The sequence below is a fragment of the Bidens hawaiensis genome, unplaced genomic scaffold (genome assembly GCF_021521415.1).
Source record: "Bidens hawaiensis isolate Kalapana, Puna unplaced genomic scaffold, B.hawaiensis_p1.1 tig00004525_1, whole genome shotgun sequence".
Taxonomy (NCBI): Eukaryota; Viridiplantae; Streptophyta; class Magnoliopsida; order Asterales; family Asteraceae; genus Bidens; species Bidens hawaiensis.
The window spans coordinates 570447-642535 of NW_027491273.1; the positions used below are offsets into that span (position 1 = coordinate 570447).

At 35.6% G+C, this 72089-nt stretch overlaps 5 protein-coding genes and 1 pseudogene across 6 annotated transcripts; all 6 read left to right on the top strand.

Moving 5' to 3' along the window:
• The first annotated feature begins 9369 nt into the window (after positions 1–9369).
• LOC143626791 (serine/threonine-protein kinase-like protein CCR1) lies at positions 9370–11806 on the top strand. The gene has a single exon (XM_077096760.1). It carries the CDS (start codon positions 9370–9372, stop codon positions 11716–11718), a length of 2349 nt encoding a protein of 782 aa, XP_076952875.1. The 3' UTR covers positions 11719–11806.
• Positions 11807–28880: 17074 nt separating this feature from the next.
• LOC143626793 (uncharacterized) lies at positions 28881–29904 on the top strand. The gene is made up of 3 exons (XM_077096761.1): positions 28881–29002; positions 29198–29274; positions 29677–29904. Exons 1-3 carry the CDS (start codon positions 28902–28904, stop codon positions 29802–29804), a joined length of 306 nt encoding a protein of 101 aa, XP_076952876.1. The 5' UTR covers positions 28881–28901; the 3' UTR covers positions 29805–29904.
• A 2506-nt stretch (positions 29905–32410) lies between these two features.
• LOC143626794 (putative E3 ubiquitin-protein ligase LOG2) lies at positions 32411–34806 on the top strand. Its single transcript, XM_077096762.1, has 3 exons — positions 32411–32989; positions 33963–34458; positions 34548–34806. The coding sequence occupies exons 1-3, from the start codon at positions 32544–32546 to the stop codon at positions 34662–34664; spliced, it is 1059 nt and encodes a 352-aa protein (XP_076952877.1). The 5' UTR covers positions 32411–32543; the 3' UTR covers positions 34665–34806.
• A 15849-nt stretch (positions 34807–50655) lies between these two features.
• Positions 50656–53470, top strand: LOC143626795 (uncharacterized). 2 transcript variants are annotated; one of them, XM_077096764.1, is made up of 6 exons: positions 50656–50868; positions 50963–51592; positions 51669–52015; positions 52766–52864; positions 52961–53098; positions 53189–53470. In XM_077096764.1, the coding sequence occupies exons 1-6, from the start codon at positions 50775–50777 to the stop codon at positions 53324–53326; spliced, it is 1446 nt and encodes a 481-aa protein (XP_076952879.1). In that variant the 5' UTR covers positions 50656–50774; the 3' UTR covers positions 53327–53470. The 2 variants fall into 2 exon arrangements, with proteins under 2 accessions (XP_076952879.1, XP_076952878.1); XM_077096763.1 differs by having other exon boundaries at positions 50660–50878; positions 50967–51592.
• A 4806-nt stretch (positions 53471–58276) lies between these two features.
• Positions 58277–59740, top strand: LOC143626796 (peroxidase 21-like). The gene is made up of 5 exons (XM_077096765.1): positions 58277–58365; positions 58479–58627; positions 58749–58937; positions 59071–59236; positions 59312–59740. The coding sequence occupies exons 1-5, from the start codon at positions 58299–58301 to the stop codon at positions 59716–59718; spliced, it is 978 nt and encodes a 325-aa protein (XP_076952880.1). The 5' UTR covers positions 58277–58298; the 3' UTR covers positions 59719–59740.
• Positions 59741–69241: 9501 nt separating this feature from the next.
• LOC143626779 (L-type lectin-domain containing receptor kinase VIII.1 pseudogene) lies at positions 69242–71368 on the top strand (annotated as a pseudogene).
• The last annotated feature ends 721 nt before the right edge of the window (positions 71369–72089 follow it).

Here is a 72089-nt window from a genome sequence, read left to right on the forward strand (position 1 = left end):
CACGTGTCAGCATATTCAAAATATCACAAAATAACTTGAAATATGACAACTGTTAAGGAGTAAGTAAAAATAATTTCCTTACAACCTTGTTCAAATTTCAATGTGTAAGCATACCTTATAGCACACGCGCGCGCCATCACGCATGCGCCACCGCGGTTCGATACACCGCCACCACGCATGCGCCACCGCGGTTCGATACACCGCCATCACGCATACGCCACCGCGATTCAATACTTCGCCACCACGCATGCGCCACCGCGGTTCAGTACATCGCTATGAAGCAGCAGCGCGTCGCCGCGGATCACGATGCACCGTCACGGGTCAATACTCCGCCACCATACATGCGCACAGTCGCGGATTAACATTCCGTCAACATTCACACGTGCCACGACAAGTGAACCTCGCCACCGCGTAATGTCATTGCGCCACCACGCGTACACGCCACCGCGGGTAACCATCTGGCCGCCATGATGCATGCCACCATGCATGAGTTTCACCGCTATGAAGCAGCAGCACGCCATCCCGTATGCGCGCTGGCGCCTAGCACACGAAAGGTCTGAAAGTCTCTGATACATGTCAACACCAACCAACCACATGCATTGACGATTTCATTTTAACCAAAGGGATGGAATTTCGCGCAACGCGCGTACAAGAAGAGAAAAAGAAAAAAACAAGCCCTATTAAAAAGCAAACTATTAAGTCTGATATCTATCTTACCTCGCTCGCGCGAGACAAGACACACATTAGACTGGGGGGCTTGAAGGGGTATGCACCCGCCTTAACATCGAACGGGGCGGGTCAACCTACAAGATATAGATAAGAGGCTTGAAATCAGGATGTCATGAAGACACAAAGCCAAAACCTATGCGCGTGGTGCATATCACATGCTCACGCATCGCATCTGTGCGTGGCACATCACATGTTCACGCGTCATATATGCTCAGGCATCACATGCTCACGCGTATCACATCTGCGCGTGGGGCATATCACATGCTCACGCATCACATATGCTCACGCATATCACATCTGCGCGTGGCGCATATCACATATGCTCACGCATATCACATATGCTCACGCATCACATGCTTGAAATCAGGATGTCAAGACAAAGCCAAAACCTATGCGCGTGGTACATATCACATATGCTCGCGCATAACACATCTGTGCGTGGCGCATATCATATATGCTCACGCATCACATATGCTCACGCATATCATATATGCTCACGCATCACATATGCTCACGCATCACATATGCTCACGCATATCACATCTGCGCGTGAGAATAAAGAGGACCTCGCGCATCCCCAGGATAAGCGCATATCACATATGCACAACCAACCACGTCCCTATCCAAATCAGGATAAGGACAACCATGATTGTGCTCATCAGACAACCTTCCAGAAGGTATCTTTTAAGGAATAAAGAATATGCCGATGTTGACAGCTGCCAATGAAGGGTGGACAACTCAGCAAAGCCCATGTGCCACCACGTGATGGCACATGGGTCAGGTAAAATACCTTGGTCAGAGAATAATCAATGAAAAAGCACCAGGTGTCCCAAGTACACGTGGCGCGAAGCGATAGGAGGAGGCCAAAAAGGCCCTAATTGGGTCTGAGCCCAATCATTGGAAACCCTAATACTATAAATACCACACCACCTCCACAAGTGGAGCCAGGCAAGAAAATATATTCTAAGTCATTTACTCATTTACACAGCACACCGCCATCATACTTGCGGATCACCACTACGCAATCACGTCACAAAAGAACACTGCGCCACATGCGTGGGCGTCGTCGCGGAACAACACCGCGTCATAATGGATGGGCGCCTCCAAAAGTTTGGTTTCTTACATCCGCATCACGGTTCAAGTGGGAGGATGACTCCATACCTTGGTTCTATGCAAAGACTCCACTGCCATGCACGCGCGCCCGCGAGTCATCACTCTGCCGCCATGCATGCACCCACGGATCACTCCGACGCCATGCAAGTGCGCTGCGGACGAACTCTCCCGGCCATGCATGTGCCGCATCGGAGGAACACCCCGACGCCATGCATGCGCAGTGCTGAGGGTCAAGACTAACGCCATGCATGCGCGCTCAACTCGCCGCCATGCATGCGCGCTCAACTCGCCGCCATGCATGCGCGCCCGCGGATCACCACTCCGCCGCCATGCATACGCGACCTTGGATCACCACTCCGCCCCCATGTATGCGCGCACCGCAGATTAACACTTCGTTAGACCAAGACCGATCACTAAAGAACGCATACATCTTCGCAACGCAACTTTTTAAAATCGGAAAACTGGGGCGGAGGTCTTATTCTGCTCCGACACGTATAACAAGAAAACCTTCCTCGATCTGAAAGAATTCTCGAGTCAGAGGCACGGAACACTCATGTCGGAAGCGTGGAATTCTCATGGCAAAGCAAAAACAATCCTCGCGGCCAAATCCCAGAACGCTAACAATAGCACATGCTTGGTTACAAATTCCTCAAGTAAGTGAATTACTTCACAAGTTTTTTACAAAACCTAAAACTTTTTGCCTATATTGATTTTGGTTTAACAATCAAAATAAAACAAAACGAAAAGTATGAGTATATAAGATTTGCATGAAATGGCACAAAAAATTGTGCTTATATTAATGCAGAACACACAGCTATGCACCAAACACTAGGTTGGGCACACCTCATAATTTGCCTAAGGATGGAAGACATCCTAATCATAGGTTGGGAATCCTCATAAACCCATACGGCTACACGCCATACTTAAAGGTTGGGAATCCTCATAAACCCAAACGGCCACGCGCCAATTTTATATGTTTTTGCAGGTTCGGCTACGAGCCGCACAAGCACCTATGACATTATTATTATCTGGCCGTTTGTGCCTCCATTATTATTTTGAAAACAAGCCGGGATAGTCATCCCGCGTAGAAGAGGCCCCTGTGGGCCAGTCATTATCATCATATTATAGCTAAAAAGCCGCAAGCTTCATTATTTTTATAGCTCGTAAGCTGCCTCGCGTGCAAGTCGCATTACATTATTATCGAGATGCGCACTCTATCTTTTATCAGGCCCGGCGTCACTATTGTTATGATGCGTGCCATATCTTATTCATGCCAGTACACCATCATTACTTTATAGAGAAATCATTCGCTTCATGTCAATGATTTCATCCCTGCTGTACATGCATGTGCCTCAGGCAGTGTAGAGAAATCATTAGCTTCTAGTCTTTGCTTCACATCAGTGTATAACGACTTCATTATTTTATAGCTCGTAAGTCGCCTCACGCGCAAGCTTCATTATTTTATAGCTCGTAAGTCGCCTCGCGCGCAAGCTTCATTATTTTTATAGCTCGTAAGCTGCCTCGCGCGCAAGCTTCATTATTTTTATAGCTCGTAAGCTGCCTCGCGCGCAAGTCGCATTACATCATTATCGAGATGCGCACTCTATCTTTTATCAGGCCCCTCGCCACTATTGTTATGATGCGTGCTATATCTTATTCATGCCAGTGCACCATCATTATCATAAGAATCACAACATGTCACCATCATGGAGAAAACCTCTCAAAACTCAAAGACAATAAAAACAAGGCCAAAGAAAGGGGAAAAAACCGCCTCATATCCTAACACACCTTATGAAGTCCAACGCTCCACCTAAACGCTTGCACGCCTAGGAGCAACACTGGACTTGGGGGGCTTGTAGGGTTATGGTACTAAACCCGGCTTACGACCTTAATTTATTATGTTTGGCTTATTTTATTATATGGACTAATACAATATTATTGGGCTGAGGGGGTTTTGTGGAGGTAACCCTAACTGGGCTAGGCCCATTAGGGTACCATGATGGTGGCCATGAGGCTCTCTATATAAGGAGGTCTCCACCTTCTTATTAAGGGGTCATGCTCAGTAAGAGCTGCCATCATATCATTTTTGTGTCTGTAAACAAGAGATCCTTGAGATTTCTTAGCAGTCACCTCCACACCCCCAAAAAGCCATTGCAGATCTCAAGCTAGCCGGAGAAGAAGATCAAGGCGCAGCTCGTTCATCCCGAAGACCCGGGAACATCGTTATGGATCAGGTCAGATTCATCTCATGTTTCTACAGCGATATTTAACAGATAAGTAAACAATAGAAATACATCGATTAACTTATATAGAGAATTATAGTCATATATTTCATCATGAGTATTTTCGATTATTTTAGTAGATTGTCTATGTATTGTTGGGATATGAAAACAATCCAGTATTACAAACACCTTTAGGTTAACAACCATTTTACAGCAGCCACTAATAACAATTTAAATTGAACATTGGTGACGGTCAAACATCAACACTTAATGTTATGTTAAGACTTAAGAATGTCTGCAAGTTGTTCTAGCTTTAATAATTTGGCTACATATTTTTAACAATAATACAACCTTAGAAACACAAACATGATTTAATGTATTGTATATTTACCCGAAAAAAAAAAGGTTTTGGTAGGGAGATACCCGAACTAAGCACTTTAATAGGTGTTTATACCAATCTGTGAGGTGATTATTTCCGGTCCTTCACTATCGTGTATATCTATTGTGAAACGTATTACAATCAAGCATATCATTACCAATATTGTATTATTGTAAACATCGATGGCTAGAAAACAAATCCTAAATTCTCAACATAGTAAAAGACGAGAATGCGTGAAGGTCGTTGTTTTTTCAAATGTCAAATTAAAAAGCAGTAATTCATCTTATTTATTCTCTCATGTAGTATTGGTGAGTAAAAAACGGATAGTTTTGTTCATATTTAACATTTAAATGGACTTTAATAGTTTAACTATTAAAGTGTAAAAATTTGTTAAGAAACTTCTATAATAAAAAGAAAAAGAAAAAAAGTATGTTGACTTTTTAAGTGCAAAACATTGTTAAATAAATAAGAAAATACATAAAGTATATTAATTTTTTAATAGTATTTGCTCTAAATTTAAATGCGTGTGTATCTATATTTTGATGTATACTTTATTATAAACATACGTGAATTTTATTAAACATGTCAACTTTTTTGAAAATTACACCAAAATACGAATAAAATAAACGCTTATAGGAATTTATATACAACATAATGTATTAAAAAGTTATATAAATGAAATCAATTATATTTTTAGATAGAGTTTAAAAGAAAAAAATAATAAAAAACTTAAATGTCATATTACAATTTACAAAGTTGTAAATGGTATCCTTGAAGTAATGTGAAGGCAAGACAAGAAGCATGTGGGCACCAAAATACAAGGTAAAACACATGTAATTAAGTTCTTTTATTACGACGCAACCGACCGTCGCTAATAAGAAAGATATCGCTTATTAAAGATTCAGGATGATATGCCAATTGGCATCATTGCTTTGAATAATTGCTAGTTGGTACTTCAATGAATCAAGATGTACCTTCCATACATCCAAATGCTACATTATTTAATCATCCATTATCTCTCAAATCATTACATATTCATTAAATATATATGTATTTTTATTTGAAATAACAAGGGTAAGGAGACTAGCGGTATTACGGTGACTTCGTATATTCGAGTTTTATTCATGATAAAATCTCGTATACAAGGTAGAGGTCTTATCATAATAGGTATTCAGGCGTTGAATTTTTCAAGAATTGGTGGTGGGAAGGATCACCGGCATTGTCTGCGATCGCGAGTGATGTGACCTTTTACCAATGGATGTCGGTTGGTTGTTCAACAAAAAGTTAATTAACCAAATGTCAAACCATGTAAAGAATATATAACTTACGATGTCGCATATATAAATTATGGAATTTAAAATCAGGACATGTTCTAATTCTTCAAATTGAAATGTGGTAATACGATTAGCTAAGCCTTATTTGGCTACTCCGAAGCAACTGTTCATGGGCATTATAGGGAAATCCTTTACGAAGGAGATACATTAGTTAAATTTATATATGACAAATCAGTATCTGGTGACATAACGCAAGGTCTTCCAAAAGTGGAACAGGTGTTTGAAGTACGTTCGATTGATTCAATATCGATGAATCTCGAAAAGAGGATTGGGGGCTGAAATAAATGTATAACAAGAATTTTTGGAATTCCTTGGTCATTCTGTATTGGTGTTGAGCTAACTATAGTGCAAAGTCGTATCTCTTTGGTTAATACGGCCAAAAAGGTTTATCGATGTTGGGGGTTCACATACATAATAGGCATATAGAAATTATTGTACGTTAAATAACATCAAAAGTGTAGGTTTCAAAAGATGAAATGTCCAATGTTTTTAACATGGAGAACAAATTGGATTGTTGCGAGCAAAAATGAGTGGGGCACGCTTTGAAATAAGTGATCTGTTAGCAAGCCGTCTTATTGAGAATAACAAAATCATCTATGAATACTCAAAGATTTATATTCAAGGAGAGTTTTCAAGAAACAACATGAGTTTTATCAAAAGTGGTTTTGCTGGGGCGTATTGATTTGTTGAAAAGACTAAAAGAACATATTTTTCTATTTTTTTGGGTTGGGGGGGGGGGGGGGTTAATACATGCGGGTAGTGGCTTCAAAACACCTTCAGGTGAACCTAACAACATTGCCTTTGAACTCTAAAAAAAAGAATTTAATTAGAGAGGAGAAAAGATAAATTTTTTGTTCTCCCACTAAAAATTTGTTTGATTCTTGTCTTTCTTCGAACTTCTTTAACTTCTTATATGGCTATGTTTGAACAGACAATTGTACTAAGCTTGTTAGGAATGTGAATTAACTAAAAATTAATGTATCAATAAGTATACGCATAAATAAAGAGAAAATTCCCAAAATATGTATTTATGAAAAGAAAATTCTAGCTTTAGGTATGATTTTCAAACAATTCTCAAAGTAGGTATTATAAATTAGTCGTGGCAAGTAGATTGTTTTAGTACACGAGTAGTTTCTGGATCCAATCAAAACATGACGTGTGGCAATAAACTAACCGCGACGAGTAACTTCGCTAACCATCTACTCGTCACGATTAAAGTAGTTGCATGCATCGTAAAAAACAACAACCACGAGTACTGCATACATGTTTAAGTCGTGATGAGTAGATTAAAACTTTTCGAGACACGGGTAATTTACTAAACTAACCACAACGAGTTGTTTTGTTACCAAATTCATCGAACCGGTTAGTTTTATAAAAAACTAACTGGACCGGTTACTTTGAAATCTCAAATACTATGTATGAGTAGTTCTTCCTTAAACGTTCCCAATACGAGTAGTTCTTTCGTAAACATATACGATACAAATACTTTGTTCTAGAATATACTCGCAACTTTACAATACGAATACTTTGTTTCTAGTCTAAACAATATTGTAACGACTAGTTTAGACTAGAAAGCTATGAGCCAGTTAGTATTTGAGATTTCAAAGTAACCGGTCCAGTTAGTTTTTTGTAAACTAACCGGTTCGATGAATTTGATAACAAAACAACTCGTTATGGTTAGTTTGGTAAATTACTCGTGTTCGTGTCTCGAAAAGTTTTAATCTACTCGTCACGACTTAAACATGTATGCAGTATTCGTGGTTGTTGTTTACGATGCATGCAACTACTTTAGTCGTGACGAGTAGATGGTTAGCGAAGTTACTTGCCGCAGTTAGTTTATTGCCACGCGTCATGTTTTGATTGATCCAGAAACTACTCGTGTACTAAAACAATATATTCGTCACGACTAGTTTATAATACCTATTTTGAAAAGTTTTTGAAAATCATACCTAAAATTAGAATTTTCTTTTCATAAATACCTATTTTAGGAATTTTCCCATAAATAAAACTTACCGCTTTGCATATAGAAAGCAATAATATTTAAAAGTTGATGTGATATAATATGACATAAATTAAAAGATCTTATAACTTGAACAGGCTAGCAATTTTCAAGTTTTGTAAGATCATTGGGTATTAACACCGACGATCATTAATATTTAACTGCGAATTCTCTCGCATGCCTAACATGTAAGGGTATTTTAGTCACTTTCAAATTAAATGTCCCTGTACAATATTTGACCCGTCTTCCTCATTCCCCCGCATGTTATTTGGTAGTTTTTCCATCTAATTCATTTACATGCATCTCCTCCATCTAATTCATTTCCATGCATCCCATCGGGTCAGTATGGGTATAGGGTTTTTAAAGACGTGACATATTTTTGAACGGCTTTAAAACAACATATAAAAACATCAACCTATCTCCACATAGTTGTCTCATTACCTTCATTTGTCTACAACTGCGGCTAAACGCCAAACTATGCCTTAACTTTTCTCTCCTAAATTCCAATTTATCCAGGTGTAAATTATATTGCTTCTTAATTTAAAAACGATGGCCCATGTTGTCTACAATTCGCTTAAAAAAACATGAAGGAGATAGAGAGGCCATCGTTAAATGAGAGAAAGGGATTTCCTGTGGGTCACAAAAAGGATGATGTTTTTGACCCGGTTACGAATCGTTTTAAATATTTGAGTTAATTACATAAATGATCCCTTAAAAATATATCATAGTCATTTTGCCTAAACTTGACATCCAACTAAAACTTTAAAAGGTTTTCCCCTAAGAATCAAAAACCTTACAAAATAAAAATGATGAAACTCAATAAATACAAATTTTTAATTTAAAAAACCATCTTATGCAATTACCGGAAGCAGCCTCTTTATCCCTATGGGATAGAGGTAAGGCTGTCTACATCTTACCCTCCTCAGACCCTACCATAGCATTGCTATTGGTGGGATATACTGAGTACGATCTTATGCAATTACCTTGGAGCATTAAAGGTACCCTCATTTTCTTAAAAAAAAATTTATAACATTACTTTATATCCATATCTATATTTCGAATTTCGATATTGTGCGTGCTTCAACCTTTTATGTTTATGGTTTTACTGTCCCATCGTAATGCTCGGGTCTTGGAGCATTAAAGAGTTAAAGATACCCTCATTTTCTTAAGAAAAAAAATTAGTTTATAACGTTACTTTATCTATGTTTCGATGTTTCGATATTGTGCGTAGTGCGTACTTCAACCTTTTTTACGTTTGGGTCCCACTTGGTGGATTTACATTAAAACCTAAGCCTTAAAACAAAAAAAAAAAGTAAATAAATAAATAAGAAGCTTTGCACATGACAACAGCAGACTAGTAGCCACTACTCAACTAGCAAGTAGCCATGAGTTCATTGCATCTCATCTCACCATCTCAAAGCAGTAACAACCTTCTACTTGTGCAACTCTTAAACCTTTTACCTTGTATATTTATAACTCACACAACATGCCAACACCCATGTTCCATCCTGCATCACCATCACCATCACAATCATCATCTTCTTCTTCTTCTTCCCATAACCTCCATGAACCATTCTCTCATCCCAAAACCCCATGAATACCCATAACACACTCTCTCTTCTTTTGTTCATATCATCATTCACCTTCACACATGGGTTCGGATCCATGGGCCCAATATCCGCCGTATTCGGCCGCAATGACTTCTTCTGTGCCATTGACGCAAGTGGCAAGCAAGAAGTCATTTGCTGGGGCAAAAACCCGAGTAACTCGAACTACTCGAACTGCTCCGGTAGTTCGAGTTCCTCGGTTTTTGCCATTGATGTGCCTCCAATGGCTGCACTCAATGGAGGCTATGAGTTCATGTGTGGGATACTAGTCAACACCTCTTATGTGTCTTGTTGGAACTCATATGGTGATAGTGATACTTCAAATCTTGTCCCACAAGTGTTTCAAACCACTTCTTATTCGTATATTGCTTCGGGTAAAGACCATGTTTGTGCTGTTAGAGGGTCTTATTATTCGGATGCCGATTCGGGTTTGGTTGATTGCTGGGATATTCTGTCGTCACCAAGCGGGTTAATTTCGAAACAAAGCGGGTTGTATTATAATCAAGAAACTAGCTCGGTTATGTTTAAAAAAGTTGTGTCTGGTGATGGGTTTAGTTGTGGGACCTTTGAAGGTGCTGGTGGTATTAAATGTTGGGGCCCGAATGCTTCGGGCTTATCCGGTCTTGTTTCGAATTCATCGGATCGGTTTCTTGCTCTTGCATCGGGTAAAAACTCGGTTTGCGGGGTTTTGGAGTCTTCGGGTGAGTTTAAGTGTTGGGGGGGTTCGGATACTGGTACTGATACTGGTTTGGGTTTTTCGGGTTCGGGTTATTTAAGTCCTCGTGATGGGACATCATTTGTGGCTTTGGCTACAGGTGACCAACATTTTTGTGGGATTAGAAGAGATGATCATGGGATCGAGTGTTGGGGGCGGGTTAATTCGTCTTCAATCCCGAAAGATTCGGGGTTTTTAGCGATTGCGTCATCGGATTCGATCATGTGTGGGATAAGAGAAGATGATTTGGTTCTGGATTGTTGGGTGGCTAATGATTCATCATTGAATGATATAGATCCACCATTGCAGCTATGCAGCCCGGGTTTATGCACCCCGGGATCTTGTGGCCCGGGGGAGTTTGCGTTTAATGCGAGTCTGCTGCACGAGCCCGATTTGACTAGTTTGTGTGTTAGGAAAGATCTGAGCATTTGTTCCCCTTGCGGGTTTAATTGCTCGGCCGGGTTCTTCCCATCGAGCTCGTGTACTGAGAATGCGGATCGAGTATGCACCGCGTGCTCGCTTTGTCAAAATAGTTCTTGTTGGGACATCTGCAATATGAAATCTTCTCACAGTCATCAGGATCACAGGTTGAGTCAGTTGCATAGACTGATAATCATAATCGGATCATCGGTTCTCGGGTTCTTGTTGATCTTAATATTATTATGCCTTTCGCTTCGTTTCTTCCCGTCGAAAGGTAAACAAAAGAAGCAGTTTTCGTCTTGTATCGGTAAGCCCGGGGAGAAAGAAACCGACGCACCGGATGTTATACCGTCTGCGGTATCGGTTGCTCCATGTCCCGGGCTAGCGCAAGTGTTCCGTCTCTCGGAACTTAAGGACGCGACAAACGGGTTCAAAGAGTTTAACGAGCTGGGTCGAGGGAGTTACGGGTTTGTTTACAAAGCCGTGTTGGCGGACGGGCGCCACATGGCGGTCAAACGTGCGAACGCGGCGACGATTATTCACACGAATAGTAGAGAGTTTGAAATGGAGCTTGAGATTCTGTGCAGTGTTAGGCACACTAATGTGGTGAATTTATTGGGATATTGTGCGGAAATGGGCGAAAGATTGTTGGTTTATGAGTTAATGCCTCATGGGACACTTCATGATCATTTACACGGCGGGTTATCGCCGTTAAACTGGCATTTGCGATTAAGAATCGCGATGCAGGCTGCAAAGGGGCTAGAGTTTCTCCACACTGAAAACAACCCACCGATCGCGCACCGTGACGTAAAGAGTTCAAATATATTACTAGATGCTGACTGGTGTGCTAGAATATCAGATTTTGGGCTTTTGAGAAATGATGGTGATGTGATATTAGACATGAGAGATGATGTTTACAATTTTGGTGTTGTGTTACTAGAACTACTTAGTGGGAGGAAAGCGATTGACCGGGACTGCTCGCCCAAAAACATCGTTGAATGGGCTGTGCCATTGATTAAACAAGGGAGGGCGGCTGCGATTATTGACCGGGGTGTGGTGCTGCCACGGGTAGTGGTCCCGTTGCTCAAGCTGGCTGACATGGCGGAGGTGACGGTTAGGGAGAATCCGTGTGAGAGACCGTCGATGAGCGAAGTCGCGTTGTTCTTGGAACAACTTGTGAAAGAAGGTTTGATTTTGTGATTGGAAAGTTTTTTTTTTTAAATTTTTGTGAGTTACTTGCTGCTCTTCTGCAACTGTATATTTGTTCTGAGCTTTTGTTAATTATTAACACTCACCTTCTTTTCAGATTGTAATAAAGATTGATTTTTCTTATTCTAATGAATAAATCCAGTTGCAATTTGTATACCCTTTTTGGACAAGAAATCATGATTTGGGCTAGTTGAATAACAACATAAACCTAAATTAACATATGAATGTAACAAAATGAAAGCCCGACTCGATAATGTCCAAGTGAGACTGGTGAGGGGCGGAGCCCGATTGTCTAAGAGGGGTGGTTGCCTGTTAAGGGTTTGGTCACATAGAGTTACTGTAATTTAGTTTTGAGTTACTTTCCTAATTATAATAAAACGAATTTTCTTGAGATGTGTGAATTCCTTTATTTGTTTTGTGTTCTTGATATCAACTCAAAACATTTGACAAAATACATAACAATTGGCAAAACACACGCCATCTCCGTGCCATTTTAATCCTACCATGCCAATCACATAGAACAAATGGTTGAAGATGGTGGTGCTGTTGTAGTCAAGAAACAGTTGTTGAATCAACTTATTAAGAAGATCAAGTGGACATGTGGTTCCATATTTTTTTTATCATAGAGAACTAGTAGTGTTGTATCTTTTTATTGATTCCTGTTTGTCAATTTATAGACTCAACTAGTTGGTAGGACCCCCGCGCTGCTAAGCGACATGACGACATGAAACATAATTTATTTACCACCAAATCCCATAATGTCTTACACGATAATGTTATTTTGCATAGGCAGGCCTACTCTAGTTTCTCAAGTTCTTGTGCTTCATAACTTGCGAACAATTGTCAATTTTAGCTCCATTTGTGGATGACGAATAGTAAGTACCTTCTCAGCGAGTTCAGCAATTTTCTCATTGTTGCCATCATTGCATACAATTATCTCGTCCACCATTTTCTGTATACGTTCAAGAAGTTAAGTTGTGTTTGATATGAATCTGCTCTGGTAACCGAGTACAAAAGTAAGCCTTTAGCAAACCGTAACATACCCATCACTAACGAAAGGAAACATGTTTCTTAATACAAACCTACATGTTGAAACAAAGAGCAACAATACAGAAGAAAGCATTCCAAACACTTACCGACACAGAAACGAAAGAAGACAATCGATCAATCCAACGCACTCTGCTAGACAAAAAAAACATTATTAATATAAGAAAGCAGAACTGGTTCTTGTTTAATCATTAGGTTCTAAATGTTTTGTTGTGTTCTTCCTTAAGACCCTAGTTGTGTTCCTGCTGGCACGTACAACTGGTTTCTCTCTATTTTGTTCAAGTCTCCTGGTTTGCCTCTAACGGCTCTATCCTTCTAAATATAAACGATCCTGCTCATGCTATACTTTTCATCGGAGGAAGTTGTTGGAGTCTTAGAATAACACAAAAAAGTAACAATGTAGTCTTTAATCTTCTTGTTGTTCTAGGGTTCATCCCTATACTTTTCATCTTCATGTTTTTTTTAATGTTCTTGTATTAATCATTAGGTTCTAAATGTTTTGTTCAATAAGAATAATTTGGTTCACTTTCTGACATATAGGCATCACTTGACTAACAAATGTAAGGAGGGAACATGATGATGCAGTCTATACGGGTCGTATAGCCCCTATACGACTCGTATAAACAGATTTTTTATTTTTTTACTTGCTTAAAAAAATACAAAATATAATAAATAACAACCGAGATGTTATTTGCGACATACGAATTAAACAACCTACAAGCAACCGGAGTGTTTCGGAGTACCAGCGTAGAGATGTACGAAATAAAGCCGGTACCCCGAAGCGCTCATATTGTTCGTAGGTTGTTTAATTTGGATGAAGCAAAACATGTACTTTTAAATTACATGTTTTTATTTTATAACTAACTCGGCTGCTATTTCCAATATTTTGTATTTTTAGTAATTAAAAAAACAGGCTATACGAGTCAAATAGGTACTATACTAGTCAAATAGCTCTATACGGCTCGCATAGAGGCTATACGATACAAGGAAACATCACCTGACATCATCCGACACAAAATGACAAATTTTTGCATCTCGTATAGGGGCACATGGTGTCCAAATAACATATATGGTGTGGGAATAACCTGTGCCTTACATTTTGGTTCCAGCATTCATAGTTGCCGGGATACACACTAGTCGGTAAACAAGAAAAGAGAATCGCTACTTTCACTCTTTTTTTAGCGACGAAGTTACAATACTCGTAATACTTCCAAAACTCCTACATACAGACTTGTCTGAGTTAGAACTCCTAACCTCTCACAATAAGAGGCAATAACCTTTATCAAGTGAGCTAGCCCCACATTGACCGTTATGTCTACTTAAGCAAGGGATATCGGTTCCATATAAATATTATAAAAAATTAAATGACATCAATTCGTCGGAAACGCTAACCCAAATTAAAATAATAGAACTTTTTATGAGGCGCACACAAGGCCATGAAATATTTGCAATGAGCCTAATGTTTGGACTTTGGATAAACTGTATCATATGTGAATTATGAAGCCCAAAATCCATCATGGCTGAAAGTTGAGGTGCACAAATTGGGATTTTTACCTGGAACCAGGCAGGAAATGGTTCCAGGTATGGTCAATAAAAGTCAAAAACGGGTCAAGTAGAAACCGGTTCCGGGTATTTGAGCGGGTTTTTCGGGTTTCAGGTAGGGTCGGGTTTTGACCGGGTATTTCTGGCTTCGGTTCCGCCAGTTCCGGGTCGGTTCCGGGATACGGCTCCAAGGAGAAATCTAATAGCAGGTCCTACCAGCGGGTCGGATACGGGTAGGAACCGTACCGGGTCGGGTCTGGAACCGGATATTTTGTGCGCTGCTAGCTGAAAGATCAACCTTTCTTTTTCTCTTTTGGGTTAAATTTTGTTCTCGTTTAGGGTATTCCGGGCACCCTTGGCTACCTCATTCGGTATGCTTAGTACCGATCTCCAAGCAACCCTATCAAATCGAGTTGGCCATTCTACAAAACCATTTCAGTTTCAAGAACTCGAAGGAAAGAGAGAAAGTGAGGGACCATGTGTGTTGCGATTGGTTGGAATTTATGTTTTACGTTAAATAAATAAATTAGTTATCTACACTCTCCAATCTCCATCATCTCCGTAGATCTTCATAAACACCTTAACAATGACGTAACAATCTTACATTGTCCGCTTTATTCTCCATCAATCTCCATACATCCCTAACATCCTTATAAGGCAAATCACATGAAAGCAACAGTTTTAGATTTTACGTCAATAATAACTACATTTATGATCGCTCTTTTATTTCGAAATGTGCCAAAAAGAAAACCATGCTATGTGGAAAATATGTATTGTGTCAATACGGAACATATAAAAAGGGATTTATCATGAAAGACTCACCTCATATCACAAGTAAGTATATTCGTTGCTCTGGACTTGGTTGTTGCTTCCTAGGTAACGAGGAAACCCTATTAACGAGATTAATATTTAAATTAATCTTAAAATTTCCCAATAATTCAATGCGACCTGGTGTACACAAATGGCAATAGTAGACGAGTTACACCATGGTATAGAAAGTATGCATAATAAAATTATCATATGAAGCATGTAACTGATACATTTGTAATTTTGTTTTCCTTTGAGACGATCAAAATTTCATGAGGGTTTAGTGTCGATCGAGATTTTAACGTATATGTAGTATTAAAAATAAAAATTATTTTGTGAGGGCGGGTGGCCCCAAAGGACCGTAGGTCCCCCCCCCCCCCCCCGACAATGTGAGTGCTCTAAGCAATGGATGTTAAATAAGTTTAAATTAACGGATTAGGGGCAATATGGTTTCACGATTCGGTTTATGATTTGAAAAAAAAACCGGTTAAACCAAACAAACCGATATGTGTATTAATTTAAAAAATAAAACAACTATTCTCTATGAATATTAATCTATATTTTAAATTATAACACATAATAGATTATCAATTTAACCGATTTCGTGCTCTTAAATTTTTATTTTTCACTTTTTTCTCTGAAAATTCTTAAATGCTTAGAAAAGTATAACCCGTCATTTTATTAAAATTTGAAAATCTAACAGTATGATTCCGTATGAAGAAACAAGCCAAAGCCGAATAGTTTTGGACGGCTTGGTCGCCAATCAATTTAGTTGGTTATGTTTAGTTTCTCCAAAACTATAGTTGTCGGATCAACCCATATATCTTTTCAAAACCGGTTAGGTCAAACCGCGAATATCCTTAGTTAATCTATATAAAAGAGAAAGAAAGAGGAAAAAAAGGATAGAATAATTTGACCCAAATGAATATTAATAACAATCGGAATATCTTGAATCTTCTTCTTTTACGTTGAGCTTGAAAGCAGACATAAGATTAAGCTTAGAAGTAGGCGTACTACCAAATACTTTAAGAATACGACCATCATTAAGAGGTATACGAAGAAACTTATCAAAACAAACGACCTCGACATGATTAAGAGTTAACCAATCCATCCCAACTATGACATCGAAGCTACCCATTTGCATCGGAATAAGATCTATGCGGAACTTGACCTTATTAAGAACTATGACACAATCACGTATAACCGAATCAATAGTAATCGAGTTCCCATCTGCTACTTCTACGGTAAAAGGCTTAGACAACCTATCCCGAGGTATATCAATGATATAGGCAAAGTCTAAAGAGATAAAACTCTTATCAGCACCAATATCGAATAACATAGAAGCAGAATGGTTATTAATAGAGAACGTACCATTCACCACATGACTAGAACTTTGGGCTTGATTCACATTTATCATGAAGGTACGACCATTCGAATCTTGAGGAGTTGGTGCAGCTTGATTAGTCGGAGGGGCTTGGATAGCAGGGACTTGAGCAGTAACAGTTGGCAGAGCCATAAGTTGTGGAACTCGAGGAGAATAAGTGTGAGGTGCAAAGCCTTGAGGGATCGGGGGTTGGTAAGTTTGCACTTGGTAAGCTGGGCTAGTGTTGTAGTATGGTGCAAGAACAACTTGGGCTTGATGAGCATAATGCGGTGGAGGCATCACCTGGGTTGCCAGTTAGTAGTTTAGTTAAGTTTAAGAGTCTAGAATTTATTACTTAGTGTATAGATTAGCGTGTTTTTATATAACTACTTTTAGCACATTAAGTTTTTGGCGCCATTGCCGGGGACTCTTGTCAATTGCGTTATTAGTTTTGATTGGACTTACTTGCTACATACGTGCTTTTTGTATTTTGTTTTGTTTTTGAGTCGTATGAGTCTAAGTAGTTTGTTTTGTATTTAGTATTTATTTTTGAGTCGTAGGAGTCTAATTGTCCGTGCCTTTTGTTTCTTTTGAGTTTCGTAAATATGTGTGAGATTTGTGGTGGGCCCCATTTTACGCTTATATGTCCTTAATATGTGGGGTGCTTGGCACATTATTATGCTAACCCTCCTGTGCAGCCGCAACAAAATTTTTTGCAGGAGCCTCCTTCATATTATTACGATGATCTGTATCAGAAGTCTCAGCATAATCAAGGTCAATTCGATGATCAATATTCTAATCACAACCCTGTTGAGAGTGGTATGAAGAATTTAGAGAACATGTTAGCTCAATGTTTGGCCTCAGATTCCCAACAGAAGTTAGTTGAGCATGATATCATCTTGAAAAATCAACATAGTGTTCTTACAGATCTCCAACGTACAATAGAAAGCATTACTAGAAGATTGGACGAAGAAGAGGAAGAAGAAAAGAGATTGAAGTCATTGGAATATGTGGACGAGTCAGACGAAGAGATCATGCAAGAAACGGCGACAAAAATGGTCGATGAAGTCCCACCTCCAGTTCCACAAGTTACTATTCCTAATTACTGGAGTGACTCTGATGATGAAATAAATGAAAAAGAGTGGGCTGCTTATCAAAAGTCACTAGTGAAGAAAAAAGAGATAGAGGAGGAAGTGGATTTGGGAGATTCACTTGAGTTGATGTTTGGTGTTGAAGAAGATATGGAGGAGGAAGTGGATTTGGAAGATTCACTTGAGTTGATGTTCGGTGTTGAGGAAGAGATTAAGAATAAGTTGTGTGAGGAGGATGAGTTTTGGATTTGGAGTTAGAAGGGTTGCCTGAGTATGATGAAATAGGTGAGTTTGATTCGGAATATGACTTAGAATTTTTTGAAGCTCTACTAGAAGATATAGAAGTGCTGGTAGTGGAAGAGTGTGACATTTGAGCCAAAACAAGGTACACCTCAGTACGTATTTACCGATTAAGCAAATAAACGCCTTTTGCGTAACAAACGAACGATTAATCGAACAGGTCGGGTTATGACCCAGATATCTCGGGAGGGCATCTATAAGTGATATACGCTTAATACAAGCTAAAATATTAGTAATATGGCCTTAGTTTGATAGCAAACAAGTTAAACGAAAACATGCTCGTTTAACTACCCGCTATAGATTTAAACGCAAAAGATAGTTACAAACCAAGCATTGTATCATCCGTTAAGCCGAAAAAGACTTACCAAACACTTATGTGAAATGTTTTAAGCGATCCGTGAAAATATTTTTGATTTTTACAAACATATAGTATGTTTTTATAATTACACAAAACTAGCCGAAAAACACTCGTTTTCGCACTGTTTAACGCACCCGATAAGTTTTTCGTGCCAAAAACCGAACCCGAACTAAAATTGGACTGGGCTTTTCGTATTTGGGCATGAGAAATAAGAAACTTGGGCCAAAATGGGCCCATGGACTTTCGGCCGCAGCCGCCACCCCACCCCCTTTTTTATCCTTTCACATATAAACTAGATTTGAGATATTTTTACACATATTTTCAAACACAACTTCTGGAACTCTTCTTCTACAGCCAAAACCAGCAAGAAAACTAGGTAAAAACCTTATGATTAATCGATTTTTGATTCGTTTAAACTCGTTTAACAACATATAAACATGTTTTGATTGTTAAAAATCATAGTTAACCATGTAAAACTCTCAAAAATCATTCAAAAACATACTTTGATGTTAAACCTAGTTTCAAATCAGAATCATGATCTTTTTTGGCCATAAACACGGATTAAAGGGTTGAAACGGCGTTTTTACGGTTCAAAAGTTCGTTTTTGTGCACTAGCCGAAACCCTAAGTTAAAGGGCTGTTATATTGATGAAACCTGCTTGGTTTGTGATATTGGACTTGTATCTATCTTGCATAGAAGCACAGGAACCTGAAAACTTGGTTAGAAAGTCGGAAACGAGCCAAACCCGTAAAGGTAATGCCGAAACACTTGCTTACGGGCTATTTAGGTTAAGGTTGTGATGTGCATATTATCAGGACTTTAAATTTTTCAGGGACATCAGGGACCATGTCAATGAGTCCCTGTTCAAATTTGGTAATTTTTCGACCATCCGAAAATATTTGGCGAATTTATTACCGAATTGGGACGTTTATTTGGGAAAAATAGCTAAAATACTTCAAAAATTATGAAATTTTTCTGGAAACTCATATTTTATGTATTTTGATCACATATAAATTTTGAGATCATTTGGAGAAGTTTAAATGTATTTTGTTTATATGCGTTCGTGTGAATTTTTATAGCCGAATTTGGGCCAAAAAGAATATCGCACGAGCTTTTTACATTCTGGAATTGATACCGGTCGATTTGGGACATGATTTGAGTATTCAGGAATTTTTTTGGAATTTTTGGAAATTTTTTGGGGTAAACGGACGATTTTCAGGCAAAATATAGCTGATAAAATGAATTTTTATAAATTAATAAATCAGTAAATAATTCCAGAAATATTTTTATAAAAATCTGCATATTTTAATTGATAATTTTTTAAATTTTAATAATTTAATGATTAACGGTTAATTAATTGTGCTAATTTGAATATTAAACAAATTCAGTTTTTATAAAAACCAGCAAGTTCGCGATTAACGAATCTGCGGGAATATCAAAACACCAAGAGTGATTAAAAATCATATTTTTGGACTAATTAAGTGAAAACGAACTTTTCTATGAGAAACCTGGACAATCCGGGTAGATTGTGCGCGTTTCTTCTCAAATCAAACTGATAAACGGAAACGGGCCCCGTGGCTAATCCGGGACCCCAGTATGTGATCCTTCTTTATAACTTAATCATTTTATTAACCAATACATTTACATAAGCTTATTTTCCCATAACTGTTTTCTGAACGCGTAAACGAACAACTTGGCCCAGCTGGGAAAACGGGAATCTGAGCCAAGTTCGGTTTTAAGTATTAGACATTGAACAACATCACAACCTAAGCCTATTGCCACTTTCTGGGCGTTCCAGCTATACCCAGATTAGTTATACAGCCCAGTTTAGTATTGAGATTATAATAATATGAAAATATTAATATTATTATAATATTGATTATAGGAAATACTGATAGCAGACCTAACAAACCACGCGCTGATATAGTACTGATTATCTACTAAACCGTGAGTTTCATGACCCCACTCTTTAAACAGTTTTACGAACTTTTGGGGTGAAAAGCATGTTTGATTACATATACATACCTGAAACATGTATTGATGTGAACTATCTAAGTGCTAACACATGAAAGTCCCCACTAACACAGTGATTAACTTCGATTCGGTGGCTTGTGAATAGTACTATTGGTTTGACAAACCCAAACGGAGCCGGCATGTATTGCTGAGACTTTACCCCGTTTTCACATGACCATAATTATACAACACGCTATGTAGTGTTAGACATAGCTACTTGGGACATGTTGTGGGCGGAAAGGGGCCACAGTGGTTGATTGAGCGTGGGAAATGGATGCACGCAGCACATACAGTCAAGGCTTCACTGTAGCTTAGCATAATTACATCATTTACATACATACATACATACATACTTATTTCATGATTACAAGTGTTGACTTGTGAATACTCATTACTGTTTTCTTGAAACTCGTGAAACTCACCAACTCTAGTAATTGACCCGTTTTAAACTGCTTTTCAGGTATACCTAAATCTGAATGATTTGGTGATCTGTTACTTGCTCAAGGTGTGTGGTTGATGCTATGTGAATAGAAGCAAGGATACCAGTAGTAAGATCGTATAGTTAACAAATTAATTTGGTTTGTATCACCTAGACTGTAAAACAATGATAGAACAAAGAAATGTAATATATTGTAAATTAATTTGTAATGTTTCTTTATAAACAATGTGTTGATACCAGAGGTGTCTGTTACATTCCCGTTTTACACTTCCGCATTATGCTAGTCGGGGTGTGGCAGAAGTTGGTATCAGAGCCATTGGTTATAAAGGATTAGGTTATCCCTTAGGGTACCTAAAATATAACCGTAGGCTCGATTAACTCTGGGAAATATTTAAATAATAAATTAACATTATATACTGATGGATGTCGGGATGAACTTGTAGGGCAAGTGAGTTATTGTGGTCCGGAACATAATAACAGACTTGCTTGTACGAGGGAATTCGGGGAGAAGTCGCGGAACGTGTGGTTAGGTAAAAGTGGCAACATATGTGTATAAAAGGTAATGTGAAAGTATATTTATATGTAACACTCATACGTGCTTAATTGGAACAAGGTGTATGAACACGTGTACGTACGATACTGTTGATGAAGGTAAATTTTACTATGAATATTATATTCATTTATATTCAATATTGATTTAAATAATAATAATTAAAAATTTTAATAAAACTAATAGCATATTCTAATATAATTAATATTAAATTTGGTTTAATTAATTAATCTCCTCGACAATAGTTAGCGATAGCAATAGATATTATTCTTATAACTAACCTTTGTGCAGAGTCATGTCAAGGAATAACGAGTAATCTCTATTGAGGAGGATCCAGAGGAGGAATCTAAAGAGGATCCAGAAGAGGAGGACCCAGAAGAGGAACCAGAGGAGAAGGAGGAAGAGGTGGAATAAGAAGTTATCTGTAGAGAGCTACCCAGGAATGTGCCTGATCTGTCCGGCTACAGATGCGATAGTTTATCCACCTAGGTCACCATGCAGGGATCAAAACGAAGTTAACAGTCAATATCATTCACCTACTAGAGTAGCCCGATCACCCACTCCACCCATTCACCTGTCGCCGACGACTTCAGCTACTGGGCGAGTCCGACAGACTGCTCGTATTCGGGTAACCCCGATTGACCCTAGCTCGATTCCATTCAGATCTACCCACGACCGGGGAGGACCTTCACGCCCTAGGGCAGATACTTCATCTTCCCGTTCATTGAGTATACCTACCCCTCGCCCTGACCTCCCAAACGCAGGAAACAACTCTTGGATGGCTGTCCTGACTGACCGTGTGATAGACCACTCGATAGCCATAGCTAACATTAATCAGGAGAGGAGGGACGTGACCTAGTACTTATCGACGTTACATCAGATAATACTGAACTTGCAGCAGTCAGATACCTACCACCACTGGTGTTTGGATAGGGTGACAGTTCGGCTGTGGAACTGTTACTGGATGATAACAGTGTTGTTTTTATGTTTGTGGCTAGCCTATCGTCTGTATGGATAGATGCGGAATATTACAAATATGTGTACGTAATCTTTGATACTCCATGTATATATAGTAGTATGTTTGTAACATCCTAAAATTTATAATGTTGAATAAAGAAAGTTATGTTAGTGATTTCGCGTTTTAATTATTAATATCGAGTAGGAGCGGGTCATGGACTTGGATTAATTGAGATAGGATAAATGAGAATGGGATTTCAGGGATATAAATACCCCCAAAATCCCAAAATATCTCATTTCTCACCAAACTCCACACACACTCCACACACTCCTCAAAACACACATACTCACCGATCAAGATTCGAAGCCGAAACCCGAGATTTTGTTGATAGATCTGAGTTGGTAAGGTAAGAACAATCCAACAAAGCTATTATTACTGTAAATGGTTAGGATTGGATGGGTTAACCGGACCCGAAACCCAAACTGCCCAAATCGGACCCCTAAAACGTCGATTTTAGGCCGATTTGATGGTTGGGATTTGTAGGCGCCGATCATACGATTCCGTGGGTACCAAAATCGAGTTATTTGGCTAAGAAACGAAGGATTTATGGGCAAACAGATCTGCAGCGCGATAACTTCGCCTGCAAGATTAAGTTCGCCTGATGAACTTCGCCTTCAAGCGTAACTTCGCCTAAGGATAACTTCGCCTACGGCCAAGTTCGCCTAAGGTATAACTTCGCCTGAAGCCAAGTTCGCCTAAGGTTTAACTTCGCCTGAAGCCAAGTTCGCCTAAGGTTTAACTTCGCCTGAAGCCAAGTTCGCCTAAGGTTTAACTTCGCCTGAAGCCAAGTTCGCCTAAGGTATAACTTCGCCTGAAGCCAAGTTCGCCTAAGGTTTAACTTCGCCTGAAGCCAAGTTCGCCTAAGGTTTAACTTCGCCTGAAGCGAAGTTCGTTTATAAAATAAATTAAAAACCTAATGGAAAATGTGTTAAGGCAGTTATCGAAAATAAAATTTTTCCAAGCTGACCTGGCAGCTTAACCCCAGCCAGGGGCTCTGCCCCTTGGACCCCGCCAGGGGCTGCCGCCCCTAGAACCCCGCTGCCAGGGGCGCTGCCCCCGGACCCCCGTTCGTTGTGGGTCATATATAGATAGAAATACAAAACGAGTAGTAGTAGTTAATTGATATGTGTAAATATTATACAGTTAGCCGAGCCCAGTTAAAGAAAGGAATTACGATCAACGGCGAGCGTAACAGGATCCAGGTGAGTTTCTAGCCCCATTCCTTGTTATGTTTTCGGGGCTGTGTGCATACTTGATGTGTTGTTAATACATTTATCCTAAGTGATAAGTGTATGCCATATGTGATATATGTGATATGTATGAATGATTGCTTGATGGTACGTGAACGATCTTCGGATATTGCACGTACTGTCAGGTTGTAACGTTATAAATATGGTAAGTATGATATGTATGAACGATTGCTTGATGGTACGTGAACGATCTTCGGATATTGCACGTACTGTCAGGTTGTAACGTTATAAATATGGCAAGTATGATATGTATGTTTATGTGTATGAACGTAATAGAGTTAATAAAAGAAGGAAATGACGGTTGTATGGTTGTATGGTTACGAAAAGGGTACCGAGCCCTAATAATACTCGAGGTATGATGTATGGTTGTATGGTAACGAAGAGGGAATCGAACCCTACTAATATTCGAAAACAAGGGACCAGACCCTAATAATATCTGTGATGTTAGGGACCAGACCCTAATAATATCTGTGATGTTAGGGACCAGACCCTAATAATATCTGTGATGTTAGGGACCAGACCCTTATAATATCTGTGATGTTAGGGACCAGACTCTTATAATATCTGTGATGTTAGGGACCAGACCCTTATAATATCTGTGATGTTAGGGACCAGACCCTTATAATATCTGTGATGTTAGGGACCAGACCCTTATAATATCTGTGAGGTTATAGGACGAAAGGCTCTTTAAAACGTATGATTATGAATGTAAAGAAAGTATGTAAGTAAGAAAGAAAGTATGTAAGTAAGAATGAAGGCATGAGTACTTATGTGTGTATGAAAGAAAGTTATGAGGTTAAGTACGTATGTATGTAATAAGGTATTGTATGGTATTGTATGATTAACTAGAACTCACTCAGCGTAGCTGACTTTTAGTATGCACGCAGGTGAGTAGGTTGAGACAGCTGGCTTGAGTGGAGGACACATGGCAGAAGACTAAAGCCTGGCATCTGAAGATCTGATATGTTTTATAAGTTATGTTTTGATTTTGAAAGACAAGAGGAATGTTTTAAGACATGATTATGAATCGATATGTAATGTTTTATGAAAGTTTTATATTCCGCGTAAAGTTTTAAATTAACTCTGATATTTAGAACTGTGTTTATGAGTAAATCCAACACGAAAGTAGGGTTACCGGTAACGGGGCCTTACAATGTTATGTTAATATGGGGCACAATTTTGTACATTATTAAAAGCACTGGCCTTTATCAGGCTAAGTCTATGTACCTTTTAATATCAATGTACGGAACAATTTGTGAAATGTCAGTATGTTATCTGGTTTACCTGTACAACATTTATTGTGATTATTATTACACAGTGCCGTAAACTGGAATTAGTATTAATTGGCTTATATTTGTTTATCATTATAGAATGGCCCCAAAGAAAGCAACCCCCATGACTGAGGCAGAAATAGCCGAGATGATTGCTCGGCAAATGCAGGCAGTAATTCCACTTATTGTAACACAAGTAACTGCTGGTGTTAATGCAAATATGAAAACAAACCAACAACCAATCAATAATGCTCCCCCAACTGTAAGGCCCCAAACCGGTAGCCCTACTTTAGCGTCGGATTTACTCATAAACACAGTTCTTGCAATCAGAGTTAATTAAAACTTTCGCGGAAACGTTTACTTGAAGCATTCGTTACAAAACATTCAATTTCTTCTCTGATACTATAAAACAAATCATTATATTTAAAACATCTTTTCTTCCATCTTAAGATGCCAGCCGTTCAATCCATGCCATGTGCCATCCTCATGCTAGTTCTTTGGTCTGATCACCTGCGTGCATACTAAAAGTCAGCTACGCTGAGTGAGTTCTAGTTAATCAAGCAACTTATCATACAACCACTACATGCATCATATACGTATCCGCAGACACGTAGTCCACTATCTAACCTGCTTACCTTACCACTTAGCCTCTTATTTACACCTACCACCTTGCCACTTTGCCACTTTAATAACGTATAACGTTTTGCCACCTTGCCACTTTAATAACGTATAAAGTTATGCCACTTTGCCACTTTGCCGCTTTAATAACGTAGTCACGTATAGGCTTACCCTACCACGTACTATCGTCGTGCCACTAACACTCTTACTACACTCTTGCCACTTCTAACACGCTCTACCTCTACTTGTCTACAACATGCTTCATATCATTTACATAATAAGCAAGTCACATCATAGCATTCATACACACTAATAACCACTTGGCAATCACTATCCTTGGCGATGCGTGCAATATCCGAAGATCGTTCACGCACCAACAAGTATTATATAATAGCTACCTCGTATAACATCTATAGCATACACTTACCACTTAAGGTAAGTGTATTCACACTTCACATCGAGTATGCACACAGCCCTGAAAACATAACACATAAATGGGGCTAGAAACTCACCTGAACACGGTTACGTTCACCGTTAATCGCAATCCCTTTCTTCAGTTGTGCACGGCTGACTGTATAACAAGTATACGTATCAATTAACTATCACTACTCATATTGTATTTCTATCTTTATATGACCCACAACGAACGGGGGTCCGGGGGCAGCGCCCCTGGCAGCGGGGTCTAGGGGCGGCAGCCCCTAGCAGGGTCCAAGGGGCAGAGCCCCTGGCTGGGGTCGAGCTGCCAGGTTAGCTTGGAAAAATTTTATTTCCATTAACTGTCTTAACACATTTTTCATTAGGTTTTTAATTTATTTTCTAAGCGAACTTAGCTTTAGGCGAAGTTAAACCTTAGGCGAACTTAGCTTTAGGCGAAGTTAAACCTTAGGCGAACTTAGCTTTAGGCGAAGTTAAACCTTAGGCGAACTTAGCTTTATGCGAAGTTAAACCTTAGGCGAACTTAGCTTTAGGCGAAGTTGTCATCAGGCGAACTTAGCTTTGCAGGCGAAGTTCATCAGGCGAACTTAGCTTGCAGGCGAAGTTGTCGGCTGCAGCTACTGTTCGTCCTTAATCGTCTTCGTTTCTTAACCAAATAACTCGATTTAGGTATCCATGGAATCGTCTGACCAGCGCCTACAAACCCCAACCATCAAATCGACCTAACATCGATGTTTAAAGGGTGCGATTTAGGCATATAGGTTACGGGTTCTTTTATCAATCGATTAACCCATCAAATTGTAACCATTTTCAGTAAGTTTAGCTTTGTTGGATTCGTTTTTACCATACAAACACAGATCTATCATTTCTATACTAATCCAAACCTAAACGAACAAGTTCTCGATATAAACGTACCGTAAATGAGTCGAACTACGAACACGAGCTGGTCTTGTTGCTTTGGTTCGTCACGACGATCTAGCACCAACGAGCTCGAGTCCTCGCCTTTGGATCTTGGTTCGGGTTGTGTGTTTTGGGGTGTGTAGAGATTAGGATGGATAAATGGATGGAATGGAAATGATTGGGGTTTAAGGGGGTATTTATACTCCCTTAAGCCCATGGACTGAAAGCCCATATTTCCTTTTGGTCCCTATCTAATCCCATCTAACTATCCTACTAAGTCTTCATATTTTGCTATTATTATTATTGTTCCACTAACTCGTTTATTTCACCCGACAAAATAATATATTAAATATTACTTTAGAAATTTCGGGATGTTACACCAACCAACATTGAAACAGTTACAAATAATAATCCCCCACCTAATACAAATGCCCCTACCAATGCAAATAATCCCCCACCTGATGCAAATAATGTCAACAACAATAATCCCCCACTGAACCCAAACAATAACAATAACAACCCTAATCCCCCTCGAAGGGAATATTCGATCAAAAACTTTATGGCCTGTAAACCGATTGATTTCAAGGGCACTGAAGGGCCAAACGGGTTAATCAAGTGGATGGAGAAAACTGAATCTGTCCTCAATATCAGCAATTGCCCACCTGAAAGCATTGTCAAGTATGTTGCCTCTACATTTACTGATCACGCATTAATGTGGTGGAACACTACGGTGTAGATAAAGGGTCAAGATAGGTTAATCGTATGACATGGGCTGAACTTAAAACACTGATGCTAGAACATTTCTGCCCAAAGAACGAAATTCAAAGATTAGAACATGAACTCTGGAGTTTAGAAATGAAAGGAGCGGATCATCTGGAGTATACCAATCGCTTCAACGAACTGGCTCGCCTAGTACCATGGTTAGTAACTCCCGAGGACAGACGAGTTGAACGTTATATCTGGGGTTTAGCCCCAGAAGTGAGGAGTTTGGTGAACTCTGTTGGCCATACATCATTTGAGAATGCCGTGACTCAGGCTGGCGTCGTAACTTTTGACTTGGTAAGAAGTGGAGTGTTGAGAATGGCCGGGGAATCATCGAGTATGAAGCGAACCAATTATGGATCAGGGTCACAAGGAAGGCCAGCAAGTAAACGTGCACGCCCAACAATACAAAATTATGTCATGAGCAGTTCTGAGGTGAAACGAGATAGGTACAAGGGACCATGGCCAAAATGTGATAAATGTAGTTTTCATCATGTGGGTGAGTGCAGGCCGTTAATCTGTCAGAAATGTGGGAGAACGGGGCATAATGGCCCTAGTTGTAGAGTCAGTATGGGAATTGTCAACCGACCAACCCAAGCAACTCAACCTCGTCGTCCGCAACCACCTAGACCGCAACCGATTCGTCAACAACCTATCCAACAAATCACAGCACCAGCAAACCGCCGTGCTTGCTATGAATGTGGTAGCACGGAGCATTTTAGAAAAGACTGCCCCAAGCTGAATCAAGAAGCAGTCACCGGTCGGAACCAAGCATCAACCTCTGGGGCGTATCGGGGACGCGCGTTTGTTATCAAGAAAGTGTAGACACGATCTGATCCTAGTTCAAGTGTATGTTGCTGCACGGTCTCATTAAAACTAGGGATGGTAATGGGTCGGGTTTAGGTATTCCCAAACCCATACCCGGTTATAAAAGTCCGTCCCAAACCCATCGGGTTTTAACAGCGTAATTACCCGTCGGGTTTCGGGTTTTGACAAAATCCCCGTCGGGTATACTCGGCTTAAAACCCGTCGGGTTTCTACCGGGTTTTGACAAAATATAACTAATCGATTACAAAGATGGTTACCATAAAGGTAACATATCTCAAATAATTGACATAAACAAGTTTTGACAAATAATATATTTGGAATATAGTGCGTGTGTGTGTGTGGGTCGGTGTTACCCGGCCCATTTATGTCGGGTTTCGGGTTTTCCCATCGGGTTTGGGTTTCATTGCCATCCCTAATTAAAACATTGAGTTTTGGTGTTTCTTATTGGATTGGACCTTTTAGTTTGTTTACTGATGCTTGTGATTTTAATGCTTTAATTATGTATTCAAATATTAGTTTTATCGGTTGCTGTTTCGCTTTAATAAAAATTTTGGTATACAGTTTTCAGATTTTTAGTCCAAAATGGAGCACGGGTCGTATAACGATCAATCGAATTCAACATTTACTTTGCCCAATGAGGATCATACGCTCGCAAACGCTCTAAGTTTCACTCTCAACCAAGAGTCGGTAACTTTCTAATTCTTTACATTTAGTTATTTATTTTATAATTTAGGTTAATATTTGGCAGTCTTGTTTACGTTTTAAGCTGTGTCATCCCATCACAAAAACACAAGTTTTCACCTATTTCATATGCTTTGATGCCAAACTTAAAGCTTAACTGCTTCTTGATGTTTTACATTGTAATTATGTCATTGCAGTCCAAGAGTTACAGTCTGCGGGTACAGCATTCCTCATCCTTCAGAGGAGCGGGTCAACATAAGAGTCCAGACAACCGGTATGCCTTTGCATAATCTCTTTTCTTATTCTGTTAATTATTTAATTTTTTTTTTCATTGAAATTTATCTACGATATGTTGGAGTTTATATGTCATTGTATTATTTAATAGAGACATTATTATGTAATTGTAGTTACTTCATGATTATATTTTGATACATGTGTCTTAATATTGTTTATTACTTTTTTTTTTAATTTTCTTTATAAAAAGAGCTAGTGTTTTATGTTTGAAAAACTACTGGGATGGTAATAATAATCTAATTTTTTTTATTAAATAGAATAAAGTTATATTGTTTCCTAAAAGAAAACCATAACTCGAATAAACATAATCATAATAAATAAACGAGTTACAATTGTTACCTGCATTCAGAATATTACTCGGTTATATGATTTGGTTTTGTAGGTGATCCAGCAAAGGAAGTAATCAAAGACTCGTGTCAAGATCTAATGATGATAGGCCAGCATGTCGGGAGCACCTTTGACCAAGCTGTCGCTGATTTTAAAAACAATAATGGTTCTGGAAGCAAGTAAATTAACAACTCTTTTATATCTCTATTTACTTTCGGATTGTGTGGTTTGATTTATATAAGTTTTTGCGGGAATTTTGTTTCCATTTCGTTTCTTACCGTATTCTGTACATTTTGTTTTATATCGAGCGTTGATAAAGCATAAGTCACCCAACATCCAATTCATACACAACGATTTGTTACCAGTTTGACTAAACCGGAACAATTGTGAGTTTTATGTTTCTATAATCGGCCCTTGACGATGTGGGACGAAATATGATAGTCAAATTTCAAGGACTGAGTCGTAACTTTTGTATTAGTTAAGGGTCTAGTTTGTTAAGTTTATTTTTTTACCCAAAATTTATATTTTAAAATATAGATTACATAAAATGCTTATTATATATTTGTACGAATTGGTTTTAGTTGTCAAAATACTTTACCTAGTGGGAGTGTAACGGGCCCAAACCGGTTCGGGTTATAAACCGGAGTCAATGACTGGTCAAAACTCGTTTGGCTCAATCCAGTTCGGGTTATAAACCAGTTTAGGAGGAAACATGTTTGAACCTATCAAATTAATTTGGTCGAGTTATAAACCAGTTTGGGGAAAAAAAACCTATTTTTCAGAACGGGTCGGGTCTTAAAGCTGTTTAAATCTCCGAAGTGTGAACCGGTATATGAACCGCCGGTCTGGGCGGGACCGAAGGGTTTGGTATTGGGGCGGTTGAGAAATTGGATTACTGTTTTGGAACCGGTTTTTTAGCCATCACAAGCTTGGAGGCTAATTTGATAAGCCAATTTAAAGTGAGACCTTATTAAAACCTTATACTTGATTATTTTTCTTTGAGTTGGACTGTCTATGTATTTAAAACAACTTAGTGTATCCAAACTGATTTTGTATGATTGTATCACCATGACATGTTTTCAAATTGCAAACTAACCATTGTATACCTACTAATATGACAAAAAGAAAACTACCTTGATGTTTTTGCCATTAGTGGTCCCAAATTAAAAAAAAAAAATTGGCTCTCGATGATCCCCGTTAAAAAAACTTAACAGCATTAAGTTTTTTTTCGAAGTTTAGACTGATTTTTTAGGGCTTTTGATTGGAAAGAGGATACGATTCAATTGATGTAAAACGTAGCTTGAAACGATGTTTCAAACAACTTGATTAGTGGTTCAAATTGGGTGTTTGAACTTCAAATTAACAAAAATTAAGCTATTTGGAGCATCATTTCGAGCTACGTTTTACATCAATCGAATCGTATCCTCCTTCTGATCAAAAGCCCTAAAAATCAGTTTGAAATTCGGGAAAAACTTAACGCCGTTAAGTTTTTTTAATGGAGGACCATTAAGAGCCAATTTTTTTTTTTAATTTGAGACCACCCATGACAATAAACGAAAACAATTAGTTGAGATTATTAAAATCTAGTTTGCCTATCATAAATAACAAAAAATATAGGCAATTTACTTTGTGTTTATCTTTTAGTTTTAGGATAACCTATCATAAACATCTTTATATCTCCAGCCACTAGTGAGATTATGTGATTGAGATTTAAGACAAGATCTTAAGCCCACTCAAATTTCCAACCAAATCAAAAAGGAATCAATGGATAAACCTTGGGTGCTCACTTTAGGTGAAAAGTAAAGTCAATCAAATGGGCAGACAGTTGTATTAATAAGTGACTAATCCAAAGCCAATAACTTTTTAATGATCACTTTAAAATAAATTAATTAATTTTTTTTTCAACAGGAATAGTGGTAACAAGTCATGTTCGCATGCCAAATCCGAACGTTACACAAACCCGAAAATTACACCACACAAACGATTCCGAACACGACACTAATGGAAGCAGTGGTATATTTTTTAATAGACTTCTAGTGTCAATTCACACTTTATGCCTCTCTTTCAGCCCCATGTCCTCCCAAGTCCATGTCTTTTTGTTCAAGTTAAGAGCCTTTATTTCTCATGCTTTTTGGACACAAACAATATTCTAATTCTCATCTCACCTAAAGTTTAAATGGTAGGCCCAAACTCACTGAATTTAGCAATAAAATTGAATAAGATAGTATCAAAAAATCAAAGATAAAATAATTAAAAAAACAATCTTAATCAAATCATGGGTTGTTGTTTCTTTTGGGAGTGGAAGTGGTTTCTTTACGCCACCAAATACCAATCATCATATTATTCATCTCCCACATACACTCTTTCACACACACACAAACACCTTGACTACACACACATTCATTAATTTGAGCATATTTTATCAAACCCTTAAAATCTTAATTATAATCACAACTTTCTTGATTATATTTCAAACACTTCAAAGCAATTAACTTTTTTCACCAAATTCTAAATACCCATTTGAAATTGGGTTTTCTTGATCTTTAATTTCCCAAAATTAGCCCCAATTTTCTTGATTTTCTTGAAATTAGGGTTTGATTTTCTTGATTATTCCAAACAATTCAAGCAATTAACTTTTTGCTCCAAATTCTAAATACCCTTTTGAAATTGGGTTTTGTTGATCTTTAATTTCACAAATTTATCCCCAAATTATGAATTTTTATGAAAAATTGTGAAATTAGGGTTTGATTTTCTTGATTATTTCAAAATTTCAAGAAATAAACTTTTTGCGCCAAATTTCACAATTCAAAATTGGGTTTTCTTGATCTTCAAATTCCCAAAATTATCCCCAAATTTGCAAAATTTTTTGAAAAAAATTGTGAAATCAGGGTTTCAATTTTCTTGATTTTAATAATTTAAACCATGGGTAACGTTGGAAGTAACAATTCCACCGGCAGGCCGCGTCACCGCCGTGGGCGGCGGGGCAACCACCATGCCCACCACCCACCCCCACCACCGCCGCCACAGCCGGATATAATATTCGCTGCGGCCACACCATACCCATCCCAATACACTAACCCTAACCCCCCACCATATTACCAGTACCCCACCGGACCGTACTACCCCCCACCGCCACTTCCCGCGGTGCCGTTGCAAGATCATCATCACCGTGTCCCGTGGGTGGGTGGTGGGAGGTACCCGTGTGCTCCGGTGATGCATATTCCTGCACCTTATGTTGATCACCAAAAGGCTGTGACTATTAGGAATGATGTTAATATTAAGAAAGAGAGTTTAATGATTGAAGCCGACGAAGAAAACCCTGCGAAATTTGTTGTTTCTTTTACTTTTGATGCCACTGTTGCTTGCAGGTAAAGTCTTTGTTATTATATAGGCAAATTCAATTTTAATAATCCCACCTTAGAAAATAGCTTCGATTTCACTGGTCTCAACTTTCACACTATTTGTTTTCATTGGACCTCCACTAAAAAAACGTAACACCATGTTTTAGTGCTTTTGATCATAATAAGGATACGAGTTGATTGATGTAAAGTAGATGGGATTATTAAAATCCAATTTGCCTATTATATATGCATAAAGATTCATACCCTTTGAACAAATTTACAATCTTGTGATTTGTTTTGGTAATCTTTTATTGTTTGTCATGTTGGTTTTAGATTCTTTAATTGCAAAGATGTTATTAGGTTTGAATTGGTTCGGGTGATATATGGGTCGGTTTTGGGTGAGGGGTTTGATGTGTACCTTTGGCCACGTGACGGCCAGCGTAAGCTGCATTTTGGGGTGTAAACAATCCGAGCTTCCTCGTTTTGACTTACTAGAGCTCGAGCTTGTTTCAAGCTCTTTTTCTAATGTTCGAGCTTGGCTCGTAAGTTGTTTTTTCAAGCTCAGACTCAGCTCGTTTATTATATATTAATAATTAATTAATATATGTACACTTTTAATTATGTTTATATAATTTGAGGAAAACCTTAAACGAGCCTAAGCTTGACTCGAGTTTGTGTAGTAAACGAGCCAAAGGTTGGCTCGAGCTTGATTGTGTAGTGTGAAATTAATACGTATAAGTTTAAAAGGTAAAACTTAAAAATACACAAGCCTCATTCAGGCTCAATGAGCCCATACAAGGCTTCGAGCTTGGTAACTAAACGAGCTTTGTTTGAGACTCGGGCTCGACTTGAGCTCAATAAAGCGCGGCTTATTTCAAGCTTTTTGTCGGTTCGAGCTCGAGTAGCTCGCGAGCATCTCAAGCTCGTTTACACCCCTAGTTGCGTTTCACTAGTGAGTTTTCTGGTAACGTGTTCTCATAATAATATGTTCCCCATGCAGCATAACCCTCTATTTCTTTGCAAAAGAAGGTGACAACTGTAACCTAACCACTGTTAAAGAAAACCCGATTCCGCCAATAACGCTAACCTTTCAACAAGGTTTGGGTCAGAAGTTCAAACAAACACCCGGGACGGGAATCGATCTTTCAGCGTATGATGAATCAGAGTTATCAAAAGGGGATGAAATGAGTGTATACCCGCTAGCAGTGAAAGCCGAAGCAATTCAAAGTTCACCCGAAGACGGGAAACAATACCCGTGCGTCACTAATTCTCAAATAACCGATGCGGTTTTTGAGAAAGTTAAGGGTGAGTTTAAGGTTAGAGTGGTGAAACAAATCTTGTGGGTGAACGGGGTTCGATACGAGTTGCAGGAGATTTATGGGATCGGGAATACGGTTGATGGTGGTAAGGATTTTGACGGGAATGATTCAAGTAAAGAGTGTGTTATTTGTTTATCGGAGCCTCGTGACACCACGGTTCTTCCGTGTCGACATATGGTATGAATTTGTTAATATGTTTACATTTTGAGAAAGATTCGATTTTTAATATTAATAAATGAAATAACGGTTATTTGGTTTGGTTTCAGTGTATGTGTAGCAGGTGTGCTAAACTTATGAGGTTTCAAACGAACCGATGCCCGATATGCAGGCAGGCAGTTGAGAGGCTTTTGGAGATTAAGGTTAACAACCGGGCCGAAGAATGAGGTTGTGACAGCAACGTTGTTGTTTGTGTGGCTTAGGGTTTGTGAAAGCACACCGAAACGAGTGAATCGGGGCACTCAAGGAATGTTGGGTTGGAATAATGTAAGTGTGATGATCATCGGGTTTCGTTGGTTAAATGAAATCGGAATCCGGGAGGTTTTATATGAGTGTGTTTGGTGTTTATTGGTACGATGATTTTAGAGTGTTTGGTTTGATATCTTGGCGAATGATGTCCCATTTATCCTTTGTTAAAATGTTAAGTTAAACCGCGCCAAAACGAATCTCAAATGGCAGATTCAGTTACAGACAAGGTCAGTCTCGTCCAGACCTTAATACGCCCTTCTTTACACACGGTAAGTATCGACTCAGGAGTAAATATCAAACCAGAAAGAGGCTCGGTTTCCACACGATGAACCACCAATGGAGATATCATTGGGACATCCTTCATGCTTGGTGCAGGCTGCAACCCACCAACCGGACAACCTGTGTTATCCCAATGAGCCGATTGGCTCCCACTACTGAACATGAGTGAACCACCTGCGGCTCGACGCAATGGCACAACCAGCTCGTCCATTTCCAGATCCCATAGTAGCAACCGTGTGTCCTGCAAAGCGGTTTCAATGTCGGACTCTACGGTGGCGTAGAGCCTGGCAAAGGCGTCGTCGCCGGAGATGTTGAGATCTCGTTGCTTTTCGACGTCGTATTTGTCGTATTTTTTGCAGATTGCGTCGACGCGAGTTAATATTTCGATTACGCTCATTGTTGTTGTTGTTTGTGATTAGTTGATGCTTCAATTCGAATTTTGCAGGTTTGATTTTGAACTGCTTGAATATCTGGGAAGATGTTCTTTATGAACAAACTGGGCCAGCCTGTCAATAACTAGTGAGTTGTTCAAAATAAAACATAGAAATGGCCATATATTCAGTTGTGGGGGACCCGATACAGTCGCCTGCTTAAATCTAGTCGTACGGAGCTCTTAAACGTCTTCAATCTATCTCCAGATCCAGAAAAAAACTCACTCGTTTGAAAGCCCACTGGTGGTAGAATCCGACCCGAGAAAAGGTCAACCCGAATCTGAATCGAAGTAATTAAGGTTGATTTGCGGGTCTGATTTATCAGTTTATTATTATTAGTAAATAATAATAATATAATTATTATTATTAACAATAATAATATTTACTAACAATAATAATAAAGTGAAGAATCATTGCATTCCTACATGATAACCAAATATGACAATAGAATGTAACATAGTTACCTAATTCGCGGTTCGATCCGGTACGGGTTCGCGGTTCGGGTACGCAATTCGCCAAATGTAACATATTCGGTATAGAGAGGGGTAGGCTCATTTCGGTACGAACCGGTACGATGTACCATGTAGTTCGGTTCGATATACCCAAATAAAAAAATAACTATTTATAATTTAAAATATATTGTATATATATCATGTTAATTTTATAACTTTTATGTATAAACTATAAGTTTTAAGAATCAAATGTAAACTAGCGAAAATAGAGAGAGTTAATTGTTAATAAACACAAACTAATTTTACTATTTTTATTGTTTTTATGTAAACATTTATAAACTTTTAAGGTCTAAATGTAAACTGGTGAAAGCTTAAGGGAGAATAAATGTCAAATTAACCAAACTTTTTAAAACCTATAACAAAACCACCCACGTTCTTAACTTCATATACACCGCCGCTTCCAATCTCCTCCTTTTTCGGCGAAAATGGCAGCACTCCTATCAAAAATTGACATAGCGTACCAGAGCGAATTGGAACACCGAATTCGTTTGTTTGGTACGCCGTACCGAAGCGAACTGGAACGTAGAGAATTTCGTTTGGGTTCATCGCGTACCAATTCGAAATTCGCGGGTCTTCCAGCGAATTCGGTAACTATAGAATGTAATAATTCATTTTATTCCTTTGGCTATTACATTATCACGTCCATTTCATTCTCTTATTTATTTCATTGCACGTAACAAACAAACCCTTGGTTTGTTGGTTTGAAGTTGACATTTGTGTTTTGTGTTATTCTTTAACTAGGTTTACTTTAAGCCATGTGTCGCTCTTCTTTTTAAAAAGCAAAAGAAACTTGTTTAAATAGTGTCTGATGAGCATTGTGTGATTTCACTTGCATTTGTTCAATGATTTACTAATTACTAAGCAATATAATGGTCAATATATCCGGCGAAAGAGTCAAAAAGTTGCAACCCCCAGCACAACAAAATTATAACCTAACAAAAATATAACCTCTAGACGAATATATTCTATAACTTCTAATTTCATTAAACATACGATTGCAATAACGTGAAATTATAATAAAGTAATAGGTAAATGGATAACAAGATCTAGACTGTAGTACGTTTTATCTTTTAAAATTTGTTGATATAATTTAGATATTAATTTTTATATTAATGATCTTCATGTATAACACAACAATAATTTAGTTAATTGTTAATCTACCTATTTTAATAATAAAAGTAAAATAAATGTGAACACTTGTCATCCTTTGATTAATTCTCACAATTTTTTCCCTCCAAAACTAATATATATGTAATAGATCAATTATTATTCACTTTCATTTTACATTATATTAATATAATATCTATATATATTTATAAATATAAATATTAACATATTATTTTACTTTATATTTCAAAATACTTGGTGAATTCCAAAAATCAACAACAAATTATGTTTCTCAAATGAAAATTGTTTCGGGTTTGTTGTGAAACTTAAATTTAATTTTATGGGTCAAAAGTTGGTAAATAGATTGTTTGGTACAAGTTAACTACATTTAAGTCAAAATTTGTTACGGGTCAAAAATGAAAATTTTGATTATTTTTAAAAGTTTGAGAATGCAAACTAGATTTATTGTCAAATTTGATATGGGTTCAAAGTGTTGACTTGAAAATGTTAAAATTATGAAAGTTATAATTTTATACATGATTCGGGTTTCAAATTTATTTTTAAATACATTTTTTGAAATAATCAAAAGGTTCAGAATTTGGCAAATTGACTACTATTCATTCAACTACTAAAATTTAATAAAAGATTGCCTATCAATGCTTTTAACTTTTATCAAATTGAAATATTTATGTTAACATTAACTATTCCTTCAATGGTGATCAAAACGTTGTATGGGAAGCATATCATGCAAAAATATGCTCAAATGAAACAAAATATTCACAAAATTGAATGGGTTAGCATGTTATTTTTTCTGTTGTCATTATGACCAAGTCGAGAAGCTATCTGAAACTTATTAAAATCTTTTTCATGGTTTAGCTCAAAAAAACATAGTTCTTGAATGACATTCATCGTTATAATTTAATGTTCTACTTTCCTTTGATGGGTGGTAAATTGAGAAATATATCAATAAAGGTAACGTTCATTTTGTATTTAGGCTGAGTGGTTAGAATGTAACATAGTTACCTAATTCGCGGTTCGATCCGGTACGGGTTCGCGGTTCGGGTACGCAATTCGCCAAATGTAACGTATTCGGTATAGAGAGGGGTAGGCTCATTTCGGTACGAACCGGTACGATGTACCATGTAGTTCGGTTCGATATACCCAAATAAAAAAATAACTATTTATAATTTAAAATATATTGTATATATATCATGTTAATTTTATAACTTTTATGTATAAACTATAAGTTTTAAGAATCAAATGTAAACTAGCGAAAATAGAGAGAGTTAATTGTTAATAAACACAAACTAATTTTACTATTTTTATTGTTTTTATGTAAACATTTATAAACTTTTAAGGTCTAAATGTAAACTGGTGAAAGCTTAAGGGAGAATAAATGTCAAATTAACCAAACTTTTTAAAACCTATAACAAAACCACCCACGTTCTTAACTTCATATACACCGCCGCTTCCAATCTCCTCCTTTTTCGGCGAAAATGGCAGCACTCCTATCAAAAATTGACATAGCGTACCAGAGCGAATTGGAACACCGAATTCGTTTGTTTGGTACGCCGTACCGAAGCGAACTGGAACGTAGAGAATTTCGTTTGGGTTCATCGCGTACCAATTCGAAATTCGCGGGTCTTCCAGCGAATTCGGTAACTATAGAATGTAATAATTCATTTTATTCCTTTGGCTATTACATTATCACGTCCATTTCATTCTCTTATTTATTTCATTGCACGTAACAAACAAACCCTTGGTTTGTTGGTTTGAAGTTGACATTTGTGTTTTGTGTTATTCTTTAACTAGGTTTACTTTAAGCCATGTGTCGCTCTTCTTTTTAAAAAGCAAAAGAAACTTGTTTAAATAGTGTCTGATGAGCATTGTGTGATTTCACTTGCATTTGTTCAATGATTTACTAATTACTAAGCAATATAATGGTCAATATATCCGGCGAAAGAGTCAAAAAGTTGCAACCCCCAGCACAACAAAATTATAACCTAACAAAAATATAACCTCTAGACGAATATATTCTATAACTTCTAATTTCATTAAACATACGATTGCAATAACGTGAAATTATAATAAAGTAATAGGTAAATGGATAACAAGATCTAGACTGTAGTACGTTTTATCTTTTAAAATTTGTTGATATAATTTAGATATTAATTTTTATATTAATGATCTTCATGTATAACACAACAATAATTTAGTTAATTGTTAATCTACCTATTTTAATAATAAAAGTAAAATAAATGTGAACACTTGTCATCCTTTGATTAATTCTCACAATTTTTTCCCTCCAAAACTAATATATATGTAATAGATCAATTATTATTCACTTTCATTTTACATTATATTAATATAATATCTATATATATTTATAAATATAAATATTAACATATTATTTTACTTTATATTTCAAAATACTTGGTGAATTCCAAAAATCAACAACAAATTATGTTTCTCAAATGAAAATTGTTTCGGGTTTGTTGTGAAACTTAAATTTAATTTTATGGGTCAAAAGTTGGTAAATAGATTGTTTGGTACAAGTTAACTACATTTAAGTCAAAATTTGTTACGGGTCAAAAATGAAAATTTTGATTATTTTTAAAAGTTTGAGAATGCAAACTAGATTTATTGTCAAATTTGATATGGGTTCAAAGTGTTGACTTGAAAATGTTAAAATTATGAAAGTTATAATTTTATACATGATTCGGGTTTCAAATTTATTTTTAAATACATTTTTTGAAATAATCAAAAGGTTCAGAATTTGGCAAATTGACTACTATTCATTCAACTACTAAAATTTAATAAAAGATTGCCTATCAATGCTTTTAACTTTTATCAAATTGAAATATTTATGTTAACATTAACTATTCCTTCAATGGTGATCAAAACGTTGTATGGGAAGCATATCATGCAAAAATATGCTCAAATGAAACAAAATATTCACAAAATTGAATGGGTTAGCATGTTATTTTTTCTGTTGTCACTATGACCAAGTCGAGAAGCTATCTGAAACTTATTAAAATCTTTTTCATGGTTTAGCTCAAAAAAACATAGTTCTTGAATGACATTCATCGTTATAATTTAATGTTCTACTTTCCTTTGATGGGTGGTAAATTGAGAAATATATCAATAAAGGTAACGTTCATTTTGTAAAGGTAACGTTCATATATAAACGAAACCTCTAAAATCTTACGTTCGTGATGTGGTCGTTCCCCCCTTTTATGGAAGCCACCAAATTGCTTGATTTTTAAATAGAGACCTCTCATTGATTTAACCCAAATTCATTGGTATGGGTCTTACCAAAACCAGATAGCTTTTAAACGGGTTATAAAATCTCATTAAATTAAAAATTAATCTTACTAACTATTTGATATGAAAATCCTATAAAATAGGGATATACTAAAATTTAATATCCAATTTAAAAAGAAAAGGATATTATTTATAATTAATAAACAGTTTTATAGTAAAAAACATAAGCGGGTCATGGGTCACCAAATCCAGATAGCTTTTAAACGGGTTATAACATATCATTTATTTATGAAACCATTTTATCATCAAATCTCAAGTATAATAATTATTAACTTTCTTACAATAAATAAAATTAAAATCCATATATATATATATATATATATATATATATATATTAAAAACGAATAATGTAAAATAACCAACGTAATACGGGGGATAAAATCTAGGAATATATATAAACGAAAGCCTTTGAAAGCTCCCTGGTTGCTCCCTAAATTTTCTTAAGCAACCAGATTGGTTTATTTGTAAATGGAGGCTTCTCGTGCACTTGACCCGAATTCACGGGTATGGTCTCACCAAACCCAGATAGCTCATAAACGGGTTATAACATTTCATTAAATTAAAAATTAATCTTATCAAATATTTGATGTGAAAATCCTATAAAATAGGGTTATACTAAAAATTAATATCCGATGTTTTTTTTAAAAAAAATATCTATAATATATATAAACAAAACCCCTAAAATTCTACGTGTCGTGATGTGGTCGCTCCCCCTTTTATGGAAGCCACCAGATTGCTTGATTTTTAAATGGAGGCCTCTCATTGATTTAACCCAAATTCATAATATCCAAATATACATATATAAATATTAAAAACGAATAATGTAAAACAACCCCCGTAATACGGGAGATAAAATCTAGTTATTTATAATCAATAAACAATTTTATAGTATAAACAAATAAGCGGGTTATGGGTCACCAAATCCAGATAGCTTTTAAACGGGTTATAACATATTATTTATTTATTAAACCCTTTCATCATCAAACCCTAAGTATATTATTAACTTTCTTACAATAAAAAGAATTAAAATCCAAAACATAAATATTAAAAAACGAAAAATGTATAACAACCCCCGTAATACGGGGCATAAAACCTAGTGTATATATATATATATATATATATATATATATGTTACATCGAACTCAATTTAGAAAATGACCCGTTACCATATCATGACTAGATATGTCTTTAAATACGTTGGTATATAAGGTAAACGGGGTTAGATAACAAATGGGAAGACACAATATTAACAAACGCCTCAAACCAAATCTCAAACAATCGAAGTTATGCTAAGAATGTGGTGATTAGGGCAAAAAGACCCAAAATTGGATCTGAATCACGCCTGAATCGGATCAAGTCGGAGGTTAGCGACTAAATCATATCTGAATCGAACAAAATCGGACATGAATTGACGAATGCTGTGGTGGTTGTATGCGGGTGGTGGTGGTTTTAGGCAGCAATTATGGTGATGCTGATGAAGGTTGTCACACCCCAACTTAGGGCCTAAAAGTGTTATCAGTTTAAGGTTATAAAGCGGAAGTCTTGATTAAAATATTTATATATTCCAAAAGTCGGGAAGTAAATACCTGATAGTTGTTACAAAATTTTTAAATTCATAAAACCATAATTTACATTATTTTAATAATAAAAACTTCATTTGAGCTATCAGATTGTCTAATGGTTAAGCATTGTCTCCCATCATCTATTCCTGATTGCCTGTAAAACAGTTTATAAATATGTCAGCAACACGCCAACACATACTGGTGAACACGTTGACAATAACATATGTTATACTCTTAATTATCCCCTAGGGTACCTTATGACCTGCATCGTGACATAGGAAATAATTAAGTTATGAAAGTCTGAATTACTATTACATACTCCAACTCAACTCGAAACCGCTCAGCAAACACCGCAACGTTCGAGTACTTAGCAACTACCAACATACATAAGACTAATCTCCACTCGAACATGACTTAGGTCCGGGCCAACGTGGTGGAGGAATAATCAGGCGTGGTGCGGTGTGCCCACCGTCTACCCACATTAACGTATATGATAACCTGAGGGCCAGCGATTACCTTTGTTTATAGAGTTTTAAGGATACACAATCCCATGAAAACATTTGTAAGACTCGATTAAAGAGTTATAAAAGTTTGAGCGTATTCACGCTTGTAAAGAGTTTAGACGTATTCACCTTTGTTATGCCCAGTGTGTCTCACTGATTTATTGCTTGTTACCTCAGACCTATAGTACTAGAATAACCTTTTATAAATAACTAGATCAACGATCTGGGTTTTAGACCTTTAGTCTATCTGTATAACCTTCACCTTGACAATCATTTCTTTATAAAATATATGGACATTTAGTCTCCTTTTTGTTTATTCTTCACAAAGAAACGTATACACCGGGTTTCTTTTTCAAGAAGAAACGTTATAAAAAGTTTATATTATAAGAAACAATATTTTAACTATACCTTTGTCTTATAATTTAACTAATATCTAATCAAGGTGTGTTTTACCCTGAATAGGGTCTATGTCATATATAATAAAATAATCGGACACAACCCCTACCTTATATGGATACTTTATAAGAAATGTATAAGCTTTACATGGGCAACACTCCTACTTATCGTCGGGTATCTGGCAAGGAATCAATCAACATAACTTCTACTACTTGCTCATACTTTGAGAAAGCGAGCAAGTCGGATCGTCGGAACGTGGCATGCTTCTAGGTTAAGGGTGTTTATAATGAAGTGTTTTGGGATGAATGAGCTTTCACCCCTTGGCCTCCATTTATAGGCAAATTTTGTGTTCTGTCGCGTATCGCAACGGAGCTTTAAACCAAACCGTCGTGTAGCGCGACGGACCTCTTAGTCTTCTCTGAATATTATATTCCGTTGCATATCACGACGTAGTCTTGGGTTAACCGTCGCTTAGCGTGACGCCGCCCACTAGGTCTTGTGTGTCGACACCTATACCTGCCAAGTGTCACGCTTCCTTAATCTGGTCATCGCGATGATTTGAGCGGTCCCGTAACGTGACATCGCAATTTCTGGGATATTGTGAGATACCTAACGCGTATCACGATTGATTTCTTTCTGATCCATTACGATGATTCAGAATTTTCATATTAAGTCCATTGACTTTTGTAACGTCTTCGTTTCGATGATAAATAATATAAGTTCGTTTTAATCATGTGTCGCGTTGCGTCATTTATAATTAATTAAATAACAATTATAGAAAAAGGATAAGGAAACAAAATTAGTGGACTTGAAAGTGATTTGGGCCAAAAAGTCTTTGGGCTTAGCCTATTTAAACCCCTAAACCCTAAATCCATCCTTATCCTCATCATTCCATCATCACCCGCCCAATCATTGGCACACATATCCATACACACACAAAAATTCCCTGTACACAAACATTCCAAAATCCAATCTCATCCATTCAAGTTATTCAAGATCTAATCCCAAACTATAAGTTAGTTGAGCTCAACTGAAGAAAGGCATTAAGATTAACTCAGAAAGGAATCGTCTACAGGTGAGTTCTAGCCCTTTTATGTATTATGTTTTCGGGGCTCTGTGCATACTACGATGTGTTAGATTCATACACTTACCTTAAATGGTAAGTGTATATTATATATATGTTTGCGTATGAATGTGAATGATACTGGATTGATTAACTAGTATACACGTAGTTGTTATATTAGTTATGATTGACGGAAGTAGAAAGGTAATGTAACGAAGTAAAATTGTATGGTATGTTAGAGGGCACCGGGCCCTAATAATAACCGAGGTACGTAGGGACTGGACCCTTATAATATCCAAGGTATGTAGGGACTGGACCCTTATAATATCCAAGGTATGTAAAACGCCAAATCCTTATAAATTTCGAGGTATGCAGGGACTTGACCCTTATAATATCTAAGGTATGTAGGGAGCAGACCCTTATAATATCCGAGGTATGTAGTCAGTAAGAAGCATGAATGAATGTATGCATGTTTGAATAATAGATGAACAGATAAGTATTAATACGTATCTTCGGACGCATATTAGTAAGTAAGTGAATGTAATGTATGTTAATTAACTAGAACTCACTCAGCGTAGCTGACTTTTAGTATGCACGCAGGCAAGTAAAATGAGACAAGTTGCTCGATGAGGGCACGTGGCAATAAGAGGAAAACTGACGTCGCTATGAAGAAGACTCTCGTGTCAATTATGTTTTATGTTTAAGACTCATGTTATTTCTGTTTAAGACAAAGTATTTATGTTATGTATGCAAGGTTAACTTTTATTTCCACGAAATGTTTTATGATTGCCAGACCCATTTTAACTTATTGGCTTTTTAAAAACAACAATAAGCTAATAAACTCTTTTCAAACTCAATCCCAAACACGCTTTCAGTCTATAATCTAATCTAATCTAATCTAATCTAACTATATGTTAAAGCAACATGATTTTTTTCACATGGCATCATTCTAGGGCTTCCACATAGGATGCCACATAGATGCCATGTAAGCAGTTTCCTATTTTATCATCTCTTCTTCTAAACACAATATGGAGCATGAACCCGTTTAGTTATGTTATAACCCATGACCCGGTTTTTCTTAAAATACAACCATTTTCATATGAAGATAACACTTTGTAAAATTTTGAAAATTAAATTACTCTGTGATACGAGTCTCGAACCCAAAACCTCATGTTTCAAACTAAAGATGCTTACCAGCTCCACTTAAATAGTTATTGTATTGGTTTTCTTGACTTATAAATGATATATTGTTAATTCGCTTATAATTAATACCAGAAAATCATTAAACAATTATATTAACATCCAATGTTGTATTCAATGAGTCTTTTAAAGATTTATGAATTGTAAAATTTTGTTTATCATTATATATCATATGAATTTATAACGTATGCTATCATATATATTACTAATTTTAACTTTTTTGTTGTTTTTATCACCCGTGTATCACACGGGCTCTATCCTAGTTTACAAATAAAAGACAAAAATTATAATTTAGTCAAGTTCCAAAATTTAAGTAATATTTTATTATAAGAAAATTGAAAATTAAAAAAATACATGTCTTAAGATGAACTGAAAACTTATGAAAAGGAATTCGTATCATGGGCACATCATAATAATTGCTTAATGCTCATCGATACAAATGATATTTTATTCTTAAGATAATCCATAATTATAATCTTGCGATTATTTTAAGAAAAGGCAACAATCGGTGTGGAATACCTTTTAGGTTAGTATGAAAACCTAATTTTGTTGACAAAAGTTAATATTATAAGAAAAACTAATATACTTGAATACTTTATATAAAAAGTTTTAACATAATCTTATTACACTATTACACAGAAGAATATGAATTTATTTAAAGTAAATGCATTTATGAATAAGTGATAGACGCAACACAATTCTTAGGTATAAAGGGGGAGATTTTGGGTTTAAGTTTCATTTATAATAAAAAAATAAAATAAAATAAAAAAATAGAGGATTTCAAGTTGGGCAAGCGAGCTTTCTTATCTATGATATGTTTCCTTATCAAGATAAAATGAAGATGATCAGGCGATCAGTAACCCGCCAGTAATTCAAATAACTATTAAAAAACATATATCATATATAGATGACACCATTTCTTATTAATGTAAATATTACTCTTACCTTTGTCTTATATAATAACATAAATTTCACTTTATGAAATTTTAGCATCTATGATCTATCAACTCATCAAACAAATTTAGCATTTTAATATGCTAAAATTAGTATGAATTTCTTACACAAAACAATAGCTTTTTACGGTATCAACCTTTCAATAATTCATCCTTTTCTTTTTAATAATGGCCTACTTTTGGATTTATTTTGGAAAAAAAAGAATATATCATGGAAGAAAAGATACTCACCATAAGTGTTTTGAGACAAGACAAATGATTGTTTTATATAGAAAACTATTTGGCTATAAATGTTCCACAAGATCAAGATACTCACCATAAGTGTTTTGAGACAAGACAAATGATTGTTTTATATAGAAAACTATTTGGCTATAAATGTTCCACAAGATCTATCAACCATTGTATAAGTAGCTATATAAACAAATACATTTATATATATCATACAAACAAAATAAATAAATATATTTCAATAATCCAAATTATACCTTATTCATCAATAATGATAATACCAGCAATATAACCAACAAAACTAATAAAAACTAATAGCTTTGTGTTTGTTAAAAACAACGATCTCGTACTAATACAAAAACAACTTCGTATGTCCCTGTAATGACTAATGTTTCAAACTTAAAAAGAGGTAAATTGTTTTCAAGCCACACAAATAAAGCTTAAGAGCAAGCAATGTTACACTATCGTCACCGATATTTCAGATGCCCCAAACGATGACTAAAAACAGAATTCTTATATATAAATATATTTTTTTCAAAGATCGACGATAGATAACAATAAAATGAACAAAGTTACTGTAGCGATAAACAAATAAAAAATGTTGAAGTGTTAATTATCATATCTGTTATGGGCTTAAGTGTTTAACTAAATAAGATTACTTCTTTTACCTAGGTCTACTTTGGGCTTAATACTTAAAAGTGATGTATTACAAGACGTAATAATTACCCATCTCTTTGAGAATGCTTGGGATTGAGTTTGAAAAATGCTTATTGGTGTTTTAAAAAAAATGTTTATTCGCGTTTTCAAAATGCCAATAAGTTAAAATGTGTTTCACAATTACGAAAATCCTTTTTTATTTTTAGCTTTTTGAAAGTGTTAAAAAACAATTTTCTAAAAGTCTCAAATCCTGGCTTTTTGAAAAAGCCAATAAGCAAATAAACATTTTTCATATTCAATCCCAAATATACTCTTAATACAGAAGATTATATATAACTTCATATAAATATATATAAAAACTATCATTTATAAAATTTTGTGCCCTCACTGTGCCTTGGAGACCGCCAAACAAAGCTAAATTAAATCCGAAGGCTAAATCGATTTTTTTTTGGAACGAGGGATGCTAGATAAACATTTTGTTTTTTTACTTTTTTTTTTCCGGTTTTATTTTCTTTGTATATCTTTTTTGAGTTTTTTTTTTATTATTATAAAATGATGTGGCGTGGATGATTAAGATTTATACACTATAATAAGATGGGAAGAGATGATCAAAACCTCAAAAGTTTTCTTTTTAAACCTATTAAAATGACACTTTCCATATAATAAAAAATATCGTACTTATCATGTGTAGATAAGGAAGGAAAGAAAATCTAATGTAATAAGAAACAATATTGCAATAAGATACGAATACGTAGGAGTTGTAATATAATTATGGTGGTAACTATGAACATGAATATCACATATATCATGTCATAATAATAATAATAAGAATAATAATAATAATAATAATAATAATAATAATACGCACATCTCATCTCATCTCACCTCTTTTCTTTTCTTTCTTTAAATCCATCATTCACCGAATCATCTCTCTCTTTCTCTTTCTCTCGAATCAACCGTCTCAAATAAACTCACCGTTAAATTTACATTTACAGGTATAAATTATTATTATTATTATTATTATTATTATTATTATTCCGTTTCAATTACTTATTTTCCGATCGATCGATTACTATAAATCGTTTAGATTCTGTTCGTGTGCCACTGTTTCGATTTGTTATGGATTATACGTTTTGCGTAATTGAATCTGACCGGTAGTGTAATTTGATTGTGTGTGTGTGTAATTGAAGCTGGAAGCAAGTGATTAACGATCGTTGATGATTGTGAAGTGTGTTAATTACTAAGCGGATAGTTCATTACGGAATATAGAGGTAGGTTTAACATGATGATGATGTTTAGGTATTGCTTTAACTTTGAAGGATGTTGTTGTTGTTAATGAGTTTGAAAGAATAGAGGATGTTTACTATGCTGCCGACTAGGGAGTTGTGTGTACTCGGGGGGTACTTGGACATGGTAAATATCACGAAAATTAATTTTTGGATATTATATATATGTCAAATATCGTAAGTTTGCTAATATTTATAACAAAATAGGAGAATATCAATATTAATAAGAGAAATACATTTTTAAATAATAAATTATTCTAAAAATTGCTAATCGTTAGTTAAAAAAATGATATTTGTCTTTTCATATTATAGAAATACAAATTATGTTTTATTTTTTTAAGTCAAAATTGGCCCAAGTTCACCGACTAGATGTGATTCTGACTGACGTTGACCACCTTTGATCGATTCTTAGTAATTAGGTGGAATGAAAGAAACTTGCCTCGGCGACATACCTTGTAGCGAGTACTCGGTGAGTACTCGGCCATGTAAACCTACTTTTACAACATTGGCTGTAGGTGTAATCGAGTTTAGTCTAGTTTAATCTATTGAGTGATGAGTTAAGAGGTATAGATTGAAGTGTGGTGGATGTTTGTAGGAGGTTTAGGTATGTAGATTGAGGAATTGGGGATATTAGTACTTTTATGCATTGGCGGACCTACACCTTGGTGTGAGGGGTCGGCCAACTCCTGTGAAATTCCTTTTTAAGGTATATATAGGTTAAAATCTCGTCTGGCCCCTATGAAAATTGACACCGACTCTCTTCCGACTCCTGTGAAATTTTTTTTGGGTCCGCCACTGCTTTTACGTTAACGCTTTGATAAGTTTACGGAATATAAAGCTCGGTTTAAGATGATGATGATGATGTTTAGCTATTGTTTAACAGATATTGTTATTAACATTTAACAAGTTTGGAAGAATAGAGGTGATTTAACTGTTGGTGTAACGGTGTTTGAAAGAGGAGATGTTGGAGTTTAGTTTAATCTATTGAGTGGTGAGTTTGAGGCTTAGATTGCAGTGCGATAGATGTTTGTAGGAGGTTTAGGTATGTAGATTGAGGAATTGGGGATGTTAGTGCTTTTATGTTAGGGTTTTGATTAGTTTACGGAATATAGAGCTTGGTTTAAGATGATGAGGATGACGAGGATGATGATGATGTTTAGGTATTATGATAGAGATCTTATTAGTTTATACTTAATAGTCGTTTGTAATTGTGGGAGGGGGTAAGTGTAATTTCTATTTCTATAAGTAAGGTCCAATAGTCATTTAGAAAGGTTAAGAAAGATAAAAGATATTTTGTTAGGCTCATTGCAATTAGCATGAGAGGGGCATAGCCCGGGACCACTTCGGTGGTTAGTTATCATTGTAGATCCTTTGAGATCATCTTCTTCGATATCATATTTCAATATAATAATATAGTTTAAACATTTGATTTCATCTTCTTATATGTCCTAATTCAATTTCATACCGAGTTCATATCATATTATTTAACGGATGTTATTGTTAGTAACAAGTTTGGAAGAATAGAGGTGGTTGAGCTGTAGGTGTAACTGTGTTTGTAAGAAGAGATGCCGGAGTTTAGTTTAATTTGTTTGAGTGATGAGTCGGAGGCATAAATTGAAGTGAGGTAGATGTTTGTAGGAGGTTTAGATGTACAGATTGAGAAATTGGGGATGTTAGTACTTTTATGTTAGGGTTTTGATTAGTTTACGGAATAAAGAGCTTGGTTTAAGATGATGATGACGAATGGCGATGATGTTTAGGTATTGTTTAATGGATGTTATTATTGCTAACAAGTTTGGAAGAATAGAGGTGGTTGAACTGTAGGTGTAACCGTGTTTGAAAGAAGAGAGGTTAAAGTTTAGTTTAATCTGTTGGGGGTATACAGATTGAGAAACTGGGGATATGAGTACTTTTATGTTAGGGTTTTGATTAGTTTTGGTATTATACTCTAATGGTGGCTGTAGCGGCCCTTGGCTATTATTCAGGTAACGCAAGGATCATGGATCTAGACATACAATTTTTTGTTGTTGATTTTTCAGGCTGTTAGCGAATGTTCATTATTAAATCTAAACCTTTATTTAGATTCTTTTTTTTTGTTTATTTCGAAAGGTAAATATACAGTGAGTCAAGCCAATGAGTACAGCAAGACAGCAAGTGACACAACACAACACATTTTTAATTAAACAATATTGAGAATGTTGTGTTAGTAAAAGAAATAAAGAATCATGCTTAATCACTTCCTGTTAGTTTAGCATAATTTTTGAATAATTCGCATCACTTCTTGTTTAATTGGTTCTGTTTCTTCCAAACGTTTGCGTGTTTATACCCTTTTACCATGCTTCTTTTAATATATGTTAAAGCTTGGGACATGATGTGGTGATGAATGCTGTATGCACACTGGCTTCTTTCTATCTTCTTTATGCATTAAGCTTCTAAGTATTCATTATGATTATTTGCAGCATCTTACAGTTTAAGAATTTGCTGACCATAGTTGACAACTCACCATTGTGACCTTGGCCTGATAAATATGGGGCATCAGCATCATTTTAGTTCATCCTACATGCTAGAGACCGAGAACGAACCGAGCTGGAACTTTGCAGAAAATACCTACATGCATACTGGTATTGATAAGTTGATTAAAGATGCTTCATTTAGGTATTTGATTATCGTTAATTATCGCCTAACGCTTTATTTCCTCAACTATCTTATTTGCAGCAAGAAATGGGGCTGGTCCAAGCAGTTCTCTTGTATACCCCGCTGATAATATGTCAATCGATGGACCACAATACGCACACTGTACTCACACACAAACATCGAATGGGTACACTTCATTATCTCACAATCTTCAAATCCCAAATTATCAACAAGATGTTGCGGGCCCATCAGATCTTTCTATGCTCACTCTTCATACACCCTCTGCTTACATAGCACCTGAATATTACAGAAATCGAGCTTCTTCATCTACTTACAGTGGAAATCCCTTTAATGAAGAAGACTTATTTGACATCAGGGTCGGTAATCAAAGCGTTCAATATAAACGTAAAAGCCCGGTTATTCCAGAAGGTCAAAGCTCTTCTGATGTTGCAATGGTTGATGAACCTTGGTCAAGTTTTCTTCAAGCACCTGGCGATTATAGCCCACCAAACTCTAATGCCCTCTCAATTTGTGCGGGGAGTTCTGTTAGAAATGTGAGAAGCCGGTCAACTTTTGACTTGGAAACAAACTCGGTTAGGAATCATACTACAACCAATTTGGCACGTGAGTTTTATACAACCAGTCGACCCATGGATATTGGCTCGAGCTTAAATGGTTTGAATTCGACTCGTATGTCTTCTGCTGTTAACGGTAAGGTTTCATACTTTCATGCACATATCATTGTGTTTTTCAAGTAACTTAAAATATATATATTTTTAAATTGCAGGTAACAGTTCCGTTAATTACGAACGATTAAACCCGTTTCTCGAACCAAGCAGTAATCATAGTTCTTCGATAGTAACCGGACAACCGAATGATAGTCATGCCCTTCGAAATTTCCCGAGCTCCTCCGCTCATTCTGTGAGAGGAGTTCGAAGTGGATACAGTCAGAGGCCTGCTTCAACTTTCAGGGTGTCTTCAACCAACTTAACAGATGAAGGGTTGCAGTTAGCCACCGATAATAATCATTCTTCCCGCCATTCTAGACCTTCATCCACCATGGGCTGGCATGCTAGTGAAAGGCGATACCGATCTTTATCTAGGGTGAATTTTCATGATCGTCCACCTTCTGAGGTTTGCACACCTGTAAACAAACTGAACTTTCAGTGAACTGTGCGTGAACCATTTGGCGAAAAGTTTGTTTATGTTCGTTTGCTTGATAAACGAGCGAGCATGAACAAACAGTTTTCTTCGTTTGGTTAAACGAACAAACATGAACACGTCTCGTTCATTCATTTATGTTCATGAGCGTTCGTCTGCTTAAATTCATTTATCTTTGTTAGTTTACGTTTGTTTTAAGTTCGTTCGTTTACGCTCGTTAATATATTCATGTAAATTTTTTTGGCCCGTTACAACTTAGTCTAGTACTCTAGTTTTAACAACTGCTTAGGCCCAACACATTGTTCTTCACATTACTTTAACTGGTTAATGCCTAGTTATGTTTGTTTTTTTACCTTCCTGAATGGTTAGTTTGTACCGTTAGTGAAACTGGTTAATGCCTAGTTACATTAACGAACATGAACATGTTCACTGGTTAATGCCTAGTTACATTAACGAACATGAACATGTTCATTTTCTAAACTAACGAACGCGAACAACAAAACTCTGTTTGGTAATCGTTCGTCATTGATCGTTTGTTCGGCTAAAGTTAAAATTAATACGAACAGGCTCTGTTCGTGTTTGTTTGGTTCGTTTACATGCCTACGCACCCACTTTTTATAAGGTGGCATGACTTAGTTGCATGGTCAAAATGATGACGTGGCAGCTGGTGTGTAAGTTTCTTTGACCATTTTGATCTGACATAGTAAATGTGTTAAATTTCAGGGTGTTATGATCATGGATCGATCGGCTGTGTATGGATCAAGACATCCTTTTGATCAACACCGGGACATGCGACTTGACATAGATGACATGAGTTACGAGGTTAGCAATATATTATTCTCTCGTATTATTGTTGATTTGTTATTATTCTTATTCTTATTTTGTTTTCTTTCATTGTGTAATTAATCAAACTAACAGGAGCTTCTTGCACTCGGGGAAAGAATTGGAATTGTTGGCACGGGCCTGCCAGATCATCTTATCTCAAAATGTATACAAGAATCCATATACTGTTCTTCAGACCAAATGCAAGAGGAAGGAACCTGTGTCATCTGTCTGGTGAGATTTCATTTAATTAAAACTTAAATAACTTATTTATGTACTTTTAACTAATTGTGACTTAACGACTCGGCATGGCTTAATTTACAGGAAGAGTATGCAAATATGGATGATGTGGGGGTGTTACGAGTTTGCAGGCATGATTTTCATGTTGGGTGCATCAGAAAATGGCTGTCAATGAAGAACTTGTGTCCGATTTGCAAAGCGGAACCAATGAAACAGAAATAAGTTGGTAAAGACTTTTAATCTTGTTCTTGTAAATACATGTTTCAAAAATGGAGGGTTTGAATAATTTGGTAAACATTTTGCATCCATGACAATCATGATGCAGTCTGTCTCTGGTTAATTTACTGGGGCTGTGTATCTATTTATGTATGTGCTTAAATGCTAATTAATGGAAATTATATCAAATTCAGAAGATTTGTTTATTGTTAATTGTAATCCCTTTTGTCGGTTGCAAACTTAAATCTTGTTTTTACATATTCACCTCTACGTGTCGAACGAAAATTCTTTGTTGTCGAAAGGTCGGAAACCAGGCCGCTTGACGGGTCATGTTTGGGGTTGCTGGATCGAACCCAACACCAACTCGGAAATCGTCAACACGAACACCACACATGTATATGGAACCTAACATGACACGTGTATTTGCGGGCTGAGATGGTTTAACTTGGAAAATGAAAATTTTATTTAGTTCTTTTTACATATTGACACTTCAAAACTCTAAACTTACATATATTTCTGTAAGCAATTATATTTAAGTTGTCATTCTAAAATTTAAAATTTGGCATGTAAATATCCAAATAGTTGTATAACGTATTACGTATAGAACACATTTTAAGTTTATACAAGTATAAAATTTGGCGTTAGCTCATATGGAGTTCTATATTTGTCCACCAGCCCAGTCTACCCCTTAGAATGGGCCATGGGCCATAAAGTACAAGCACAGGGCCCCTTATAAAATGAGCTGAACAAAAAATATAGCTTCTCTTTTTATGGCAAATGTATTTTATAGGATTCGAACTTGGGTGTTTAAGAGACTCTCTGTCACTGGGCCAAGCAGCCGAGCCAAAAAATCTTACGCAGCTGAACCAAAAAATATTGCGCAATGAGCAAAGAAAAACGTTGCATACTATACTTGTGTTACTAGGCCATTTGAGTCACGACTGACTGATTGCAATGCATCGTGATTATATTTTCTAATCTCTCTTAACACCCGATCAGACGAGGCACCTTATGCTTTTTGGTTGATAACATGATCGTGCAATTAACTTTTACAGTCTTATAATAAATTTAACAAACAAGAGAGAAAATTCATTTTCTTTTATGGAATTAAAGTCAACAGGTCATAATACTCTAAAAACAAAACTCCTGATAATTGTGGTAAGACTTGGAACATGTATTTATTTAAAAAAAAAAAATGCCCATGTTATCTGATGTGATGGTGAAACCAACCCAACATGATGAAAATAAGATAATGGTGATTGCACTATATTTTAATTGGATGTATTATAGAGAGGTTAGATCACTAGAAAACAAAGAAAAAAACTTTGAGAATACCAGTATACCACTTTTAAATAAGATTTTTTTAATATTTTCTATATTTTATTAATATTTGTCAAAAAATGAAAACAAAAAGACAAAAAAAAAATATAAATACTTAGCGAGTTATATATATATATATATGTAACTCGTTATGATATGTCTATCTGGATATATGTAATCTTAATATATATGTATCTCATATGAGACATATGTACGTTAGTTAATTTTTTTTTGTTTTGCTAATTTTATAATTAAAAGATATGAAAATAAAAGGAACTTTAAAACAAGTAATTGGTTGGTAGTTTTTGCTTGTTTTTTGTAACTTTAATGTTTTCTAGTATATATGTATTGTTTTATTTCCCGTATTACGGTGGTTATTATACATTTTTTGTTTATAATATTTATATATATTTTTAGATTTTAATTTTATTTATTATATGGAAGTTAATAATATACTTAAAGTTTGATGATAAAAGTGTTTCACAAATAAATGAGATGCTATAACTCGTTTAAAAGCTATTGGGTTTGGTGAGACCCATGACCCGCTTATTTTTTTACTATAAAATTGTTTTTAGTTATAAATAATATTTTTTTTAAATCGGCTATTAATTTTTACTACTTTATAGAATTTTCATATCAAATATTTGGTAAGATTCATTTTCAATTATGAGATGTTATAACCCGTTTAAGGGCTAACTGGGTTTGGTGAGACCCATACCCATGAATTCGGGTCAAATGCTTGAGAAACCTCCATTTACAAACAAAACAATCTGGTGACTTGAGAGGGGATGAGGAGCAACCAAAGAGCTTTTAAAGGTTTCGTTTATATATATTTCAGGTTAAGATTGTTAATGTTAATACCATAATCGTAGATTATAAAAATTTTAAAATGTTAAAACTAAAATGAATGAAACGCAATTTTTTTTACTAGGACTCGAATAATTTTACATACTATACTATATAAAAATTATAGATAGCCTAGAACTTTGATTATATATTGTTTAAACATGATTTCTTTTAAATTGTTGTAAATTGTTATTATAGCTATAGGTCCAGGTTGTCTAATTCGAACGATGCGTATAAATATATATAACCTTACATCTAGACTAATTACAACAATACGTCTAACATTACAATGTCTTATCCATTATATTCACTATGCTTCAGGTGAAAACTCCTCTTTTTTAATCTTAACCGACGTGTATATACATGACTTAATACTAGTTAATAGACATGTTATAATGAATTTGGTGTAATTTTTTATTGACTTAATAGACATGTTATAACTATGAGATCCCAATGTCAAAAATATGTAATTTTTCATTGACTAATTGTATTTGGTGTAGTGAATGATGAATCCCACAGTTGAAAACAAGGATGCATTGTTGCCTAACTAGGAACTCCACATTCCAAGGTTAGAGTTTGTTCTAATCCAATTATGTTAGTCACTTAATTCAAGAAGTGGTCCAAGAATAGATGCTCCTAAAATTTAGTTAATAGGAGAAATGTTAGTTTTAGGAGTATAAAAAAGTAGATATAGTTTTTAAATTAAAAGGTTCATGTTTATAGAGTTTCATCATTAGTTTCATACATTTTTTTTTAACTAGGAGAACTAGCGTCTAAAAAGTTACTAGATCTTATCAATACTCTACTAATCAACAAGATTAAATAAATTGTAATTTTTGTTGAGTAGATGAATTTCAAGAAGTTATAATAAAAAACAGATGAGAGCAAGATTTTTTTTTGAAGGTAGAACTATATAAAGAAACAAACATAGAAAGACGCTATGACAAGAAAATAATTACATGTACAATAATGGGTTCTTAAACCACTCGATCCTTGAAATTTTGCATTTCCAATTCCTACTACTACTACACCAAAGGAAAGAAAAATGCAAAATATCATCAAACATTGTTTTGTTTGTTGTGATGATTCTTCTTGAATACCAAGTTGTTCCTGAATCTCCATAAAGCCCACAAAGAGACAAATATCATCAACCCGATCAAGCTTTTCTTATTATTTGGAACTTTTAAAGCTTTCAACCTTGTCATGATCTCGCCCGGTGTAGTAGACATCACAACTGAAGGCTAAACCATGACACTATGAGACCATGACACTATGAGACCTAGATCCGCTTAGCAACCGATGACGTACCAAAAATAAGATCACCAGTTTCTTTGTAGTCATTACATACCGGACATAAAACGTTCGGAATATTTATACCTTTCCCACTAAATTTGCTCTAGCAGGAAGCCTATTCATCAAAACCTTTCGGGTATAAGTTATTTGTTTTTTATTTTTTTTATTTTTTACATTTTGTAACACAATTCAGTTTTTTACATCTAAGAAAGGTTGGTGGGGCGGCTGTCTTGGTGTAGTTCTAATCATTTCAAGAACCTCCCAAATCAACTACTAATTTTATTTTCCATTTTCAATAATTTATCCACTCACTACAATTATCAGTCTTCATATAAATTATTTTATATTATTAAACAAATTTAAATATAATTATTCAAAGAGAAAAACCGCAAGATTGTATGCAAACTAGAATACAAATGTCATTTTTATATACTAATTTAAAAGATGTAACGGTGGGTCTAGTTGAAGGTATGATCACGAGACCAAATTATTAATGATATAATAATATGTGAACATCTAATTCAGAACCTAGAATACGTTAAATACTGCAAGAACCGCATAAAGCATTTTCTTTTCTGTCTTAAACTAAATATATAAGACGGTGCTTAACCGTGCAGTGCACTTCAATAAATCAATAAGGCGCTCTCTATACATGTTTTATACTTTTATTATGTGATTTTTACTAAATTTTGTATATTTGTCTAAGAATAACATAATTTACCTATAGGACCTCCCCATCTCTACAAACAAAGGGTAAGGGCTCTTCACTACGCGCAACCCTCCTTCTCACCTTCCCTCTTACATTTATCGTCCTTACTCGTTTCAGATGAAAAGATTCCACTCTTCTTTTCTCCTCGCTCACTCTCTACACCATATTAGACTCGCCCGTCTTCCCTCCTTCCTCTCTTTTATGGCGGACACAAATTTCTTCCACTCAACTGTCATAGAAGGTTTAAGAAAACACACCAAGTCGTACATTGATAATCGTTGCATGTTATTAATGATGTCAAGCCTTTGACTCTAGGACCTTCTCCATCTCTACAAACGAAGTGTAAGGACTCCTCTTTACGGACAACCCTATTTTTCACATCCCCTCTTACATTTTTCGTCCTTACTCGATTGTGATAAAAAGATTCCACATAAATAAATAAATAAATGTATAAATATATCCCATAATAGTGTTTTATGGTGTTCTTTTCATGAAAACTCATTTTCGAAGTAGAAAACAAAATGTTTATATATAAATAATAGATTATTTCTTATATCACAAACTGTTTTTAAAAATTTAAAAAGATAACCATTATATGTTATCAGGTTTAACAACACTTTCCTTTTATAAATAGTTTGTAGTTTCGCATAAGTGGATGTGGGAAACACAAAGTCAAAAAGAATAGGCCAAGTGGACAAGCTTTGCATGCTTGTAATTTTTAGTTTCACTTGCAAAGACTCCTCTATATAAAGAAGGTTAGATAGTTGCAACACTTGCTCAAAGGTACAAAGCTTATAAAGCATAGAGATTATGGCAATTCACAAGCTACTTAGCAACCTAAGTCTCATTCTCCTTTTTTCCTTCCATTTTCATTTTGGTATTACTGCACACATTTTTTTTAAGTACTTATACAATTACTACATGTAAAGTATACATGTTAATTATGATCTATGTGATTTATATTAATGCGCTCGTATGCTACCCTTGAAGGTAACGGTGAACTTCGATTAAACTACTATTCGGAAAGCTGTCCAAACGCCGAAGAAATTATTAAACAAGAAGTTATAAGTTTGTATCATAAGCATGGAAACACCGCGGTTTCTTGGATAAGAACTGTCTTCCATGATTGCATGGTTAAGGTGCTAATTTACGGTTTAAACTTCTTGGTTTTCAATAACGAGTTTGTAAACAGATCTGTTTATCAAAGAGATTTATCGTTCCTGACAATACGTCACTATTGAAATGTTTTTATTTTTATAGTCATGTGATGCATCAATATTATTGGAGAGCATAAATAGGATACAATCAGAAAAGAAATCAACAAGAAACATGGGAATGAGAAACTTCAAGTACATAAACACAATCAAAGATGCTCTTGAGAAGTCATGTCCCATGACTGTTTCTTGTGCCGATATCGTTGCTCTTTCCGCTAGAGACGGAGTCGTCTTGGTATGCAATAACATCTTTTTTTGTAATTAAACAAGAAATCTTAAAGCAATTGTTACTAAATGATTGTATAACCTTAGTTTACAAGTTACAATATTTACTAGTTATTAACATTTTTTTCACTTGTGTCACATAGTTGGGAGGGCCTCATATTGAGATGAAAACCGGAAGAAAAGACAGCAAGGAAAGCCATTTTTCAGAAATCGACGAATTGTTACCTAACCATAATGATTCCATGACATATGTTCTTTCACGTTTTCAGTCAGTGGGAATTGATGTTGAAGGAACGGTCGCTCTCCTAGGTAACAATCATAGTCACTTAAAACTATCTATACTACGTTATAAAACATTTGATAATCCAATTACTTTTGTTGTAGGTGCTCACTCGGTAGGGCGGGTCCATTGTGTCAACATTGTGGACAGGCTCTATCCGACAGTTGACCCAACCTTGGATCCAGACCATGCTGAGTATCTCAAGCGTCGTTGTCCCCATCCTAACCCAGACCCAAATGCGGTGGAATATTCGAGGAATGACCTACAAACACCTATGACCTTAGATAATATGTACTACAAGAATATTCTGAACAACAAAGGACTACTTATTGTTGATCAACAACTTGTTTCAAGCCCGGCTACGTCTTCATTTGTCGAGAATATGGCAGCGGATAACGATTACTTTCATCAACAATTTTCTAAAGCGCTTCTTATTTTGTCGGAGAATAACCCCTTGAGCGAGGACGAAGGCGAGGTTCGAAGAGATTGTCGATTTGTAAATAGTAACTAAGGTTATGTCATGGACTTAAAAGGAATAAAGTTTGTAACATTTTGAATTATATGTGGTTTAACAGCTTTTCTTTTTAATATATGTTTACTAAGATCATCATATGTTGTGTTTCACCTAAACGAATCTTGATATTTGAATACATTAAAGTAATTTAGAAGGTTATAAGTTTTACAATTATATTCTTTAGAACGGTTGTTAAGCATTATAAGATAATATTTAACCATAGAACTAAAAACGATCTTGGTGAATGGCGGCTGTAACTATAACAGTCATAAAGGTATTGAAATTCCTTGTCGGGTAAGTTCTGACCCGCACAAAAGGTGCAAAGATCTGGGCATTGTCTCGAATGGTTATATAGTTAAAGTATTAGATTTGATTTTTTCTTCTGACACTGTTTTCGTTTTAAAAGAAAAAACGCTAACCGATAGATAGTTTTTTTTACTGCACAATATTGTAAGTCTATGATACCATGATAAAATACCTGGGAATCTTATTCTAAAGATTCAAATGAGTGATTATCATTAGCGCCGGTAATTTTTATTACAATTCGAGCCATGACAATATGGACGATAATTCCTGGCATGCCATGGAGATAAATGAATTTTTGGTTGGCTAATAGCCTATTTCATTAAAATGCCAATCCACATCCCACGTCTAATAAATAAGCTAACCCGAATATGACTCGTTTAATAACTTTGGTTAACTTAATAACCAGTTTAGAAAATTTTTAAAATAGTTTTATTTAGATTTTAGAGAAGGTTATTTTGAAATGTATAAAGTTCAAAGTTAGATTTTTGTTTTTATTATTTTAAAATTAATAATATTCTTAAATGAAGTTATTTTTTCCATTTTAATATCTTTCATTTCTTGATTTCCAAAACAAAATCTTCATGAGTTGTTCATGAGTTCTAACCACCCCTTCTACAATCATTTCCATTCGCCTTGTCTAATCTCAAAATAAATATGTAAAACAAAGTTTTTAAATTGAAGATAGAGAGATTAAAAAAAAACAATAACAATAAAAAAGATGCTAATTAATTACATAATATTTAATTATTGATAGTTTAAAATAGTTACTAACTAGTTATTTCATAATAAATATGTAAAACAAAGTTTTTTAATTGAAAATGAGAGATAAAAAAACAATAACAATAAAAAAAAAGATGCTAATTACATAATGCTTCATTATTGATCATTTAAATAGTTACTACCTAGTTATTACTCGTATTGGCAAATAAATATTAAATGAGTTGATTAAACTTAACACGATTATTTTTACTAGCAATTTGAATTAAAAATTCCTCACCATTTAGGAAATACTAAGCGGAAACAAAAACAAAGCTAGATACAAAGTATATGTGACATTCGTCAATTTCGAGTCTTATTTGTATTCGTTTTTGTATTTGTTTATTATGTAAACTGACCCGATTTATAAACCGAAGCTTATGTTATAATCAAAATGATGGATTTATGTTACAATATTGTTTCACACTTGTTAGGTCTTGAAAACATCCTACCTTTATTTTTATTTTTATTTTTATTATTATTATTATTATTATTATTATTATTATTATTTTTGTTTTGTGTTTTTGTCTTGATCCATTTTGTATGAAAACTCTTGTGTCTCACACCCATATTTGACCACCAACATTACCCTATATATACACCACATTTCCTCTTCATTTTCTCTTGCTACAACTCAAAAAAAAAAAAACTTTCTAAAACATCAAAGATTCAAGGTTATCTTCTTAAGTGTTCTTGAAGGTTTTTAGTCTTTCATCTTAATTAGTTTATGTAGCCTTATTAATACTTGTTTATGGTTGTGCAACATATATATAATATACACCCCTTATTTACCTTTGGTAGTTACTTCTCCGATTCCGGTCGGTGAGGTTTCGGACCTCATAAGGCAAGGCTTCATGGAGGACTTCGTGTCCTTGATATATATACATCTATATAACTTGTTCATACATATTAATCTTGCTTATTTTAGTTTGTTGGTCATGTTTACAAGTTCCATGGTTATGGGTTTTTAAGAGTCTATGCTTCGGTTTAACCGTAAATAGCTCTAAACCGTAAACCGAACTTTGTTACTAGTTTTGTTAAATAATTGTTTAAACATACTTATTGTTAGATCTAAGTTTCTAAAATCATTTTTACAAATTCTATGGTTATGGGTTTGTAGAATCTTACCTCGGTCTTAACTCGAAACACGATCCGAACCGAAAACCTAACTTTTGTTTAAAGACTTTATTATTAACTTTTGGTTGTAAAACTTAAAGTATTTTTATTTTTACATTATTATACAAGTTTGGACATGTGGAAACCATCTATGAACTTGTTGTGAGATGGAAACCGAACCAAACCGATTCTTACTCGCTTAAGACACACAAGTGTGTTTTTTTAGCAATCAATACTTGTATATTTCTTTAAAAATAGTTACAAATTGATTTTTAAATATTTTCTTAAGTACTTGGAAATGTTTGATCCAACTTGATCTCATAACAAAGTTTGGACCGACAAAACCGAACACTCGCATAACGTGCGTTGTTAGTTCTAAAACAATGGAACTACATACTTGGTTAAGTCTTATTAAATTTTATTGAGTTATCTCATAACATTCAATATTTTGGAAAGTTGACTTTGGGTTTGACCAATTATCAAGACCCGAACCGACAACCCGAACACTCGATAAAAAAAACTGTTTTAGTATCTTTATTCCAAAGGGATTTGTATTCTTGCATTTTACCCACCTTATTACTTAACATAGGTTGAGTGAATATTAAGGTTAGATATTTTAACCCGGTTTCGAGCAAACTTACATTTTTAAAGGGTTATTATTATAAATTCTTAAATAGTTACATTTTAAAACCTTGAACTTTAATTATTTACATTTCTCAATATTTATTTTGTTTAAAGACCTTCAAGACAACCTTTCTAAATTCAAGACTTCTTTTCTTTTTAAGCATTGTGCTTTAAACTCGTCGTTCCGACAAATCTCCAAATTATCATTTTTCAACTTTACTACTTGAAGGTGAGTACTTCATACCCCATTTTCCATCTTTTATTTTGGGGGGTGACATTTCATACTTATTCAACAAATTACTTTATATTTGAATCTTAAACCACAAACGTAGTTGTATACTTTACCTAAAGAATTGCTCGATTTGGTGTTCTATGCTTATTTGCCTATGTGTTTATCGCTTTTGGTTGGTGGAACTATAAAATCCTAGACTATTTGGCAGCCCCTTATAGCAAGGTGTCGTTAACGTAATGCAATTAACGATAACTATAAAATCCTAGACTATTTGGCATCCCCTTATAGCTAGGTGTCGCTAATGTGTTTAGCGATATCTATTTATCCAAATTACCACTTTTATTTATCGTTTCGTATGCAAGTTTTGTGGCTATCTTTATTATATACTAATATGATTAAACTTATGAATTGCTCACCAACCTTTGTGTTGACAAACTTTATTTTATATGTTGCAGGTTTGCATCTTGGTTGATTTATGATTGTGAAGAAAACGACATCAAAGACCTTAGGATATTAGTAAAAATGAACAATATCAAATTTGCCATATTTTGTGATATCTTGTTTATGGTTATTTTATGGATAATTGTTATGTGACATTTTCGATGTTGTGAAATGAAATGAGTTTATTAAATACTGTCACTTTAATTAGTGTCATGTGCTTATGGACAATCGTTACACCTCGGCATGTTCCGCCGCCTTTGGTCGAGGTGTGACAGTATAACTAACTGTTAGTACATGAACAAGTTTCTTAGCCACACCAAAAGTCAACTTGTTTCGAGTGTTCCAAATAAAGCACAAATCGGTGAAATTAATCACCTCGACCACGCCCTTTTTCTTCTTCAACCATCTAGCCGAATCCAACTACTTCATAAAGTTTTTCGTCCCCAAACTATACTTAACACGATTTTAAGTTGGTCTGACCTAACATGAATAGATTTATTAGCCGTATTTGGGTTAAAATATTAAACCGGTTACCCATGACAGGATTAACACCCATATACAAATTTACAGACTTTGGGTTGGCTAACACGACTCATTTATTAAACAGTCAACTTGAACTCAACCCGTTTAATAAATGGAATAACTTTTTTCTTTAAACAACAAATTTTTTTTCTGGGACTCGAACGCATGACCTTTAACTGATAAAGAGACTTATCTTATTGACTGAACATCCGGTGAAGCATTGTGACATTGTGGCAACCCATACAGGTGTGGGGCAGAGTGAAGGGATGTCGGATCATGGTGATTTGGGTGTTGGCTGAAAAGGCTAGAAGCGAAGTATTGATCAACAAAATTTGTTCATCTATTTATTAAAAATAAAAACTATTTAAAATTTTATTTCCTTGTTTATCTATTTTGTTTCCTTTCCATTAAATTTTGGTCCACATCTATAAGATTGAATTTAGGGATTGTTTGTTTTTCGTTAGCCTTTTAATGATGTCTTATCGAACATTCAATCAAAACATTTGATTTTTGAAATTTTTATTTAAGAATTGTTTGGTTTCAAGTGACTTCAACCATGTGTTCTTGATAACCATTTGCTTGTAATTTTGGTTGCATCACATTAGTTACAAAAATGTTCATTTAAGCCTTAATTGTTTATTGTTTATTGTTTAAATCCTTACTAAATCATTAGGTATTATATCATTTTCTGAATAAATACTACATGAGTCAACTTCAAACACAACATGATTTTATTTTTATTCGACAAGATACAATACTAATAAATTCGAATCATGTTCAGATTCATCTGTTTCATTAGCCCAACATGTGTGTTATATAGAGGCACAAGCTCATGTCAAAGGATGAAATTGTGGTTATTTTAAAATTAATTTTTCAAATAAAAAAATCACTTATGCATGTACACTTATACTTTGAATTTTGTTCTTCAATTTATCACAATTTGGATTTGATAATCAACAATTTTAAATTCAGGATGTTTGTTGAAATCAAACAACCTTAAGATCAACCTTAGAAGACAAGATACTTAAACTGAGTTTGTTTTAAACGTTATCTATAGCTCAAACTCAGTCCATGTATAAATCAACATATAATGTTTGCATAGAACCGAGCTTGACAGTCATTTACGTGAGTGGCCTAGCATCTTGCACACTCATGTTACATACTTTTGAGTGCATAACATCTTGACTCTTGAGCATTGGCAACAAATGGTGAGACCATGGGTCAACTGCTCTCCATAAAAAAATGTGAAAAAAAAAACCCTAACAATCTTATATACTCGTTAAACTCCCGATCGTCGCCTACTTCTCGGTTGCTTGCCAGTCAAGCCCACCGTTAACCGAAACTTAACATGAAAAAAAAATAGCAATATAATCATGAGTGAATAATGCAAAAATCAGTTCTATTTGAAGCTATTGAGAATACTTCTTTAAATAGTTTACTGTTCATATCTCACTCCATACGAAACTTAACATGAAAAAAAAATGGCAATATAATCATGAGTGAATAATGCAAAAATCAGTTCTATTTGAAGTTATTGAGAATACATCTTTAAATAGTTTACTGTTCATATCTCACTCCATAGTCCATTATTTATATTCAAGTAGTCTGAAGCTTTGATTTTTCAGTTGGTCTCAAATTATATGTTATATGGTCGTCTTTGGAATATAACTTTTTATTCTTTAGTAGCTGTTCCTCACGTGCCTTGTTTCAGCCCTGTCACTGATCCATGTTTTTTTCTTTATTTTCTAGCCACTGTTATCATGCCACGTTGCATGTGTTAGGCAGTGACACTATTATAATTTAAGTAACGCAAACTAGGCTGACTATAAAATGAAAACCCATTTGAGTTGTAAAAACTCTAGAAGCTCATTCTTGACTACATGTTTTTAATTAATATTTAAATCTTGTGATTCACAATTAAAGTGAATAAAAAATGTAAATATAAATATAACTTTCCCTCTCTTCTGAAAACATATATAAAAATTAGTAAAAAAATGTTAAAAAATAGCAAAACATTTTTTTTCGATGTTTCAATGTTTTGTATTAAATGTTACAACATATATTACATGTAACAAAAAAAAAACGATGTTACATAAGGTTTTCGCGGGTTTTCACAACTCAAGTGAGTTTTCATTTTAACCTTACCCACTCAAACTATGCCTATTTTATTACAGCTTTTACTTGTGAAAGTAATTATTGACACAAGTAACTACCAAGTTAAAATTTCATAATCCATAACAAGTGTGGTTTACAAATTACTACCCCGTAAAGAAAATATCATGATCTAGTTGTATAAACAGTACTTCACAACATGGGTAAGAATGACACGATTGTAGAACTGTTGTTTACTAATGCGTTAACAGAATTCCATATATCTTTCAAGAAGATTTATATTTGAAAATAAAATAAACTAAAAAAAGCGAAGAGGTAGGAGTAAGATTGCTCTCTGTAACACGAAAATAATTAGGCGTGCCATTGGTCAAATTCCATTATGAATTATTGTCGGTGAATGTGTCGTAATTTGAATTATAAAATCTAATTAGTTAAAAGAATTCCAAGTAAATGACACGTTATTTGTCGCGTCATTAGGGCAAACAAAGTTATTTATTTGTTAGAGTTGAACTGTTTTTGACACAAAAATTGAAAGTTATGATTGTCGTCGGTTAAATTGTCAATGTGAATTATTGCTGCAATTTAGACCATTAAAATACAGTTAATAAAAAAATGAAATGAAAGAAATCAATTTCAGCAGTATCCTAAATATAAGAAAGTATTCGTTTTAAAAAAAGAAATTAATTTCAAATCGTACTATGATGCCCGCTAAATTTTACGAGTTGTATTGCCATCGGTTTATTCACTAAACCGGTGTGTTTGACGTGTATTAAAAATTAAATAGACCTGTCAAGTTAATATTTAAAAAAGTATAATATAAATTTAAAAATTAAAATGTTAACCACTTTATAGCCCCGCTTAACTTATTTATAACTAGTCAACTTATTTTATGACTGATTTATCTATTACGGTTAGGAGGCTCTCTATATATGCCATTATATATCTCTATTGAGAAAGTCTAACCAGATACAAAGCTCTTGTAGATTTTTTTTTTTGAATAACGAATTTTTATCATCTAAGAGACTTGAACTTAAGAACTCGCGTCCTTTGGTTTACTGTTTTAAAGCATGTTGTCCATACATGTTTTGTTATTCACTTATTTGTGAAGACGTGTATCATGGCTTATGATAAGTGATAAGTATGCATTATCAATGAACACACAAAACTCATTTGTTTTTCTATGAGTATGTATTGTATGGTAATACTAATAGTTGAGTAGACAAGACGCCAATTCACATACAGTATACAATTACTTATTTCAATATTGTAAGTTGCATACTTGCAACAATTCACACTCTAATTTATTTGTAGATTTGTTACTATTGTCTTTTTCATATATTTAAACACTTTGTTTTCGAGTGTTTTGTTTTTAATATCAAATATTTGTCTGGACGATATAACAAGAAACACTTTTGTTATTTCATAGAATATTAGAATAGTCCTTACTAATCTAATGGCTTCACATCAGCAAATAGTGTAATGAGGATTTTACAATAAACTGGTCTTTGAACAGACCATTTTACCTGATCATTGGTCGGATAGGTCAAACTGGTTTAAAGAGTGGATGGCGTTATAATTGATTTAAAAAACAAACATATAAAAAAAAAGAGTTTTAAGTAGCAAATAGATTACTAAACAAAAGGTTGAAATTCGGTATGACTAGTAGTGTAGCTACTAGCTAGGCGAGCTTAAGATAAATAAGGGTTTGATCTGGATTATTCTTCCATTTAATTGTGAGAGACCGAGAGGGATATTTTCATTGATTGTCTACCTTTTTCTTAAACAGTTGTTTCCGTACCACAACCATTGGAAATAAAAAAAATCCTTTAGAGAATGCATATCAAAGAAAGATCTAACTGTTGGAATAGGTGTATGCATAGCTATCTGATCTATTGTGGTTAGTAAGATCGGTAAATTAAGTGAAGGTAAGGAAAGAGAGGGATACAAACCCTCGATAAGTAAAAGCCTAAATAGCAGTTCCAATGCCAGCAACTCAATCATCTGTCCTACAGAACGACGTCCGTAAAGTCCAATGTTAGGCTAACGGTGAGGGTACCCATATAACCACCATAATTGAAGTTGGGTTTGGCAACTCCGGCTTCATTTTCTCTATGCCCATTTCATAGTGTCCTTAACATCCATAGCTTTCGAGATTACAAAGTCAAGATTGTTAACCTTGGTTGTGCTATAGCTCATGTTAAAAAACAAAAAAGAGACGTCCGTGAAGTCCAATGTTAGGCTAACGGTTAGGGTACGCATTTTACCACCATAATTGAAGTTGGGTTTGGCAAATCCGGCTTCATTTTCTCTATGCCCATTTCATAGTGTCCTTAATATCCATAGCTTTCGAGATTACAAAGTCAAAATTGTTAACCTTGGTTGTGCTATAGCTCATGTTAAAAAACAAAAAAGAGACTAGTTATCATAATATTTTTTTTTTAAATACATCAATAAAAGAACATTAACATACACAAAAAAACAAAAAAGAGACTAGTTATCATAATGATTTTTTTTAAATACATCAATAAAAGAACATTAACATACACACACGTTACCCATATCTATGGTCATGGATAGGAAGGTGAACAATATATAAGGAAAAATATTTTAAGAGCTTGATTAGTTATAAGAAATTTTAAAAATTAATATGGATAACACAATCATTTAAATGGGTATAAATATATGGCTGAGATTAAATATAATAAAAAAATAAATTCTGAGAGAGAATAAAGATGTGCGATGATTATACTAGTGTAAACGTTAGTTACAACCATATAAAAGTTGATTCGGTGTGTAAAAAAATATTGTAATTTTTTTATATACATATAACCTAAAAATCTAAAAAAAATTGTTACGTTATATTTTTTTGAGATTTTAAAATTAGGAGTGATTCTCAAAATACTTATGTTTGATATTTGCTAGTTTGTGCTAAACATTTGACTTAGACTTATTAATCTTGGTTTTCATCATGAAGGGCCTTTTAACAATTTGGAGAGTGCATCCACTATAACTACTTGCACCACACATATATATATATTCTTTGTAAACGTCCTTCACTTGCCACAACTAAATTTACAAATAGTCTTAAATATCATACAACCTTAAAGTTAAATCCAACCCCAATTCACAATTCAACAATTCACAAATCATGTGGATAAAATAAAACTCATCTTCACATCATAAAACATTACCATTAGGTAGCCACGTGTCCTCCAAAACACCCACTTGTCTCCCCTTGGATTCTATCTTTCATACCTCCCTCCACAACTATTCCTTGTTCTTTTCCATGCAACAAATCCTTCCTTCTCTCTTATTCTCTCTCACACACACCCCAATAATATTATTATTATTCTTCCTTCTCAATGGCACTTATTAATCACCTTCTCCCTCTTGAGATCTAACTCTTACATCATGCTGTTCATGTTCTTGTTACTCCTTAGTGTTCCTACCAATGTGGGTGCCGACACGACGTCGTTTGACTTCCAAACACTCACCCTCACCAGCTTACAATTCCTAGGTGATGCTCACATGTTCAACAACAGTGTGCGCCTCACCCGGGATCTCCCGGTACCGAATTCTGGAGCCGGGAGGGTTTTGTACAACAAGCCCGTCAGATTTCGGCGACCGGGAGATCCAAATGCGGCAAATTTTGCCGCATTTTTTAAATTTTCAATTGAAAATTTAAACCCGGATTCGGTTGGGGGCGGGTTGGCTTTTGTTATATCCCCCGACGATGTAACCGTCGGGGAGGCCGGTGGGTATATCGGTATACCCACCGGTGCAGTTGCGGTTGAGTTCGATACGCTGATGGACTTTGAATTTAAAGATGTCAATGGGAATCATGTGGGGTTCGATCTTGATTCAATGATTTCGACACAAGTTGCCGATTTGGACCTCGTAAATATTAATTTACGAAGCGGCAACCCGGTCAACTCGTGGGTCGAGTATTCTGGGTTGACTCAGCAACTCAACATCTCTGTCTCGTATTCAACTACAAAACCCAAGTCACCGGTTTTATCGGTAACCACAAACATGAACTCGTACTTGAACGAGTTCATGTTTGTGGGTTTCGCCGGGTCAACACAAGGAAGCACGGAAGTCCACTCGATTGAGTGGTGGAGCTTCAGTGCTTTCTTTGATGACCCGGATGCAAAACCTGGGGTAAACCCCCCACCGCCGCCGCCATCAGCGATGGGGACGTTTATGAACCTGTCGGCGCCATCGATGGCGCCGCCTCCACCATCAATGGCGCCGACGGGTTCAAACACCCAAACTGAAACCGCCCACACGACACAAAAACAGAGTAAATGTCATAATAAATTATGTAAAGAAGGCGCTGGGGCGGTCGCTGGGGCGGTCGCTGGAGTAGTGACCACCAGCGCCTTCTTTTTAGCGTTATGCACAATCTTGTTAATTTGGGTTTATTCCAAAAAATTCAAACAAGCAAAAAAACCGAAACCGGATCTTTTTGTGAGTGATATATTCAAAACCCCTAAAGAGTTTTCATACAAAGATCTTAAGTTAGCAACCGAATGCTTTGACCCGACCCGGGTGATCGGGCATGGGGCGTTTGGGACCGTTTATAGAGGGGTATTAGTCGACACGGGGGATGTTGTCGCGATAAAGCGGTGTAGTCATAGTGGTGATCAAGGGAAATCCGAGTTTTTATCCGAGTTGTCGATAATCGGAACGCTTCGGCATCGGAATCTTTTGAGGTTACAAGGCTGGTGTCATGAAAAAGGTGAAATTATGCTTGTGTATGACTTGATGCCAAATGGGTCACTTGATAAAGCACTTTTTGAGTCTAAATTCACATTGCCATGGGTTCATAGGAAGAAAATATTAATGGGTGTGGCCTCTGCTTTATGTTATTTGCATCATGAGTGTGAGAATCAAGTGATTCATAGAGATGTTAAAGCGAGTAACATTATGTTAGACGAAGGGTTTTACGCGAAATTGGGTGATTTCGGGCTAGCCCGCGAAATCCAACAAAACAAGTCGCCGGACCCCACGGTGGCAGCCGGGACAATGGGGTATTTAGCACCCGAGTATTTGTTAACGGGACGAGCCAGTGAGAAAACGGATGTTTACAGCTTTGGGGCGGTGGTGCTAGAAGTGGCTAGCGGGCGTAGACCGATTGAACTGGAGGCGGTTGGGGTGGGGGCGAATGGGCAAAAGAGTAGTTTGGTGGATTGGGCTTGGGGTTTGCACCGGGAGGGGCGGTTATTAGCCGCCGCGGACGGGCGGTTGTGTGGGGAGTTTGAGGAGGCGGAGATGAGGCGAGTGTTGTTGGTTGGGTTGGCGTGTTCGCACCCTGACCCGACGGTTCGACCCACTATGCGAACCGTGGTTCAGTTGCTCGAGGGCGAGGGCGAGGTGCCCGTGGTTCCGAGGGCGAAACCATCATTAAGCTTTAGCACTTCAGATTTATTATTGAATTTGCAACATAGTGTGTCTGATTTGAATGAGATTATTACACTCTCAACTTCCTCATCTGACGATAGCTTCAAGGGTGGTGGGTTGCCCCTGGTTTGACCCGACCCGGATCCAGGTTTTGGAAATTTTGTTATAAATTCTTTATTCTAACTCTACAGGGTGTATTTGAGTTTTATGAGGCAAGTGCAACTACAATACACACTCAATAATGATAACATGGACAAAAGTATAGGGACATGTGGGTCACTTTTGGAAACTGTAGGGTCTTATCATAACTTCTTCCAACTCAGACAAAGTGTTGGTGTCATTTCATGGGGGAAGATGCTTTGTGAAGTAACTCTCAAAAGGTCAAAAGGCAATAACAACATGGGAGTTTGAGTAGTAGATGTTTGGTAAAGTATACATGATTTTTATTAATCATTAGTCCTTTATGTTTTGTCTTTCTTCATGTACAACTTGTGGTTTGGGACCAGTCCCAATGCGGTTGGCCGTGTGGTCGTGGTTATGGGTACGGCTTGAGTCAGGGTGTGGTTAGGTTAGCTGGAATGTGGCTCATGGGAGAAAGATGTGAAGAAAGAAAATGTATGGAAGAACTGAGTTGATTGATTGCAACACAAGTTTGCCTTTAGCTACACTAATTGATGCTACAAAGTTTCTTTTTGAAATATGTAACTTGTAGATAAAGTATAAAAGAAAACACTTTTCTTCTTGTCCACTCAAGAAAATAAAATAACAAAATCTCACATAAAAATGAAAGAATATAATGGTATTAAAAAATCAATGTGTCATTCGAGCTTGAAATCACTCAACAATATAGTCTTCC

Coding starts and splice junctions, on each gene's coding strand:
- LOC143626791 (XM_077096760.1), top strand. CDS start 9,370: ATGAATACCCATAACACACTCTCTCTTCTTTTGTTCATATCATCATTC.
- LOC143626795 (XM_077096763.1), top strand. CDS start 50,775: ATGGGGCATCAGCATCATTTTAGTTCATCCTACATGCTAGAGACCGAG. Junction 52,016..52,765: donor ATGATCGTCCACCTTCTGAG/GTTTGCACACCT, acceptor GTTAAATTTCAG/GGTGTTATGATCATGGATCG. Junction 53,099..53,188: donor GAACCTGTGTCATCTGTCTG/GTGAGATTTCAT, acceptor CTTAATTTACAG/GAAGAGTATGCAAATATGGA.
- LOC143626794 (XM_077096762.1), top strand. CDS start 32,544: ATGGGTAACGTTGGAAGTAACAATTCCACCGGCAGGCCGCGTCACCGC. Junction 32,990..33,962: donor GATGCCACTGTTGCTTGCAG/GTAAAGTCTTTG, acceptor TTCCCCATGCAG/CATAACCCTCTATTTCTTTG. Junction 34,459..34,547: donor TTCTTCCGTGTCGACATATG/GTATGAATTTGT, acceptor GTTTGGTTTCAG/TGTATGTGTAGCAGGTGTGC.
- LOC143626793 (XM_077096761.1), top strand. CDS start 28,902: ATGGAGCACGGGTCGTATAACGATCAATCGAATTCAACATTTACTTTG. Junction 29,003..29,197: donor AGTTTCACTCTCAACCAAGA/GTCGGTAACTTT, acceptor ATGTCATTGCAG/TCCAAGAGTTACAGTCTGCG. Junction 29,275..29,676: donor CATAAGAGTCCAGACAACCG/GTATGCCTTTGC, acceptor TTGGTTTTGTAG/GTGATCCAGCAAAGGAAGTA.
- LOC143626796 (XM_077096765.1), top strand. CDS start 58,299: ATGGCAATTCACAAGCTACTTAGCAACCTAAGTCTCATTCTCCTTTTT. Junction 58,366..58,478: donor TTCCTTCCATTTTCATTTTG/GTATTACTGCAC, acceptor CTACCCTTGAAG/GTAACGGTGAACTTCGATTA. Junction 58,938..59,070: donor CTAGAGACGGAGTCGTCTTG/GTATGCAATAAC, acceptor TGTGTCACATAG/TTGGGAGGGCCTCATATTGA.